The sequence below is a fragment of the Rhinolophus ferrumequinum genome, chromosome 5 (genome assembly GCF_004115265.2).
Source record: "Rhinolophus ferrumequinum isolate MPI-CBG mRhiFer1 chromosome 5, mRhiFer1_v1.p, whole genome shotgun sequence".
NCBI lineage: Eukaryota > Metazoa > Chordata > Mammalia > Chiroptera > Rhinolophidae > Rhinolophus > Rhinolophus ferrumequinum.
The window spans coordinates 1,666,377-1,734,551 of record NC_046288.1 but is presented as its reverse complement, the minus strand read 5'-3'; the positions used below and the strand labels follow the sequence as shown (position 1 = coordinate 1,734,551).

The following is a 68,175-nucleotide window of genomic DNA, read 5'->3' as shown; positions in this document are numbered from 1 at the left end:
AGTGAATTAAACAGAGACTTGAGCTACAGAGTTGCCTTAATTGAAAGAGTTTTGTACCTTCTTTGCTACCCTCTAAGATGCTTTATGTAAACAATTAGCACTGACAACTGTTTTCTTCCCTTGTGATTATTTATTTATTTATTTATTTATTTTTAGCAAAAGCTACTGTTTGGCGACCCTGAGGTGACTGATTTAATGTCACGTACATGTGTACATGTGCTTCTAAGCAAATGTTTTAAAACATGAACATTGGCTAGGGGAATTATGACACCAATGTTCTTGTAGTTTGTGTATATGTCACACTAAATTCTCTTTGTCTTTGGAGGAGAGGGGAGGGTTTCCAAAGTTGGTCGAGGACCCTGATTCTTGCATCAGAAGTATTTGTGAACGAACCAAAATATACTGAGTTCTGGGTTGGACCCCCCAGACTTATTTAATGAGACTATTAAGGGATAAAACTCAGGAATCTGCATTTTTTACAAGGTGTGACATATGCTAACCCTTGAGAACCACTGCTGGAGACCATCACTGTGTGTGTGTAATCCCATGAAATTCCACACTTTTCTGAAGAGTTTGTCTTAGGACATGAAAAACACTTCACCTAATTTGGTTATTGCAAGAGGTAAGCATTTTTTTTCCAGAGAACAAGTTAATGTTTTTTTTCCCTATATTTGTTATAATAATATTTGCTGTTTGCTAAATTTCTTTATACTAATTTTTACTTAGATTACAAAGAGTTTTATTGGTTCACTTAAATGTGATTTTTAATTGTGATCTCATCTTTAATAATGAGTTTGATAAACTGAGACCCCAACAAGCCCATGAACTTCGACACGTAGTTACCAATACAGAAATACTCATTTATATTCTTGCCACACTCAATACTAACTCATATCATCTTTTCCTTAAAAAGGGGAAAAAAAAGAAGGAAGAAAAGATCCTTTGAAGAGGCAAGAGGGAAGTGAGGTTGCTTTTCCATGTTTCCTTCCTGTGCAGGCTGTTGTCCCTTTCAGAGCCATGTGTCCCTGGCTCCCTTTCCCACTCCTCTGGAAAGGCTGCTGCAGCCAAGCTTCAGCAAGACTTTCTTGTGGGCAGAAATGCCTGCAAGGACGGCAAGGCAGAGGAAACCAGCCTCTAGTTGGATGGCGACCAGAGGGCTCTGGGAAGAGTGTGATCTCATTCTCTTGGGCTGGAGCCTGCCTTTTCTCACTAGTTCAAGCCACTTCTGCTTGGTCTGTGGCAACCCAGCTGGGTGAAGAAAAGAGAAGCCTGCCTGAGAAGCCTCATAGCTAAAGACCCAAAGACGTTAAAAATTGGGTTTATTCTTGTCTGTTGCATTGTTTTTAAAAAGTGAACACTCCATGCTGGTCTCTGAGACACAAAAACAGGCCTTTAAACTGACCTTTCTAGAGAAACTGTTAAGATCTCCCGAAAATCTTTACAAACTATGCAAAACATTCAACAATTCCTTGGTTGGGTATTTCCTTTAAAATGCCCTGTTTCTTATCAATTTCAGATATTTTTCCAAGAACCCCGGGGAGATTTGCAGCGGAATAATCTAGTTCACATGGTAAAAATGAAACCACTACCACACAGCTTATGATGCAACAAATAAAGTAAGTGTAATGAAGGAGCCACTGAAGAAAACCCGAAAGTTTGGTATCTTAAAAAGAAAAACCACAGTGATGCGGCTTCGACCTGCTGAATTGGTTACTCGGGTTTCTCCACGCAGAGACCTAAGGTTTCTGTTACTAACTAGAGCCCTGGTGAGTTGAAAGAAAAAAACCAACCAACCACCAAGTTCTACTCTAGTTCTCCTGCATTGAAGACATTAAATTTTATCATTCAGTTTATGACATTTTTTCTGTAAACTGTTATTATTTTCTCCGTTTAAACATTGGAATAATAACTATCTTTCCTAAGCATCTTTGTTTCATAAATAAGAAAACTAAAGCTCAGAGGGATTGAGTACCTTTTCCAAATCATGCAGCTACCGTGTTTCCCTGAAAATAAGACCTAGCCAGACAATTAGCTCTAATGCATCTTTTGGAGCAAAAGTTAATATAAGACCCGGTATTATATTATATTATATTACCTTACATTAGACCCGGTCTTATATTATATAAGGCCTGGTCTTATATTATATATGACCGGGTCTTATATTAAAATAAGACCAGATCTTATATTAATTTTTGCTCCAAAAGACGCATTAGAGCTGATGGTCCAGCTAGGTCTTATTTTCAGGGAAACACAGTAGTAAAAGGCAAAAAATAAAAAAATAAAAAGGCATCTGGATATTGAGTAACACTAAATCCTATGTTCTTTTTTTTTCACCCCAGATTTCGCATCAGGAAAGAGGGGATACAAATACTATGTAATTGATTCTGTTTGATTACAGTGTATTTATGGGAACTGTAAATTCCCAAGAGCAACGTTTCTTTATATTATCCTTCTCTAAAAGGAGCTGCATGTTACAGGAATGATAGATGGCATTTGTGGGTGAAAAGGCTAGCCTCTAGCCATAGTTCTGTTATTTGCTAGTAATGTGACTCTGGCTAAGTGTCCCCCTTGACCACATTTTCCTCATTTAGAAAGTGAAGGTGTTGGATTAAATCACTTCTAACATCTTTGCTTACTTTGAGAATCCATCCATGTCAATTAATAATAAAATTGAAGCATGGATTTGAATGACAAACAGCTACTCCTACACAGTAACTTCTGACCTAGAGCAGGTTGTTATATCTACATCATTATCTCTGTGTGGTGGGCACATTCTCAGAAAAGTCTCCTTTGATCTAAGCAAGGTTCAGTCTATAGCATCTCACACATCCATTTCTATTCTCCATCTTGTTTATTTCCTTCATGGCACTTGTCCTAAGTCATATTCTTGTATGTATTTACTTGTCCAGTGTCTCTCTCTTCCTGTGTTATAGGTTCTCTGAAAGCCACTGAGTTTGTTCTCTGCTGTTTCCCAGTATGTGAAATTGTGACTGGCATATAACGCACACTCAAATATCTGTAATAAAATGAACGAATGAAAGAGCAAATTGCCTTTAAAACTGTGTGGTAGTTATTCTTTACATCTCAACTGTAACGTTAATTTTAGAAGCAGTTACCAGAGACAAAGGCAACAAAATATTAATTTCCATGCTTTACAAAGAAAATCAGAATGTTGTTCACTAAATTGTTGACAGCAGTTATCTCTGATCTGAGTGTTCAGACTGGGGATAAATTTCATTATCTCTATTTTCTAGAATGTCTTTATTGAACATGAATTGTTTTGCAATCAGATTTAAGTTTCTAAAAAGTACACACTCTCATGTGCTCTCTAATGTGGTGTTCTTCTGGAGACAGTTTAAACTATAACCAGTGCATTCAGGATGGGGTACTTACAGGAACCTTGTTGTACACCTGGAGCCTCACCATCTTTAATTAATGGGAGGTAAGAAGATACATCTCTTTATTCCAGCCCCCCTTGGAAGTCTGTGCCCCAAACTATGCTCATGGATCTTGGATCTGATAAGTACAGCTGGTGGAGCTGACTAGGCTGCAGTTCACTTAGGTAAAACTATCCATAGAAGAAGGTTTTGAGCAAGCAAGGAGGGGTGTGTGGGAGGCGGGAGGGCAGCCTGGTATGGACTCTGAGAGCAGGGCTACAGGTGGAAATGGGGAAGGCTGGCCAGTGGCTTCACAGCTGGTAAATAGCAGCAGATGGACAGTGATGTGGGTTGTATCCCTGGACCCCGTTGATCCCCATAAGTGTCTCTTGCATAAGGGAGTGACTTAACACCTGCTAAGTCCAAGAATATAATAATCCAATGCTACATCATTTTGAAAACAACAAATATGGGTTAGAATTTTGGCTGTATATTATCTGAGTGATCTAGGACAAGTTACTGATCTCTAAATTTCAGAGTCCTTAAATGTAACACAGGTCCAATTTCCGTAACTTTTAGGGTTACTGTGTTAGTGATAATAACAAGTAAATGCAAGTATTATTATGTTTCTCAAAAGTATTTGAGCATAGTAAAAACACATGCAATAATTGATTTCCCGTTTCTCCTCAGGTCAAAGGTTGTTAACAGCTTTTGCTATTATAAAAAGTAAAATGAAGAGGAAGTAGCTTTAATTATTCCCCTTCCATAAATAAAAAACCCAAGGTTCTCTGTGAATTTAAGTGATTTGCCCCAGGTACCTAGACAGAAAGTGTCAAAGCAGAGGTTTGAATCCAAAAAGTGCTCTTAACTTGCCCAGTATTTCCCACGAACATTCCCCTTGAACTTTCTGAAATTCAGATCTCAGGGTCCCCAGCCTCCATCTGTGGAATGAGAATTCCCCCGGTGATTCCTATGAGGCAAAATGGAAACTGATCCTACACCCAGCCAGCATCAGCATGGGACTTCAGATTCTCCGTGACTGTGTCCCCTCCCACTGCCAGGGGCCAGGCTCACTGTGCCCCAGCTTGGCTCTCAGCAGGGGCCACTGAGGACCTTCTCCCCCTGCCATGGCTCTGCTGTCAGAACAGGGCTGAAGCTATAGGAGGGCCTCGACTAACAGAGAGTTGGAGGCCCACAGTCACCCTCATTGTTGGAGATTTTCCTACTTGGGTAGAAATAAAAGACACATAGATGTATTCTTGGATATTATCAAAAGGGGAGCAGAGTACAAACACAAAATTAATAACCTAAAATATGTTAAAAGTACCTACCTGAAAACATAAAATGTACCTGTAGGCGATGGTGTGCTGATAAATGTTTAACAAGCAGCTCTCCGAGAACTCTACCCTGACTTGTAGCATTTGCTGATTCCTGTGGTGTAAATATTCCCACCATGGCCTATGTTAAGCTACCAGTGGGAGGCCCCCAAATGCAGAGTTGGAACGTGATGCACAGGAGTATATCATATTGTAGTATTTCCACCACGCAAATATAAAAGACAAGAGTATTCTCAAGAGCCTAGAAAGCAATAAAATGTAATAAAATCATCAGAAAGTGGTAAGGAGATAGTATTTATTACCTTTATCTTTAATATGTATTTTATGTGTAATTTCATATCATTTCATTTTTAATAATGACTATGTTTGACAACCAGCTCTCATAGATCCTGAAAGTTGAACACTGGCTCTGTGAGCAGGTAAAAATGGGCTCCACCTAGCGTATGCCACAGCCTGTAGGTGTCTGGGGAGAGGACTCCTGTTGAGGGGAGAGCGTTAGCCTAGACTGCGCATGGGTGCCAGAGCTGCGTGGGCAAGTTGGAAAAAATGCCCGCCTACCCTCAGCGTTCTTCAGAACATCTTAAGACCAGGCCTTAAACCCCAGCAGCGCCTCCATACACCCATCATCCCGCCCAGAATCAGGATAAGAGGAAGCAGGCGGTGTCTCTGGGTGTCTGCAGAACCCAAGAGAAATTAAAGCTGGTTTACCTTAAGGATAAGTGAAACTAGTGGTCCATTTCTGAGGCTTCCCGGGCTCAGCCCTCACCCACATCTCTACCCCTGGGAGATTCCTTCAGAGCCTCTCCTCTCCCAGGTAGAGATAAAAGATTAAAAATATATAGACCAGATCGAGGTATGTCCGAAATTCATTCATGTCTTTAGGAAGAGGGCCACAGGCTAGAGCCTGAAAAGGAAAGCCAACCTCCTCGAAAGGAGAGGCGAGGATGACAAAATTATCCAAAGCCTCTCACAACTGGCGTATGGTCAGTCCTGTTTTCCTCCAACTGTGCATGAAGGTGCCTTTGCTGGGGGAGATAGATGCAGGAAGTTGCTGATTTGGATTTGGGGTCAGACAGACATGGATTAGAATCCATTTTCCTCAGACACGTCACAGTAGTTACCTCCTTATCCGTAGGGTATACATTCCAAGATCCCCAGTGGATACCTGAAATTATGGACAGTACCAAACCCTATATACACGAGGTGTGATCAAAAGATACGGTGAATGTTTAAATAAATAAAAATTATTACATTAAGAGGCACTTGCCATTAATCCCTTCAAAATACCCTGCTCACGTCGAACACACTTATCCCATTGTTCTTGCCACTTTCTGAAGCAGTTATGGAAGTCTTCTTCCTTGAGTGTCTTTACTTCATCCTCCATCATGACAACGCTCTGTGTTACATATCATTTCTGGTACAGCAATTTCTGTCAAATAAAAACATTACGGTGTGTCCTCATCCACCTTGTTCATCAGATCTGGCACTGCGTGACTTCTGGCTCTTCCCCAAAGTCAAAATGATGCAAGACATCGAGGCAGCCATGACAGCACAACTAAAGACATTCATGAAACAGGACTTCCAGAACTACTTCAGAACGTGGCAAAATTGATGGGATAAATGTGTTCGAAGCAAAGGGGAAGGGGAAGGTTTGGGGGAGATTAATGGCAATGTGTCTTTTACTGTAATAATTTTTAAAATTTAAACATTCCCCGTATTTTGTGATCACACCTCCTATGATGTTTTTGTCTTATACATACATACCTATGATAAAGTTTAATTTATAAATTAGACACAGTAAGCGATTCACAATAACTAACAATAAAATAGAAAAATTATAACAATGTATTGTAATAAAAGTTATGTGAAAGTAATCTGTCTCAACATATCTTATTGTACAGTTCTCACCCTAGTTCTTGTGGGGATGTGAGACGATCCAACAGCTACAGGATGAGATGGAGTGAGATGAATGATGGAGGCATTGTGACGTAGTATTAGGCTACTATAAGGCTTACTTGAACACAAGTACTGTGATCCTGTGACACGTAGTTAATCTGGTAACAGAGAGGATACTAAGTGATTAAAGCCTGGGGAGCAAATACAGCATGGAGAAGCTGGACAAAGAACAAATTCAGGTCCCAGAAAGGACAGAGTGGGATGGGCAGAGATTTTTACTTTCATACTCAGAATGGTGAGCAATTTAAAACTTATGAATTTTTTATTTCTGGAACTTTCCATTTAATATTTTTGGACCACACTTGACTATGGGTAACTGAAACCTTGAGGAAATGAAACCTTAAAAAGCAAAATCAGGGATAAGGGGGTACTACTGTACTTACTCTCTTTAAAGTCAAGCAAATCCCACTTGCAAATGTAGAGACTAGTGCTCACCTCAGGAATGTTGAGAGATGATCCAGCTAAAGGATTTAGCAGAGTACCTCGGACATAGTAAGTGCTCAAAGTACAATGGCTTTTATTGTTATTTTTAATATGGTCAGAGTGTATAATGATTCTTCGTTATTACGAAGTCCATCAACCAAAGCATCCTGATACTAAGGAAAAAAGTTCTGATGACTCCATGTCTTTAATAAAGAAAGGAAAGAAGTCTCCCCCATCCAGAGGAAAGAGAGTGAATCTGTCGGCAATAGTTTTTAGTTCTGTAAGGTAACTGTAAGGGCAGAAAACAAAACGTGTTTAATTCACTTGGCTTAAAATACATCACATGAAAATAAGCACACTGCACCTTTATGAGGCTGTTGAAAAAAAAATCTGACCCGTTTCCTTACATGTTGCATGTGAAGAATACCATTTCAAAGGAGGTTAGTAAACTATTGTTTTTGGAAGGTGGGCTGTTCTAGCATTTTTTTTCTCTATGCGTTTACATTTGCAGTTACAGAGTGGCGATCAGATTGTACTTAAGTTTTTAAAAACCTTACCTCCTCTCATCCAAACAATATGTTTCCAACAGTTCCCTCACATCCCAGGCAGGGCCCTTTATATAGAGCATTTGCAGGTGATGCTTAGTGTTGGGGGCAGGGGGACTGAGATTCATCAAGAGTGGCAGGGGGGGCCTCAGTTCGCATGTGAATCCACTGATCCACCTGGGACTGCTCCAGGACACTGGGACCCGGCAGTTTGGGGGAGTGTCGCTGCTGAACCTTTCTCCCCCTCATATTTTCAAATGTGAAAAATGAAAGCTCTTGCATAGGCCTGAGCACAGAGCTTTGCATAGTTCCTGAGCCCTGTGGTCATTTTGGAAGCCCAAGATTAAGAAATGCTGTACCAGGAGTTTCCCTTTGGGAGGTAGAAGAGAGAAGAACAGAGTAGTACTAGTTTCTGTTTTCAAAGTGTGATTCAAGGACCTCAGATTTGGGGAAGTCACAGCACAAAGCAATGAATAAAACCATAGCATACCGAATAGTGCGATTGAGGCACTTTGAGAGAACTATGTTGTAGCTTTCTGCACTTGGAAACAGAAGGTCGCTGATTCTCAGACAGGCCCAGTTTACATTACACACAGCCTTCAGCGATTTGGGCCACAGCTGAGAGTATTTGGGAACTTCCCTTCGCCTCCCACAGCTACTGGGGGATTTCTCTCCCCTCCCCTACATGAGGACTCCATCTCTGCTCTGGCCCCATTTCCCTCCTTCAGTTGCTGTTTCCACTTTGCATAGTGATGGCAAAAGTTGGTGAGTACAGTGATGTCCTGAAAGGCAGGGAGAAGGCAAAAGGGAGGAGGAGGCCAGAGGAAACTGTCCCCTGCATCCTTGTCTGCAGTCCTCCCCCAGAGTCCTCGGGATGATCCCAGGGGAGAGAGCGGCAGGAGCTGAGGGCATAGCCTTGCACACTGATGTGCCCTGAATGCATTATAGATACTCACGCCTTTCTTCCGTCAGGCAGCCAGGTGGGGCCAAAGGCTCCAGGACCTGTTGCCTCTGCGATGTCATATCTGGGATGCCTTCGGGTGCTGCTGAGGCAGCGCAGAGTTTATGATGCACCATATGGTTTCCACAGGTCTGACAGACATCCACCTCTAGATGCGGAGTGGGGTGAACAGGTCCATCATGCGGCAGCTGCAGGGGGCCCCGGCCCTTCTGGAGGAAGGGCTTTGTGTCTCAGGTACCAGAGGAGCACAGTCAAAGCCCAAGGAACAAGGAACAGTCAGGAGTGTGGGCGGGGCATGAGGTGGGGCTGGTGGTTGGGACAGGGGGAGGGGAAGGGAGCCCTGTATCTCCTCCTCCACTGAGTAGTTCATCTTTGGGCTGATTTACCGTCTTTTTAGTAGTGTCCAAACTAACTGCTCAAAGCAAATTAAAGCTTTGTCATTTTGAAAGACTTAATATGAAAACATTCAATTATTATCAAAGTCCACTCACATATCACTAAAAGGATACATAAGTCAATGAAAGAAAACGAAGGACTACTTACTGGCTTTTTAAGACAATTTCAACTGTTTAAAAAATGTTTTAATTATAATAATGGCTTTAAATTTATTACCCCCCTGTCTGTACAGCTTCTCATCTGAAGGTTATTATCAAAAGTTTGAAGAGATCATTATTCAAACATCTTTATTGCTTAATATGTATGGTAGCTGTTACAACAAAACCATATGGAAAAAGTTATGCTCATGAAATTAGGCTCAAGTTCCTCTTAACTTTAAAAATATCTTATTTGAAGCCTTATTCAAATTCAATATTTCATTATCTTCCTCGACTACTTTGCATTTTATTGTTATAATTTAAGAAAATGAAGCATATTTTTTCACCAAGCCCCATGTAGGTATCTCCCAATTTATTCCAGTTTATCCCAGTATTCTCTAAAAATATTGTATTGTACATGAAAAAGACTGTATTCCTGTACATGTATTTTACCTGAAAAGACTTATATGAAAAAGACTGGAAAGTGTGTCCTATGTTACGCTTGCTAGTATAGAGCCCATCTGCGGTTCCATTGGCCAATGCACTGGGTAATCTACCTGTTGTTAATCATTTTGTTTCCATGAGTAAATGAGGTCTGATTTCCTAACTACAGATTACAAACCCATCCATTATTGCTCCACCCTGCGAGTGGGGAAAGCCTCTTCAAGTAAACTGCCGCCTGTTGCAACTAATTTTTAAAGTGCATTTTGTTGGCTGCAAACAGCTTCAAGAGAGCTGTTTTGTACTTTATAATGACGTATTGGATAACTCCACTATGCTTGTGCACACTCTAGCTCAGGTGGCTTCTCTTCGATCAGTTTACACCTCACTTTGTTATCACTGCTAAAAGACCAGGACGTCTGTAGGCCCAAATAACATAGTCCTGACAAAGAAAAGTACAAGCAGTCTGCAAACTTTTAGTTGTTCCCTCTCCTCAGTTTCTTCCAGTCACCAGATCTAATCTTTGTTAGAGTTTTAGGTGATTGAGTAACGCCTCCTCTTCATTTGCCCTGCCAGATGAAATCCGCTATTGCATAAGTCCTTAAAGAGCCAGAGAGAACCCTTCTGGAGCAATCAGCCCCCTAACATGCAGTTATGTTTGGGAGACCTCTATGTAGGAAGTTAGGGTAATAGTTCCCAAAAGATTAGGTGTGGTTTTAATGAGCTCATTCAAGAGGGTGGGGGTGGGAGTGGTTCCACGTTTCCATTTTTATAAAGATCAATCTTTGTTGCTCAAAGACAACAGATCATGGAGAGACGTTTCTCAGTTATGTTAGAGGTAACAACCTAGCCAACCAGGTTTCCAGGGGAAAAGCTAACACTGGGATAATCTGCTCTTGAATCAGGACCAAATTCCATGGAGTCAGTGTCCAGGCCAGGGGGGCCTTCTCATCCCAGCCAGGTGCATGCTTCTCCTACCCAGTCAGATCCCCAGGTTGGTCCAAGGAGAACTACCTCCCTCCAAAACCAGAAAGGCCCAGTACCCAAGAAGTGTTCCTCCTCCAGGCACCTGGGACCCATCCACCACCTGGGACTACCTGGAGAGTTTCCAGGGGATGGTACACATCCCATGTCATTCATTTCATTTCACAACACTCTAATATTTAAAATAGTGCTGGGGGATAATTTAGTGCCTAGTTAGTCATTCAGTCCTTACCCTTTTATTTGCTAGTTAGGCTTACATTTACCTACTGGCTCAGGTGACTGTCAATCATTTTGCTAATATCAGCATCAGTGCCGACCTGAAGCAGAAGGAAATGATGGGAGTTAAGGTCCTATAAGGAGGGCCTTGGGCTGGCAAACTCAGCTAGCCCAAGTCTGCCAGCAATTCTCCTATTACTTCCTCAGGTGGGAATAATAGTTCATTTTCCACAGGAGAAACGTGGAGAGCTTTAGGGCTAGTCCAATGCAGTTTTGAACAAGCCTGGCTTCTGGAAAGGGCAGGGCATGGGCTCAGAGTCCTGGGGTGGGGGGGGGGGTGTATGAATCTGGACGCTGCCTGGCACACCCAGAGTCTGGGTGGGTAAGAAGGAGGGAATGTCTGCCTAACATTCTCTCTCCTCCTCCTCCGGGCAGTCTTGCAAAATGTCTGGCTCATAGTAGGTGCTTGCTACTAAGGCAATATTGGGGGACGTAGAGGTTTCAGGGTGAGGATGGGCTGCATCTCAGTAGGTATTGGGAATGCCTCCCCCAGTAGATTTCCTGGAGAGGGGTGCTGTTTCCCTAGAATTCTCTTCTGGCTTCACCTGGACTAAATGCTTTCCACTCAAGAAGGAAGAACGTTATAAATGAGCTTCAATCTATTTTCCAAGCAGGACAGAGAATCCCTGCGGCTGGGGTTAGGAGGAGATCAGTTGATACACTTCGTAAAGAGGCGGTGTCACAAAATAACAAGGTCCAATAAAGAACAAAACCAGGTTTTGCTGGCGGAGTACACCAGCCCCCCTCCAGGTGCTGGCCCCTCAGGTTCCTGCCCAGCCTGCGGCAGCCTCTCCAGAATCTTTATACCCGAGTGCGTGCGTGAGGACCACGGATAGTGGCACTCTGTATGTGTAGACCTAGACCGGAATCTGGAACCGGTTCGAGAAGGCCAGACGCTCACTGCGCCTCCTGCAGCACTGCAGAGACAGCACGCCGCGTCTCTGTCCCCTAGTGGCGTGGGGGCGCGGGAAAGGGCCGGGCCTGGGACACCTGAGTAGCACCGAGGGCGCGAGCGCATTAGGAAATACGATCTTCCTCCGGGGACAGGGAAGGGGTGCGGAGACACGGGGGTTCTTTCCAACTGCGCCGTTGGGGCGCCCTCTACCACCAGGTTTTCCGGTCCCTAGGTCCAAGGGAAAATTCAAAGGTGTTCCAGGCCCTCGACTACTTTTCCGGCTCCGATAGTGCGGCGATCCCGATGCCAGCATTCTGCCTGTCCCCTCCGGGTGCGGCGCTCGCTCCTCCCTCATCTCGCCTTCAGCTCCGCCCGGGTGCCCCGAGGGCAGACGGGGGGGGGGGGGAGAGGACGGAATTTCCCAGCGCGGGGGCTCCGGCTTCCCCGCAATTCTTTCTGTTTACGGAGAGAAAAGGGAAATGGAAAAGGCGGGGAGGCGGCGGCTAGCGTCCGCGGCGCCACCCCTCGACCGGCTCAGACGCCGTGAGTCAGGGGCCGACGAGGGTGGCCCGGGCTCGCTCGTCCGCTCTGGTCGGGACGAGTCGCCACGCTCTGGGGCTTGTCGCCCTGGCTCCAGCCTCTGCCACCGCTGGACCTTGCGGCCCGGGCGCGCCGGGCTCGGGAGGGCCAGCCACCCGCTACACGCCGAGCTGCTGGGGGACCGCAGCTGTAGTACTGCACGGCCCGCGGGGGCGAGCGGAGGCCGCAGGTAACCCAGAGTTCGGGGGCTCAGGGGTGTCTTTCTGGTCTCAGCCCTCCTGGGTGCTGAAAGGGAGGGTGCCCCCGGCAGGGGGGAGATTCCGGGGCTCGGGAGGATGGGGGCGTGCGGGCCGCCCGCTAGGCTGCGCTTGCGTCCTTCGCGCGGGTCCCGGCAGCTGCCAGCACAGCTGGAAAGCACCTTGCGCAAGGGTCTCACGCGGTGTGGCCTCGCGACTCCGCCCCCTTCCTCCTCCTTCCTGGATCCCCAGCGCACCAGCAGTGCTGGGCCGGGCAGTGTGCGGGGAAGCAGGGACCCGTGTCACCGGGCATGCCGCCGGGGCGGCTGCACTCTCCCTGCCAACACCGGGTGAGTGCACCTCAGAGGCTGGGGGGTCCCGCTGCCGCTTTCGCAAATGGTGGGCGCTTTTATAGTTTACGAACCCTATAAAAACTCCCTTAGCCGTGAGGAACTGGAGGAAGAGAGTGGTGGTGGGGGTAAGAGGGGTAGTGGTGGTGATGGCAGAGCGAGAGCCTTTGGAATAGCTGAAACTTAATTTCATGCTGATAACCCAGACGCTGTTCTGTGACTAAAGGGTGATTATAGCAGAACACAAATGCTGGGCTTTTGGTCTGAGAATATTAGAGGAGGAAAAAGTTATTTCACAGATGTTTCCCTGTGGTAATGCGATACCAGGACTCCGAAATTCTTTTACCGGTAGTTCTAGGTGGAGGACAGGCTTAGAAGGCAGTGCCGCGTGCACTGAGCTTGTCCCAGAAACTTACAGGGAAGGCCACGAGCTGTCTTTCAGAGAAACATTGCAATGCCTGTATTTCACTTTTGGAAAGACATACTTTGATCCAGAATAAAGTACTCCTGATAAGAACAGGGAAAGAAACACTAATACAGCTGATTTACCTATCTGTGGCCTGAGTCTTATGTATTTGCCAAGTAGAATATTAATCTGATTTCAGCAGATACCACCCCCCCCCCCCCAACTTTGATGGATTGAGTTTGTGTGCAGTACTTCTGGCAGATGACCCTTAAGGACTTTGTCCCATAAGGAAAGTTGGATGGTCGTGGCATCTGGAGGTTTTGAAGCAGAGTGGCTGTGCTTCTATACAGCTAGACTACATCATTCTGGGGCTTTTTGAAAACAAAAAATATGATAAGAGATGTGCCCTGAGGGGCAATGTACTGTTTTGGGAGAAAAATCTTTTGGGTGGGAAGTAACACAGGCATGATCATGTTTTGTTAGACAGACACTGATGCCTGTGATGTTGGCCATGTTCATTCAGACTTGCCAGGAAACTCAAACTTTGTTTGTGTAGATGGAAGTAGCAAAGCGTATGACATTGATGTTTCGGAATAGGATTTCCTCTTGGTTTTATTGCTGATTTCTGAAATAATTTGAAGCAAATGGTTTTGACTGTATTTGCCCATCTCTCCATTTCTAAAACTGGCATAGTCATTTTGTTAAGAAGTAGGAATTTTATGAGGATTTTTATTGTAAACTGCCTGTGGAAGGGTCTTTATTGCTAGAGTAGAATATAATCCACACTGTTTGCAATCTACACTTTTTCTACTGGGTACTGATAGTGAATAACTCAGAAATCATTAGCATGTTGTTTACTTAGGCTTGAAAGTGCTGAGGCTCTTTGCAGGGGCATTTAGTGGGCAGACTGGTTGGTCATCAAGGTTGCTTCAGGAGCACTGCTTTGCCTGAGAGGAGCCCTGCGTTGCTAAGGAATTATGCAGGGCTCTGAAGACTGTCTCAGTCCTCCACCTCCCCTGCCTTCCTTCCCTGCCTCCCTTCCTCCTCCAACCCCCTCATGCCCTGCCCCACAGCACAGTTTAGGGGTATGTGTATTTAACCTCTTACTTAGGTTTTACATTTTAATACTTGAGACTTTCTGCAGGATTTAAAAACCATAACCTGTCTTTCCTCTCTGGGTCAGCTGACTGACTAGTAAACTATATAGACTTTTTCCTCTCCTTCTTGAGTCATATTACTACTGGGAAGTTTGTTTGCTCTCAAGTCAGCCATTTGATAATTAAGTCCAGCAACCTTGGAACTTTCCAGCCAGTGGAGTCCTAAATCAGGCTATTCTTGTTTTAACTTCTGTTTTTCAGTAAATTCTACAAGTAGAAACTGCAACTAAATGGCTCGATGAAACCCAAGTCAGTGTTCCTCCCTTACCATGAGAAATTCCTTTCATAACTCAACACTTCAAGAGACTGAATCTCAATCTCTCTCAAAAGTGTACAAGATCTCTGAGAGGGAGCTGTCTTTGCTCTCTAGTTGTAACTGTAGTGATAACAGCCATCAAAGCATTTCATAGGTTTCTGCCTTTTTTCTTTGTCTCTTGTTGTAGATACAATCTTTAAAACCCTACTGTGTCAAGAAGCCGGGGGAATAGGTAGCCACATTTCATTTGCAGATAAGAAAGGAGGCCTAATGCAGTATCTGCAAAGTCAGGCGTCTGACTCAGTCTTTGTCTCTTTTATGCACACAATAGCAACTACAAATGATACAGCTTATTTACTGTGCACAAGACACTGCACTGAGCACCTTATGTACATGAACTCCTTTAATCCTTACAACCACCCTATGAGGTAGGTGCTGTTATGATTCCATTTAACAGACGGGAGAAGTTGAGGTGCAGAGAAGCTAAGGTACTTGTCCAAGATCATGCAGCTAGTAAAAAACAGTCCAAGATTTGATCCCAAGAAGTGTTGAGTCTAGATGGGATGTCAGACTGCAGGATGCTAGATTGCTTGCTTGAGACACAATTCATACATCAGAAAATGAATGTCAAATACGTTAAGGACACTAAATCACGTTGTTCTTTTCGCAAATGAAATTCACTCAGAGGCCAGTGGCTGGACGGTGAGTTGCTGGATGTCCTGAGGTGGAACATTTCCTGGAGCCTCCTACTGGGGCTCCAGGTTGATCAAAGCCTTGGCTTTTAGCACTGACTGTTGAATGTGTTAAAGATTTGTGCTTTTAAGGACCTGAAACATCTTTCAGGATGTGCTTTCAGGAGCACAATAGTTTAAATAGACATACTTGCCTCCAAATTCTCTTAGGTCTCTTAAATTTTAATTATCTTTAATTCTTTGGAATATAGTTCTAAAATCCTGAGCATCATTTTTCATCCTTGGTTTTACCTTCTTTTTCTCATTTACAAGTCCCGAGGTTTAGCCCCTGATTTATATATAAGAACTGAAATACAGTTGTGCCTAATGTAGTTAGTTGGCCTTCCTTATGATAGTAAGTTGATCTTGCTTATGATAGATTTGGCTTTCCTGGCCTCTTTGTAAGGCCACAACTTTTAGAAAGTCATTGATCTTATGTTAAATTAACCTTCTTGGAACCTTGAGATGTATGTTTTGTACTATAAAAAATTCTGGTCTCAAGAGAGGACAGCTGATTCACAGGTTAAATGAATCTTCCCTTTTCTCATACTCATTGCTGGCGGAAGGAGGATTTGAGGCTGTCCCCTGTCTAAATGTTTAACTCATCTGCATCAGAATTATTCCTGAACCTTGCCCTATCATCATCAGTTTGCTTAAATTCAAATCCGTTTTATATGCTTCTGTCTTCAGGACTGGAATTTTATTTGCCAAGTTAGCTCCTAAATTTGGCAAAGTATTTCTTTTGCTTCCAAGTCACCCAAGGCAGAGAAGCCACAGAGACCCACATGGGGAGGGTTGCCCCCTTGAGGGAGCAGCATGGTTGGAAGTTGTAAGGGGCCTGGAGCCTCAGCAACTCAAGATTCCTGAGCTGCTCTTATTCGTGTTTATGTTTAGTGAAAGTTTGTTTACAGTGTCTATGGCTGCTGCCACCAACTCAGCCAGTAAGTGAGTAAGGAGTAAGCCGTCTGGATCTCAGGTTTCCCCTCTGCAAAGTGAGCGGGATGGACTAAATGTTATCTAAGGTCTCTTCACTGTCTGTCAACTTGAATTCACACACCCCGTAGACACAGAGACCTCATTTTTTAAACAAAGGCATTTAGAAACCCAATCGTTTTATGTCAGTTTCCCATTGATTTCAAATACAAATACAAATATAGTAAACATAGTATTTGTGTTTTCTTTTGCAGACTCTCTAGACAGTACCACAGTAATGGAGTACATGAGCACTGGAAGTGACAATAAAGAAGAAATCGATTTATTAATTAAACATCTGAACGTGTCCGATGTAATAGACATTATGGAAAATCTTTACGCCAGTGAAGAGCCCGCGGTTTATGAACCCAATCTAATGACCATGTGTCAAGACAGTAATCAAAACGAGGAGCGTTCAGAGTCCCTGCTGCTCAGTGGCCAAGAAGTACCTTGGTTGTCATCCGTCAGATATGGAACCGTGGAGGATTTGCTTGCTTTTGCAAACCATATATCCAATGCCACAAAACATTTTTATGGACACCGACGACAAGAATCTGGAATTTTGTTAAATATGGTATGTGTTTTCCTGATCAGTTGAGTGCTGTGTGTTCAGCTTTACTCCTGCAGCTTCATTTAATGCAGAGTGGCCTTTGAACTTGGTTTAGACTGGCTGCCAGGTATGATTTTTTAAAATGTAGTGTCTGTAAGAATCACCTTCATGTTTACCATGTAAATAGAGTCTTCTTTAAAAGTTCCATTTAAAGAATTTTAGTAGTAATTCTCCAAATGGGGAAGGAAGAAGAATGTATTTTAATTTAATAATTCATAGAAAGCTCGCTCATCAATTAGGCAGAAGAGAAAGGCTTAATGAGAATCCTTCATCTGAGAGGGAAATAAAGACTTTGTCTTTAATTAATATTTTTGAAAGCTGATTTCTTTGCTCCTCTCTTGTCGCATTTGGAAATGTCACAATATCACTACTGGCTAAATTCAATTTTTGCAGAAATGTAGTCTGTAAGCAGTAAATAGCTATCTACAGATTCACTCTCTTTAATTGGCAAAGTATGAATGACAAATGACATATGTGCTTAGTCATCCCAAGTATGCAAATAATCCAAAATATCGTGACAACATTTTGTTGCCACGGTAGGAGATCAGGTGATGTGTTTAGGTGTGCTTGAGAGTCTCTCCATCTCTTAGTATGTCATAGGTGAGTGCAGGTGAGGTGCGGGCTAAAGGTGATCTAATTTTTTAAAAAGAACAATTTACGAAGGAGTAGGTGGTAACTTGCAAAACATGTTTCTCCATGAAAGTGACTCCCTTGCCTTTGGTGCATCTAAATAGCACAATGGCTAATGTGGAGAGAAGGTCAGTGCTAAACAGTAAAAAGTCTGGACAAAGTACTTAATTATTTTGTTTTTTTTGCATACCACATTCACTCAATTCAAAACAACACAGTAATTTAGGTCAGCTATGTAGTGAGTTGTTTTGTTAGAAGCCAGTTGTGTTCAGCTGGAGCTCAATTTGGAGCAAGGATACATTTTGCATAGTTGTATGACTTGCTTTGGTCTGGATCTACCAAACTGCATTTAATCCTTGACGAAGTACTTTACCTTGAGAATGTTACTTCTGTTTATACATGAGACGTAATCATTTTCCCTAGAAACAATACCTGATGTTCTTAGCTAAAATATAGCTGAAGGACGCTGGTTCAAAATAATATATATGTCTGTAGTGACAAACATAATTGTTAATGTATTTCTCTTTTCTTAAACGTATTTATTTGTTAAAATGGAAATTTTAAAGGAAAACATGCAGAATAAACAAATTACTCTTGTTTATAAATATGTAGAGACTTACGTATCTGTACCCTGGTCCATCAGACTGGGCCATAGAACTTCATTGAGAATATAGAGAAGGGAATTCAGGGAAATTTAAGGAGTACAAAGAAATAGGTTCCTAAAGGTTTTGGTAAAACAAAAAACAAACAAAAAAAAACTAAGACATTAAAAGGAAGTGAAAATTTTACATCAGCCAAGAGTAAGAGTGAAATGTTGTCAGTTCCTGCCCTGGAACCTGTGTTCTATAAATGAACAAAGGCAAATTTAGGAGAAAATTTAAGAATAGCACATCTCGTAAGGCAGGGATCTTGAAAACTTCAAAAAGCTTTTTATTTTAAAAATGATCAAGAATATCAAATATAAAGAAGACTTAAAAACAACAGAATAACAAGAAAACCTTAAAATCCCCAGGACAAATCAGCCCAGTGGCTGATGACGCTGGGGTCATAGCTGACTTCCCGTCACTGACCTTAAGGATCAGATACGTCTCTGTGACTGCTGGTAACCTCTTGCAGCTCTGTGTTTCATATATAATGGCATAGGAATTACATATTTTCATCCCTGATCATAGCTAGTCTGAGACAAGATGATACAGGAGGCGAGGTTTGCTTTGAGCTCCCTTTCATCCTCACGTCGTGGTCTCCTTGGCGCCATCCTGGGGTCCAGACCTTTCTCTTCCCGTGATCCTCCTCCTCAAACCTTACCAAAACCTTTCTCTTCTGGGCTTCATTTGCTCCTCTCTGTCTCTCTGCTTTACAAAATGACAGCTGATTTTCTACCAAACGCATTGATTCCATGCTGAAATCTATCTCTGAAATGTATCTACATGTGGACCAGATGCTTCATTCGAGTAGTTCATTTGCTCGACGTAGCTTGAATATCCACAGTGTATCAGGTGCTTGTGCAGGTGTTAGAGATACAGTATTGAAGAGTTTGTGCCCTCTGGTATCTTACTGCCTGGTGAATGCAGGAGACGAGTAAACAAGCAATTATAGTACAGTGTGGAACGTGCCAAGACAACTAAGCTGTGATAGCTGTGGGACCAGTCAGGCAGGGTACTTCCCATAGCCATGCTGGTGGGTAGGGGGGACAGGAGATTGTCAGAGAGGCTTCCAAAGGGAGTTGATGGCCAAGTTATTGAGTGAGAGTCAGCCAGATGAAGCGGGTGGGGAGCACAGAGTGTTCCAAGTGAGGAGAATAGCATGTGCGAATGCCTGAAGGCCTAGGGACATGGTGTGTCCCAGGCAACCAACTACCTAAACACCTGTGGAGTTAATTAGTTAATTAGGGGGGAAGGCCAGGAATTACAAAGATATCCTGAAGCATAGGCATGTTAAATGGTGTTCTCTCTGTGTGTGTGCAAGTGTGTGCTCTTTTCCTAAAAGTAGTATTACGTCAAGATTCCACCAACTTCCAGCAGGACCCGGGGAAGAAACTTTAGGAGAATAACGTAGGGATTGCTTTGTGTAAAAGTGCTACCAGTTATTTATAATCTAGACCAATTTGTAACCTGGTCTGGGGATGAACCCCTAAACCGGGTTCTGAACACTTAAATCTTTGGTGATTATATGGGGAGCTGAAGGGCCCAGAGGGCTCACAGATGTGGGTGTGAAATGCCGCGTGCTATTTCTCAGGTTCCTCATGGAGTCAGCTTCTCAGGGTAGAAAACACCTTAAAGATACTGAGTCAAGCCCTCGAATTACCGCATACATCATCTCCACTAATTGGTAGAGCATTTTGGTCTATGCTTGAAAATGTCCTGTAATGAAGAGTTCATCACGTAGTGGGACATTCAATTTCATATTTGGCCAATTCTGATTATAAGAGAGTCCTTTATATAAAACTAAAGTCCATCTCTGACTCTTCTTAGTCCTATTTCTACTCTTTGACCATCAAAAGGTATATACGATGAGTCGTGGTAAGGACTGAAGGGCCCATGAATTAAAGTGCTTTGGTATTTATCTCAGCTCTGAAATGGATTAGCCGTGTGACCTTGGGCTAGTTGTCACACCCCTCTATGCCTCAGTTTACTCATCTGTAAAATGGGTAACATGATTGCACTTACTCCGCAGGTTGTTGTTTGGAACAAATGCACATGACCTGTTTACGCATAGTGAGTGTTGAAAGAATGCAAGCCGTTGCAGTAATTGTTGTATATATTTGTTACTCTCCTTCTTCACAACGTTCCTGCCAATATTTAAAAAATTGCATGCTCTCCACATCTTCTCTCCTCTTTCACCAATACTTCTAATTGTGCCTGCTGCTTCTCTTATATTGTATTGTTAACATCCATCATCATCTGGGTAGCGCTCTCTGAACTCTGGCCTGTGTCATGCCCGTCTTACAGCCCAGCACTTCAACATACGGTCCATTTGTTGTGTGGCCAGCAGGGTAATACAAGGCCAGCTTTGTCTCTGTTCTGGATAAAATACTCTATTAACGTAGCCCAAGGTCACATCCATTTCATAGCAGCCACATCACGCAGGTCCCTTATGGAATTTAGTTTTACTGAAACACCTTAGGAGTTTTCTGAAGTGTTTGCTGTTCCTGGGCCCCGTGTTGTTCAGTATCTGCGACAGTGATCTGGATGAGGAAATCGAAACATGCTTATAATGTCTGTACTTGAAAATGGCTTTGATAAGTGGAAGAATTGGCAGAGATAAGCAACACAGAGACGCATGGGATTATTTGGTAGGGCTCTTAAGAAAGAAGAAGAAGGGGGAAAAAGCATCTCAAACCCAAATAAGGGAAGGTCTAGGGCAACGGGAAGAATCAGGGACTGTGCAGAACTGCAGATTGGTCAGCTCTTGAGTGTTACACCGGACACTTAGGGCCTGTCATCACAGGTAGCCATGGAGAACTTCTGGGGCATTCAGAGGGGGTCCCCTGAATGCAGGAAATTGAAAAAGGGGGTAATGGCATTTGCAGGGTTTGATCAAAAGAGGAGAAGGCTAAGGTGTGCTCAGTGACATGTAAATGTAGGCTTTTAATAACTGGGTTTTGAGCATGGCTCAGCTTTAATTATAGCCTTCTGGAAGATAAAAGGCTCTTATGCGAAGAATAAGGGTGGTGGCTTTGGGGTCAGACAGTCCTGAGTTTGAATCCTGACTCTATCACTCACTATGGAGTTACTTAGCTTCTTGAAGCCAGTTTCCACATCTGTAAAATGGAGATATAAATAGTACTTACCACGTAGGATTGTTGTGAGACTTTGATGAGATAATGTGTTAAAGTACTGAGGACAGTGCCTGGCCCATAATTAGCACTCTGTACATGGCTGCTATTTTTATTCTTCATCCTTTTGGATAAAATAAGAGGACATTGGCTCAAACGGCATTATAACAAGTTTTGGTTAAACAAAAGTAAAACTTTCATTGACCGTGAGTTAAATACTGAAGTGGATAACTGAGAGACTACAGTGCAGTTGGATCTATAAATATTTAATAACAAGAAAGAGGCAATAGGTAAGTACAGTTGTGTGCAGTGGGCATGGTTCTGTCTACATGTGCAAAGGGAATAAATTCATCGCGTTCTTAGCATGCTGTAAAAAGAGACCTCCAGTAACTTGAGGTGACACAGTTCTTGAAAGGAGGTCATATTTCAAACTAGGCAAGCCTGTGGTCTGTACTTGCTCCTTTTCTCTCTAGGGCTCTGTCGGCATAGGATCCCGCACAGGAGGAGCGCTCAGTAAATATTTAGTTTTTAAATTTAGTGACTTCACGGTTCCGAGTATTAGAATTGTTCTCTATTTCATTCCCTGACTAATAGTGAGCACACCTCTGTTTGTGGGGTGTGTAGCTAAGATTAGCCAGAATGAATACTGAATGAATAACCCTTACCGGTACGAGAACCATTCCTGTAGCTGAGGCCTGTGAAGAACCCCCTCCATCTGCAGATGAACCTTTCCCCACGTGGCCCACAGTCCCCGTCTGCTTCGTCTGTACTTGAAATAACTTGATGTCACGTTGATCGTTTCATAATTCCCAAATTCATAATCTGAAGTCACATTATTGCTAATTACATTTGAGGAAAAACTTGTGTGTTTGACTCTTTATCCCTTGAAAGAACACTTGACACGTTCTTTAGGTACGTGCTCCAGGTCATCCTCCTGTGGGCTACCTTACTTATTAATCTGTTTTAATTTGAATGGTTTCTCTTTTAAATGTTTTACTCTTTAAAAATTGAGATAGAATTTATATGCGGTAAGACACACAGATCTTAAATATGCAGTTTGATGAGTTTCGACAACTGTTATCAGGGTACATCTCTTAACTTTTGAGTTGACTGGTTTTGAAATCTCCCATTCTGCGTGCTTGCTCAGGAACTCTTGGAGATCAGGGGTGATCTGGCTCTTGTTCATAGCTGCTCCCTCAGCACCAAACACAGTCCTTTGCACACACTACGCACTCAGTAAATATTAAGTGAGTAAGTAGATGAGAAATAATTCTGCCCTTACTTTAGTTAGGTAGCATTGTCAACTCATAGCGCTGGCATAACACGTTGTTTTTCAGAATCCTCCGTGATCATTAATTTATTTCCACACTCTCTCTGTATGCATCATGTGTGAGTAACAGCTATGTGGACTAACAGGTTAGCACATTTTAACTGGAAACAAGTCAACATTTAGGCACAGTTTATACTTATGCAATTTTTATTTTCAGCCTCTTGCTCACTGTCGTCATGGTCCCTGAGATAAATCATTTTTAAAGTTCTATTTGGCAATTAATGACTCCTGAGTAGATGGAAATCTGATCAGGTCTGACTAGGGATGAATGTGTTTCTGTTACATGCTTTCTCTGTCTTGCTGAAACTCTAAATATAGTCTCTGTACACTGTTATGATTACACACAGTGACACTAATTTCAAACAATGTAGGAATGCAATCTAAAGTAACCAGTTTTATAGGGCGGGTCGTAGGAAAGGATTTTGCTGGAATTCTCACCCTCCTTCATTTTTATATTGTTGTAGGTAATCACTCCCCAAAACGGACGCTATCAAATAGACTCTGATGTTCTCCTCATCCCATGGAAGCTGACATACAGGAATATCGGCTCCGATTTCATTCCTCGGGGGGCCTTTGGAAAAGTGTACTTAGCACAAGATATAAAGACTAAGAAAAGAATGGCGTGTAAACTGGTATGTACTTTATAACCAGATAATGTGCACTGAATGTTTGGCATTGTGGCATTTGTTTGTTTATTTGCATTACTCAAAGCATGTGAGTCTTTGATTGGATCTTGTGTAAGCATTCCTTGTCCAAAAGCTTCTGTGTTTTATGGATTTGCCTGCTACATGTTCAGCTCCAAATCTTCCTAAGTGCATAGTTCATTTTAACCTAGTTTGCCCTGATAAAAGAGAAGGTGCTGATTGGGACTGGGTCATCTCTCTTTGGATGGGCTGGGATGGAAGGGCACGCTCTTGCAGGAGCACATCCAGGTACTGCTCCTTTAATTCCACCCAGTGGGGAGGGGGCCAGGCAGGGAAGCAGAAGCCGGGAAAGTTGCAAGGCTTCTCAGGACTGCTGATTAAAGGGCTGAATTTAAATAGAACAATTACTGAAAAGACCCCATCTCTTGTTATTAAACAATCATTGTTGAGGTGCCTCCACTTTGGAAAACTGTTTAGCAACGTCTACCTAAGCTGAACATGCACACGCCCAGTGACCCAGCAATTCCACTCGGGTATGTACACACCCAATAGGCATGTGCACTTGGTCACTGAAAGCTATGTGCTAGGCTGTGCATAGCAGCATTATTTGTAATAGTCCCAAAGAGGAAAGTTTCCAGATGCCGAAATGTGGGATATTGATTGACACAATGGAATACAGAACAGCCAAGAAAATGAATGATTTACAATGATAATGGTGTAGGTGAATCTCATAATCATTATGTTGAGCCAAAACAGCCAGACAGAAAATAAAATCTACAGTATGAGATTCCACTGATAAAGAGGCCCCAAACAGCCTAACCCACTCCATGCTGTTGGAAGTCAGGTTCGTGGGTACCCTTGAGGAGCAGTGTCTGGAAGGGGTCTGCAGGGGGTGTCTGGGTGCTGGTGGAGTTCTGTTTCTTGATCTAGATGGTGGTTACGTGGGTGTGTTCAGCAGATAACTCACTGAGTTTGATACTTAACCAGTTTTACACTTTTATGTCTGTCTTTAAAAGATGTTTTAAGTGCAGTACAATAAAATAAACTCACTTTTGATTTAAGAAAATAAAAAATAATTGCTGGCTATCGTCTCAATCTCTGTTATCGTAATTAAAAGATCGATAACATATTGGCCTCATTTGTTCTTTCATAAAGATTTGCTAGAGTGTCTGGTGTTAAAAAAAAAAGGAAGTGTCATGATAAGCTATTTGAAGCTTGCATTTAGAGGCGACGTGTTCAAGTACTTTTAAAAAATTCTTGTGACATTTTCTGAAGATCTTAGAATCAAAGTGTCCTGTGTTTCAGTTTCATCAAAAAAGGCATGGGAGAATAGTTTTGTGGGCTTGTTTTTCTTGTTGCACTTGTAAATAATTTTTAAGCTTTATTTTTTTCTTGGAAAAACATACAAGATGATTAACAACCCCAAACAGATTCAAAAGAGTGTAGGCTGAAGAATGAGATGCCTTTCCTTGAGGGAACTACTGTTAACAGATTCTTATGAATCCTTCCATAAAAACTCTTGACATATGTATGTATAGTTTAAAATTTTTTGCAAGTAGGAGCATAATATATGTACTTCTGCATCTTGGTTTTTTTCATCTAACTGTATTTTGGAGACATTCCACATTATCTGCACTGAGAGATTTGCTTCTTTCTTTATTAATGACTTGATTTTTCTATAGAATGGATGGCCCAGTGCTTATTTTAAATGGATTGTCAGAGCATGAGCTGTGGGTCCAAAGACGTTATATTATTTCATGACAAGATATGTTGAATATATGACCTAAAATCTAGGTGCCATAGAAATTACATGTATAACCGATAAGAAATTATCTCTTGATTTAACGAATAATTCTCTGATTAGATTTCTACTTTCTAGCTGAAAATAATAATTTCTGCATTATTTCGTTTCTTTATTTCCTTATTTTGAGTTGTTTATCTAAAGCTGACATGTAAAGGCAAATCTGAAGTCAACATTATTTTAACTCAGCAGTGCAGTTTCATACAGATCAGAGTATCCTTGAGGGCATTTATTTGTCTTCTGGTTTGTGGGTTGACCTAAATTATAGTTGCCCCTTGATATCCCAGGGGAATTGGTACCACGAACCCCCAAAGATACCAAATTCTTCAGATGCTCCAGTCCCTTAGTCGGCCCTCCATATCTAGGGATGCGGAACCTGCAGATACGGAGGGCGGACTTTATATGTTTATATGTTTTTCATTATCCTGGGGTTATTTAGAATCCTATTGGCATTTTTGTGTTCTAGATCCCAGTAGATCAATTTAAGCCATCCGATGTGGAAATCCAGGCTTGCTTCCGGCATGAGAACATCGCTGAATTATATGGCGCGGTCCTATGGGATGAAACTGTCCATCTCTTTATGGAAGCAGGCGAGGGAGGGTCTGTTCTGGAGAAACTGGAGAGCTGTGGACCAATGAGAGAATTTGAAATCATTTGGGTGACAAAGCATGTTCTCAAGGGACTTGATTTTCTACACTCAAAGAAAGTGATTCATCATGATATTAAACGTGAGTTATCTTTGAATATGTGCCTTTTTGACTTAAAGAAAACTAGTTAGACAGGGGGCAATGAGCTCTTCCCTTCAATCTGAAAATCGTCAGTGGCAGGGAGCGCACTTTGCACCTTCCTCCATAACGCTCCTGAAACACCTTTAAAATCCAGTGGGGTCACTAGAGTTTTCAAAGTCATAAGGAAGGGTGATTATCCAATTGTGGAGTAGATTAGCACCACACATCTGTTAAGTACTGCATTTGCCCTTGTTAATAAGGCTTTTAAAATGCTAATTCACTGAAAAATACACACATACAACCACATATTTTGGAGAAACAAGTAGCTTTTACGTTTTGAACATCAATTTGGCAATAGTCCATTCAGCAAGCCTTCACTGACTGCTTTTGGGAGGAAGGGATGATGAGGAAATATGCAAGAGAGACCCACTATGAACCCGTAATACCTAATGATAAATTGGACTAGCAAAACTTTTACTGAGGAAAAAAAAAGGGCATTTTACTTTGTTTTAGAAAGTGGCTTGATCATAATATGCTTATATCTTAGAATTTGAAACTCAAGCTCGTGAGCATTATTATATTTTTCTAGCTTTATTGAGATATAATGGACATATAGCATTGTGTAACTTTAAGGTATACAGTGTAATGATTTGATATGTGTGTATATTGCAAATGATTAACACAATAAGGTTAGTTAACATTCATCACCTCACATAGTTATGTATATATATATATATATTTTTGGTGGGGAAAACTTTTAACATCTATTCTTTCAGTAACTTTTCAATATACAATGTGGTATTGTTAACTGTAGTCACTATACTATATGTTACATCCCCAGCACGCATTCGTTTCATAACTGAAGTTTTTACCCTTTGACCACATCACCCATTTCCCCACCCTCTGGCTCTGGCAACCACTGATCTGTTCTCTGTTTCTATGAGTTCAGTATTTTTTGACTCCTGGTATAAGTGAGATCATACAATATTTGTCTTTCTCTGTTGACTTGTTTCACTTAGCATAATGCCCTCAAGGTCCATCCAGGTTGTCACAAATGGAACACTTTCCTTTTTTATGGTTGAATAATATTCCATTGTGCACACATATGTACATACACATATATCACATTTTCTTCATCTATTTATCTATCTATCAATGGATGCTTAGGTTGTCTCCATGTCTCGGCTGTTGTATCTTGAGCACTGTTATCTATGGCTACAATCATTTATATCCACATTGGCTGAATTCTTAACAGACCTGAAGTGATTTTCACTTAAACTGTCACCCAGATTCATCTTCCTCTTTTGAATATATTATACCTATCTCAATAGGGACAGCATTTCCATCTATTCCGATTTGGGGCTCATTGTTTTAGATAATGTTTTCATTTTATTTATGGGTATATGGACAATTTTTATACTAAAAATTTTTTCTCTCTTTATAGCTAGCAATATTGTTTTCATGTCCACAAAAGCTGTTTTGGTGGATTTTGGCCTTAGTGTTCAAATGACTGAAGATATCTATTTTCCTAAGGACCTCCGTGGAACAGAGGTAATCATATTCCCACAAGAATGGTCAATATCTTAAGAGCAACATTTGTAAAAATGTTGTAGCGTTATTGCAGAAAGGACACAGAAGGGGAGAAAAACCATTGCATTAAATTATTATCACTGGAACATATTTAATGAGCTCTGGGCCAAGTACTCATTTAGCACTTTAAATGAATTATATTATTTAATCCTCACAACAATCCTGTTATTGGTAAATACTGTTATTGTAGGCAAATACTATTATGATTCCTATTTTATAATAAGGAAATAAGGTTGAAGAGGTAAAAATAAAGTGCCCAAAGCTACTCAGCTAGTTATAATTCTGGGACTTGACCCAGTTTTTTCTGAATCTAAAGTCTAAGGTCTAACCACTGGGTAACTTTCTAATGTAACTGATATATATGTGTATATATATTTTCTTAGTATAACTAATATTATTGTTTTGGTTCAATTACAGACATAATTTGTATGATCATTAATGCTATTTATTGAGAACTGACAACAGTTTAGGCTTATCTTTAATCCTAGGGATCTTATAATAAACCTCAAGTTTGTTATAGCATAAATGAATGTTACTTGAAGATAGAAACTTGTTATAATATTTAACTCATTTGTGAAGCAAAAAAGCCAAACCAAAACAAAACTTTCCTGAATCTCAATGAGATTCCGAGAAATGCATTCATGGGCTTTCAAATAATATATATTTAATTTAACATTCCCATTATTAGGCTGAATAGTTGATTCATGTGGTGAGTATCTGTTGAGCATCTGCTATATGGCCGGCTGTTGTGGGTATGAGGGATGGAAGCCGGATAAGACCTACAAGGATCCTGCCCTCAGTGGTACTGCAGCAGTCCCCACTCTCTGGTGAAAGGACCTAGGTCAAATGTACCTGAATTATTAAAAGGCCAACAGTTTAGTTCCCAGTTGGTTATGATGGGCAATGTGGTTGGCTACAACTGGGAAGGTAAATGGGTGTAGACGCTGCCTCTCTGACCTATGTTCACCATGGTGGATGCTAAACTTCAGCCTCCCTGCCCCAGCACTGGAGGTGCCCCTAGCAAATAGAGAAAAGGCACTTGGCTGCACCTTTGGCACAAGCGTACCAGGTCAGTGTTGGTGTTCAACCAAACAGTCTCACTGGTCGATGTGTTGTACAGAACTCAATCACAGCCAAAAACAAGTATCTTCATTTCAAACCAAGATTCTGTGAGCCTTTTCTTAACTCTCTCAAAGCAAAGACTCTCCTGGGCAGCAGAATAAATTCTTGTTTTTTCTGATATTATTGCAGTTATTCTGGAAAATACTTGAGAGAGAATTCTTGATAGTCATCCTTCAGCAGAATAATATTCAGAAGAGAAAACTGTAAACTTTTTTTTTTTTAAAGAATGCTTTAGTCCCCAGATCTTAAGAACATTTCACCAAAGCCCAAAATCTAGTAAGACTTAATGCTTATGTCATGTTTTCTTTGGAAACCGTTCAGCGTCTTTTGGCCTTAGTCAGAAGTTCAGATACGTGGCACTCTACCCTTTTTCCTGGAGCCAGTTTGAGAAACAGACTATTTATGGTATCAAAGATGGAAAATACCTTTTTCTTCCTGGCAGTGTGATCAAATTGAGCATTTTGCAATGGCTGGAGAAAGACATGCCTTTTCTGGGATTCTCTAGCAGAAAAAAAAAAAAGTATGCTTGAGTAAGAGATAATAGCATAGTGTTTACTCCTGAAAAGTATTTAGATGGAGTTATTTTTACCAAATGTAAATTGCTTTTTATGAAGTGCTAAACTGGCTTTGGTGTTTATAGTTATAAACTCTTCTAGTCAACCTGCATTTACTGTCTGTATGGTACTCAGGAGCTGAAGTTTGATAATGAGCAAGGGTGAGAGGTGAAACCTTTCAGCAAGCCTGTTTTTTCACTCCTGGTACTAAAAGAGCCAATAAGATAGAATGAGTCAAAGTCAACCATGCAGACTTGCTTTCATTAGAACTTGCTCACTTGGCTACTTCGTAGCCATAGGTGATTTTTTGATCTCTGCCATATAGCTCACCCCTGCAGACAATGTTACCTGTATTTGGTCTCTCTCAGCATTCATGTTCAAAGCATTAGACTGTAACCATATAACACATATACAGGGTTAATATGGCATATATTTAATCTATTGTTTTTGAATTACATGGTGCAAAGAAAGAATAAATAATGAATTTAAATAGCTAATCAGAATCACTTTTATATAGCGTGGGCGTTTTCAAAAAGTTTTTATTTTCTTCTGAGGCTGTGTTTGGTCTTACTTTATGTCAGTGAACATGTAGTCATCACATACACACACACACACACACACACACACGAGTCTCTTTCCCTTTCTAATAAACGTGTTGCGAGGAGAGGGCCTTGACCCTGACATGACGCCGAGGTTCCCATGCTCCAGTACCCATGCCTGAGGTCATGCAGCATGCAGAGAGCCTCACCTCGGACCCACCAGGCCTGTTTCAGGCCTGCAGTCAGCTAGCCAGCCCGCCGAGTCCTTGAACACCACGCCCTGCTGCCCTGGCTCTTAGGGAGCTTGAGGAAGCAGGATCTCTGAGCCAGGCAGCTCTGGGCGATCTGTCTGAGGTCAGCAGTCAGGTCACAGGGAGACAGGATTCTGCTGTCCCCAAATGTGCAGTCGCATGGAGCCTGCAGAGCCGGGTGCAGGGCTGCTGTTGGTTCCACCCAGAGTAAACACTTTGCCTAATCTTGTAGTGGTGGGCCTCCTCTCCTGACAAGTAATCCCACCCACTGCTTTTATGGTGTCACTTTGTGATGATATTTAGTATGAAAGTCCTTCAGGATCTGTGTTCTTCAGGGGAAGTTTGAGAACAAGGAGCTCACTCTAGCCTGTTTGCTGAGAGAGAGAGAGAGAGAGAGAGAGAGAGAGAGAGAGAGAGAGAGAGGAGGGAGGGAGGGAGGGAGGGAGGGAGGGAGGGAGGGAGGGAGGGAGGGAGAGAGAGAGAGAGAGAGAGAGAGAGAGAGAGAGAGAGAGAGAGAGAACGCCAGCCCAGAAACAGAAGTATGTTGTAGGAAGAAGCTGAGCAGGGTTTGGATGGGGAAACTGGGCAATTTCCCCAGTTTTTGTAAGCCAGCTCTTGCTTATTTACTCTGAAATGTATTCTGGGAACACTTACCCTCTTCTCCACATTCAAATAATAGACAGTATAAAAATTTTTTAAAGTGAAACATTGCTAATTAGGACATTAACTACTATATGTCAGAACCAGCCATAAATACCAGTGTTTACTCTCTTTTTCTCTTTCTTTTTTAAGTTTAGAAACAAACACTTTTTAGAGAAGCTGTTTCTAAAACTGGCCCTACTTTTCCAGCATTGCCTCATGAAACCAAATAGAACTTACACAATGCTAATATGGTCGTGAATATTTAATCAGTGAGCTACATGGGAGGTAGAAATAAGAAACAGTTCGTAGAAATGACTAATTAGGATCACTTTTACAATACTGTACTTTTTGAGCTTCTTCTAAGTTTTGGATATTAATACCCTGTAGACTTCTGCCACCTTTTGTCACTGCAGATAATTAGAAGTTTAGCAATTTAGTGACAAACAGTTGAAGAACATTTGTACTGTCCATTTAAATATGAAAGGAACTGGTGTTTTAGTAGAAACATTAAACATAAACATCTATCAGAGCTTTGCAGACCTTTGATGAGTGGGGGTCCCAGGTGGGGTCTTGGCTGCAGGCCCTTTCCTGCCAGGCCTACTATGTGGTCAGTCTGTGGAAAAAGCCTCCTTTGTCAGGCTGCAGGGACGCCTTGGGCCAGAGCTGGCTGGCTCCTGAGGCCATTACTCCCCTCAGCTTAAGGGAACACAGCAGTGACACGCTCTTCTGAAGGGATGAAGTGTGCAGTAAATATGGCACTGGTGGATGAGTCAGCTTCCACCCCTGAATTAGGGAAATGGAAATGCAGACAAAAAATGTTTCCTGCTTCTTCTTCAGATTTACATGAGCCCAGAGGTGATCCTGTGCAGGGGCCATTCAACCAAAGCAGACATCTACAGCCTGGGGGCCACGCTCATCCACATGCAGACGGGTACCCCGCCCTGGGTGAAGCGCTACCCTCGTTCAGCCTATCCCTCCTACCTGTACATAGTAAGTGGGGGTCCGCCACGGCTGAGGGGGGCGGGTAGTTCCAGCTGCTCAGGAGAGCTATTCTCCTTCCTGTAACACTCATACCTGAGTGGGATGACGGTGAACTAGTGACCCATGAGAGGCAGCCAAAAGTTCTTCCTACATCGAAGGAGCCCCATTCTCCCAAAGAAGGCATTGCTATTTTAGTGGGAACTTACTGAAATATGTGTTGGGCATATACTATATGCTATTCTGTTAGATGTGCAATAACAAAATGCCAATTAGTAGCGTCAAAGTAGCATACATTTGTGAGCCAAGGCAGTTGTATATTTCTTTGAACACTTTAGAGAAAAAGATATTAGATTACAGGTCCCCACGCCAGCCTGGCACATAGTGAGACATGCCACTCTCATCTTACCAGTGAGAGATTTAGGAGCAGATGCTTCCCTGTTATGGCACAGGAACCCATGGGCCACTGTTCAGATATAAAGCTGTCACCCTTTATTGACACCTAGTATGTATCCTTGACTGCACTGAACCAAAAGATGGGTTTGACTCCGTGTTCTTAGGAAATTAAAGGGAAGCTTGTTTCAGGGTATGAATGTATGAAGTGGATTTGCTGCAGGACACGGTGGGAAATAAATGACTTCCCAGGTCTCGTTACTAGAATACTTTTGTTGTTGAGGGTCTATGTTTATCTCATTGATGCTAAGAGCGTTGGTTTGTTGACAGATCCATAAGCAAGCGCCTCCATTAGAAGATATTGCAGACGACTGCAGTCCCGGCATGAGAGAGCTGATAGAGGCGGCCTTGGAGAGGAACCCTAATCACCGCCCCACGGCAGCAGACCTACTAAAACATGAGGCCCTGAACCCTCCCAGAGAGGACCAGCCCCGCTGTCAGAGTCTGGACTCCGCCCTCTTTGAGCGGAAGAGGCTGCTAAGTAGAAAAGAGTTGGAGCTTCCTGAGAACATTACAGGTACTGACACCCTACTGTGTGCACCTCCCCTCGCTTCCCTTCTTTTTTTTTTTTTTAAAAAAAAATGAAGTGACTTCTTCAGTGCCATAAGTTGTTTGAGAAATTTCAGCAAGAATGTTAGCAAAAGCATTACAAAAATAAATAAATAAATTAGCATATTTACCAGCAAATCATAACAGGTTTTCAGTGCAGATGTAGGTAACACAGTCATTGAGAATTGTCTCTGACTTGCTTTTTTGCAAGAGAATATTATTTGCCTTTCAAAACAAATCAAGTTTTGAAACAGTTTTGCTGTTGGTCAAGAGCGGGGGTCTGTTTAATTCAGTTATACTAAGCCACACCAGTCCTTGGTCAAAAACAGCATGGCACTGCTTGCTCTACCCAAATAAAATATTGAGTTTGAAGTCAATTTGCATTTCTGTCTTCCTCTGCTTAAAATCTCTTGGCCAGCTATAACTCTTTCCCATTTCGGAAAATTAGTATGCACTCCAGGAGCATTGAAAATGCTTAAAGAGGGGTTTCTATTTTTATTATTAAAATCTGAGGCAGTCTTAATCCATTTAGGTCCAAACCCAGATTTCAAGCCTGGAATGCTTGTTTGTATTTCTCTGCTTCTTATCTGACGTTTCCGTATTGAAAGAGAACCATCTGGGATATTGGAGAATATGCCAGGATTTCTAGCTATTTCCTGCCATCATTGACTCTTTTTTGAACTCTTTTGGGTATGGCGTATTACATAAACTAGCCCATAGTATTTAATAAAACCAGAGCTTGAATGCTGTTTCATTAGGCCCAATGTACTTTGTTTTTTTCCCCAGAAGAAACAGGTATTTATTTTTAACACATTCTGTAGTCATTTATTTTATTTTTTTCAATGTTTCTCTTTTCAGATTCTTCATGCACAGGAAGCACTGAGGAATCTGAGATGCTAAAGAGACAACGTTCTCTCTACATAGACCTTGGAGCCCTGGCTGGCTATTTCAACCTTGTCCGGGGTCCACCAACACTAGAATATGGCTGATTGATGACATTGTTTGCTCTCCATGAAGACTCAGCATTTACTTCCTGGAAGCTGTTTCTGCTGACTCTACACAGGGCCTCTGTCTAGTGAATTGTGCCATGTTTTAGCTGGCAGTGTGGGCTCCCGTGACTCATGAATGTGACTTCACACATGGCTCCTGTACGTTTAATTTGTGGAGCTGTCCTGGTACCCACAAGGTCTAAAGGTTCTCATTTCTCAGGTGGTGTGACTCGAAGGAAGTTAAGTCTTCCTTGATGGATCATTTCTGGTGACTGATTTCATTCACTGTGCACTTTGCTCAAAATGTTAAAAAAATACCAATCACAAGGATAATATATTAGCCTAAAATTACTATTCTTGGTTCTACTTTACGTATGGGAACTGCATTTAACTCAGAATAGTTGTTTTGTGTATATTGGTGTATATTTTATGATAACTCTTTGAGCCTTTGTAGGGAGATTCTAATATAAATTAAAGTCATTATAGTTTGGGTGAATGGAACAACTTGAATATTATAGCAATAAGCTGAACTAGTGTCTTAAAAATGGCTAACTGCTTAGTTAGGAGCCATCTGACAGTAGGCCACTAGTGACAGGTTCTGTTATGTTCCTATGGAAACATTTTGTACTGTACATGCTATGCTTAAAACATTTAAAACATGATGTTTTGAATGTGGATAAAACTGTGTAAACCACATATTTTCTGTACATCCCAAAGGATGAGAATGTGACCTTAATGAAAAATAGAAACTTTTGTCAATTCTTAATGATGCCACTTTTGTAATTCCTGTGACTCTATTTTCTTTTAAGCATTTGTATAATAAAATAGCATACTATGTATGTTTTATATCAAATGCCTTCATGAATCTTTCTTACACATATATATATATATATTTTTAACATTGTAAAGTATGTGAATATTCCTACTTAAAGTATGTTTTTACATCATGCAAATGAAACCAACACTTTTATCCAGTGTGACTGGTCAAATCAACAGAATAAATTCAGTATTTTGCCTTAATTATTGTGAAGAGTATGATTCTCAGCCCCGATTAGGGGCGGGCTCTCGGGTTGGAATATAGGTTAGAGGGTAACATGTATCATGAGGAGGCAAAAAAACCTGAGAGCTTTGCAATATGTGTATTCCTGTTCTATTGCTGCTGTATCAAACCATTGTCATCTGGGTTGGGTTGTGTCCCTTCTGTACAGTGAGATAGAAAAATCATTGTGAGCTACTTGTTTGGGCTAAGGGTGGTTCTGTTTGGTATCCTGTTTTTCTACATTTGCACTACCTTGGAATCTATGCTTGCATGCTCTGGGCCTATTGTGTTGGCAAATTAATAACTAAGTTACCTTTGTATAAGGTGAATTTCAATCACATCCACCAAATTCTAATGAAAACTGTTGAATGGGAGTCTGATCTGTCATTCACTGAGTGAATAGTATTCCACAGTTTCACATGTGTTATGTAAAACACTACAGCCCTGTAATCTTCACAACACACACTTGAAAGATGCATTGCTACCTCGGGTTTGTTTCAGAGGAAGGAACTGAAGCATGGTAACTTTATGTTCAAGATCACACAGCAAGTAAAGAAGCAGAGCTGGTATTTGAAACCAGGCCTTTCTGACTCCATTGCTCATGCTCTTTCTCGTACTATGCCGCCGTAAGCAAGAGACCATCATAAATGATAGATCATCTCACTGCATAGTGCTCCCGCTGGGATTCAGGGCACTAGATAAGGGCAGAGGTGGATTTATCATGAAGCTAATGAAGCTTCTTCCTCAGGGCTCCTCACTTGCATGAGGCCCGGTGCCCACTTTTGTATTATTTTTCTCTGGTCAGGCCTAATAAAACTCGGATCTGAGTCAAGGTATAAAACTTGATGATTTTCACAAAAAGTGTAAATAGTCAATATGAACTGAGTTCTAGTTAACAAATTCCACTTAGAGAAAAACATTTCTGTCACGTGGGGCGGCCTGCGGGGTCTCTGCTCCCGCTCCCCACATAAGAACGCAGGATGTGGCTAGGCCAAAAAGGAACACCCACGGAGCCATAGGTAAGGAAGTCATACCGCTATAGTCTCACTGGAGGCTGGATTCACACGACGTGCGACCTGCTGTCCACTTTTCTGCCAACCGACCGACTCTCCTCGACTCGACTCCCCAGCGCAGCCTTGGCAGTTATATTAGTGGCCAATGGCTCAAGGGTTACAGCTGATGGCCAACTAGCCACAGCTGACGGCCATCTACTACCCGAGCCAGCACCCTTCCCCTGAGGCCGAGAGCCTGGAAACTGCTCTCGGGGGCTCTGTCCCCACAATTTCTTTGAAATACATTGGAGCTCTTGTGGAGAGAAATAGGGATGTTTGTTTTCCAAGTGGTTATTCACAGTGGTAGTGGCTGAGAAAGTGGCCGTGAGTTGTGAGGGTAAGTTTAGGGCTGGACCTGTGCCCTGAGCCCTTGCTGACCTGAGAGGCCAAGAGATGCAGCTTGCAAGGGGTCACGTGATAGAGACCCAGCTTAAGACAAGCAATGAGGCCCTGAGTGGGTTCTGACTGTGGATAAAACACACCTGCTTCTCACCTCCTTCAGAGAAGATGAGCAGTAGGGCTGCCATGCTTTAGTGTATCTAGGACAGAATAATCACTTCCTGAACCTTATTTTGCTTCAGGCAACAAGGTTTCTCATCATGTGGTGGTGTTGGGATGCATTATGGAAGACAAGTGGGACCTTTCCAAACTGAGCCTCAGAGAACATTCGGTCTCAGCCCTTGTTAAATACGTGTGGAAACCTGCTTGCTTATTGAAGGTCTCAAGACCAATCTAGAGTGTCTTCTTATTATCCCAACGCCCCTTGTGTTTGCCTGGAGATCTGCAAAATAGTCTGAAACATGATGAAGACCATCTACCAGCAATTTGCTGGAGCCAGTGGGGATTTGCACAGCGTTGGAGAGATGGTTCCCATCTGGGCATCAGCCATTGCATCTCTGCCCCTCGCATTGTTTCCACCAGCTGTCTGCCATGTCACTGAGCACTGCAGAGGGACCGATTTCTGTCGGCCCCTTGTGTTCCCCTCTGGTGCATGCCCATTGTCACTAACTAAAGCCAATTGATCCTTTGTTGGTAGCAAATTTTTCTGTGGTGTAACTCAATAGGAAAGCCAGTGTTTTCTAGAGGGCCCGGGGAATTCTTTTTCATGATTTGCAACGTGATTGGGAGTAAAGTTTGCTTGATGCTATGGGTCCAGGGCCAAGCCCTGTGGGCAATGAGGAGGGAAAGCACCCAGTGGGAGAGCAGGGTATTTAGTGGAAGGTTGAAGCCTTTTGGGGACCTACTCTGGGCAAAGAACTGTGCTGGTCCCTGCAGGGGAAACAAGTAGGAGAGGGTCCTAGCCCCTCTTCTTTACCCATCCCCTGCTAAAAGGAAGCACATTCCATTTCGGAATTATTAGAAGGTTCTTTGTTTTAATATATGTCTCTGTTTCCAAAAAGACGTATTGGCCAAGCATTTATTTGCCGTTTTACCTGTTGCCTGTGAGCTGGACTTTTTTTTTTTTTAAAACATATCAAGCATTTAATTAGGTTTTTCGTAATAAATTTACAACACACAGTTTTTGAGGATAAACCCCATTTGTGAGAGCAAACACGGAGCACAGGTAGCCCTGGACCTGAGGAACAGCTTTGATTTTTGGCAAAATTTGAGAGTCCACGGCTTTCTGATCAACTTTGTGCTGCTCTGTAATCTCTTATTTCTCTTTCTCTGTGTCAAAGATCTCACCCTCCTGGTGTCTGAGCTTGCACGGCTTCTTTTGGAAGTAAGCATCAGTGAGACGTTTGGGGATTTTTCCACCACTGATACCAATTTTGGTGGAGGTGGCAATGACAGATTTCTGGTGTGTTCTATGCAGAGGAACTCGATTAAGTGACAGAGGTCCAGTGACAAGTCCCAAGCCACTTCTAGAAGTGCTCAGCTGCTTCCAGAAAAGCACCCTCTTGCCTCTGTGGCACCCAAGGGGATGATCAGAATAGTCCCTGGAGTGATGTCGGCCCCAGGTTTTCACACCTGCTGACTGAAGGGTTTCTTGCCGTGGCTCAGCAGCTTTTGAGGCACATCTTCTGTAGGATCGTGTCTAGGCATTTTACAAAGTTTAACCATTTAAGGGCCACCATTCTTGCTGCCAGCTGGTTTTGTGGCAGTAACAAGATTCTTCTCCTTTTTCTTTCAGTCCTGGATTTAGCTGCTGAATACTTCCTTTAGGGAACACAGGTGATCAGGAGCATCTGCCAATTCCTCGGACCAGGACAGAGTTTTAGCTGCAGTGGGGCTTCCCCTTTTTAGGCGTTTTGGCCTTGAGGTTACCCTTCTTGAACCTGAGCGCCAGCATCAGCCTGCTTGGCTTCAGGTTTCTTCTCCTCAGTGTCCGGATTATCAGCTTTACCACCCACCATCTTGCAAGATGGGAAAGAGCTGAGCTAGACTTTTAAATGTCGATTTAATCTCAAATGCACGAGAAAATGATGATGACAATAACATGGTTTGGGCCCCCACATCAGGTGTCAAAAGTTCACTTTGGGCCAAAGAGAGGAGAGATGCAAAGCAGCTGTATAGAAAGCAGTTTAGTAATAATCTGTATGCACCCTCCCCGGGATTTCTGCTCAGCTCTCTGAGGGGAGGGAGTGCGTGTGAAGAGGGCATCAAGCAATCATGTTCCTTACTGTGGGGCCCAAAGTCCCTCAGTCCTGGGAGCAGCAGCTATCTCCTCAACATTTGGAGCTCGACTCATGCCTCTGTAAGAGTGACGAGTTCTTCCCATGTTATCTGTATTTAATCTAGACATGGGAAATCGCTTTTGTCTCGCTTCAAAATCAGAATGAGCTATATCACTTAGAGCTATCACACATGAAAACAAAGCATGTGCTTCCTTCATTTCCCTGCTGGGTTAAGTTCTGATTCTTCACCAAATCAGAGACACCTATTTAATCAGAAATTACAGAGATAGAGGTGGGGAAAACTGGCTTTCTGGCTGCTGATTTAATGAGGTCCTGCTAATTCTGGTACTGTACAAGGGAAACCAACTGGAAATGCAAACACTGGAATCAGCTAGAGAGCACGACAGTCTCATGTTTCAACTCTAAGTCTACAGAAGTGCCCTGAGTTGGGCTAGTAATAGTGTCTCATACAAATACCACTAAAGATGAGAAAAGATATGGAATTGCTCTACAAACGTTGGCTAATCTTATTTTCTTTAATTAATTCATACTAAATTTTCTCTCTATGAAGCTCTATCCCACATGAACGTCGAATTTCAGAAAGTGGAGATTGTCTTGTGTTTCCTTGGTCCACTATAATAATCCCTTTATAAATTCTGATAGACTTGACTGTCCTGAGCCTAATTTATATTCTTCCAAGGCATCAAGAAGATGAAAAAGAAGAAGAATATTTTCAGGAAAAAAGGGTTAAGGGGCACTAGTGAAGGCTTGGAGTTAGGTGTGGAGTTGACTTCCGGTTTAGTCCAGACTATGGAGACTGAGCCACTAGGCACTGATGATAATGGATACAGGATGGCAACGCCTGATGCCAACAAGGTCTTTTGTCAACTTGAGCTTGTATGAAAAGAAAATGGCATAATGTCACATATACACACCTCCCCTCTTTCTGCCTAAGTATTTCTTCTGCTTGGAAATTTGGGTCTTGCCAAAGATCTGCTCCCAGATAGGACAGAGGGCTAAGTGGTGACTCAGGCCTAGGAGACTCCCTGAACCTCTCACAACTTCCCTATGTGGACTTATTTGTGAATCCTTGCCAGGGCCACCGAGTAAGAAAGCCCTAATTGTTTCTATCTTAATTAAGTTCCATAGGACAGAAAGAGAAAGAACAAGGTAATTAATTCAGATTTTTCTCACTGAAACCCAAAGTTCCTTTTTCGGTCTGACCATCAGGCAAGAGCAAACAGAAAGATTTGGCAAGTGCTTCCTCATTCTCCTCTTCAGCCTCTCACTCTCATTCCTGACTGCTCCCCACCCTCCACCAGTTCTGCTCTCTGGAAGTAACTGCTGCTAGCAAAGATATCCTATGCATAGGAAAGCGTATGTGATTATATAACACCCTTCTTCGTAAAACAACAACAAAGTGCACACGTGGCAGCATAATTTATACATAGTTTTACATCTTGTTTTTTTTGACAGACTATTTCCCAGTGATTATGGAAGGACATGTTCTAATAACAGCAATCTTATTTAAACTGAGTTTTGCATTGGTCTTAGACAAAGACTTGTTCCCTAACCATTCCTGCCATTGGGAGTGGGGGAGGGGGCCCCTCCTATTTTTCTTTTCTCCCCTGGAAATTGAGGGGTAGAACCAGATAACCTCTCAGTTTGTTTCCAGCCACTGAAATATTTAAGAATCATTTTACAGGAAAGGAAATGGAATGACGGCAAGTTTATGAATCTGCCTACGGTCCACATTTAATTGTGTGCAGAGCAGGGATGGGGACCAAATCCTTCGACTTCTAACATCAGGATCTTGCCCCCAGACCACACTGTTGTTTGCTGCTTACTGTTTCCTTTTCAGCTATCCAGGGCCCAGGAAATTCCAGAGCAGGAGCAAGACAGCTTCTTATATTCCTATTAGCTTCAGGGTGTGGGGAATTGATAGGAACTCTCCGGCTAGGCTGATCAAGTTTCTCTTCTATTGATACTGAGAGGCTGGATCCTGTCTCCCATTGATGTCATGAGATGTGATCTTTGTAGGTGAGAATAGGCTCTGGGGTAAAGAATGGAGGGCGAAGAGATTCTACACATGGAGGCAAAATCAAGGAGAATTAATGGTGCTTGATACAAGGAAACAAAGTCATGAGCTGCTCATTAATGCTGACAATGACAAAGAATGTTGCTAGGTGCCAGCCATGTGCTCAAGAATGGTGGAGTGCCATTGTGGGTAGGTAGTCACATTCCAATGAGCTAACTCTGTGGGAATCAAGCTCCTTTTCATGTAAACTGTATTGTAGTTTTGGCATTATTATTTCTGTTTAGGATGAACAGAATCACAGTAAATTTTGAATTCAGCAAAGTGATACAAATGTTCTAAAAGTAAATATCTTCCCAACTAACCTTTACCTTAGAGTTGGCAGGTGTGTCGGGCAGTGTTAGTCTCTTTCATCATTTGCTTTGGTGGCTGAGGCCCAGAAAGCAAAGGTCAGAGTGCATCAGATCTGTCTTCTGTTAGCCAGAGCCAGGGTGTGGGCAGGAGAGGGCTGTGCTCAAGAGTTACAAAGTCTGTTCACTGAGAAGTGGCCAAAGTGTCACTGAACCATTATCATATGAAGTGTCATATTGTCAAGCAAGAGTCAATGGAGACTAACATTTAACTAGGGAACTGAAACTCTGAGAGGTTGGATGAGTAATGTGAAGGCACACCACTAGCTCACGGCAGAGACGAGATTTGAAACTAGGTCCATCTGATTTCAAAACTCATGCCCTTCTCACTAATCTCTGCTGCTTCCCCATGTCACTGGAGGGAAGAGAAGAAAGAAATTTCCTTCCAAAGCTTGTTGCTGTTAAAATCCAAATCCTATGACTCCTACATTATTTCTACCTCTACAAATGAATTTAATTGAATTATTAAAATGTTCCTTACTGGGGCATATCCTCTTCTTCAATACAAACAGAACTTTATAGAACGTGGTCTTAGCTCATGAAGAGTTTACAGTCTGGTTGTACAATAAGATCAGGGCACATAAACATAGAAACCAGGTCATTCAATGCAACTAAGGACATCATTGTGTGGCACAGAGTGCTGTATAAGGACATAAAGAATATAAAGTTGAAGGAATGGAGCTGGAATAAGAGCTGAAAGGGATTCCATCATTTTGGATCTTTCTGAGACTGGACTTCCTAGAAAATGGAGTATGAGACAAAGCTTAAGTGCTAGTGTTTTGTGGGAAGTCCCTCCCAGGGCAGTGACAGTGAGGGAAGAGGGAAGAGAGGGAGGAAGGAAGTGAAACAGGAAAGGATAGAAAACAAAGAAAAGGAGATGTATTACTGAAGTGGCCACAGCTTCAGGAAAAGACAGCCATCAGATTGCTTAGTCCCATGGGATAGCTTCAGAGAGGCCGTATAGACCAGTGTCCCATTTTCTTTCTCCCTCCTATCTCCTGCCTCATTGGTCAAGGTTTTCCCATGAGTATTAGCTTCCCTGCACTTCTGGGTTGTGTCTCCAGACACCTTTGGGCAAGAGACACCTTTGCTGAGGAAGCCAGTTCCCATGAGTTACAGCTTTCCACTTCATCCAAATCGGTAAGTGAGCGGAGGGACCAGACCTGCTGGGGTCCCATCAGGCCTGGACATCAGAGTTGCCATGGCTCCCACTGGAGCAGGAGCAATGGAGACCATGTTGGAGCTTGCACTCTCCTTGGTGGAGGCTTGGAGATGGTCAGTGCTGGCAGGTGTGGTTGTGACAGTTGTGGCAATGTGCAGTGTTTGGTGGGGGCGGAGTGGTCTCTATGAGTAAGCAACCAAGGTCACAGGAGACAAGTGGGGTCAAATGAATCTGAGGAGGTGTGCAAATTGTAGCTGATACAGAGTTTCAAGAGAAAAGAGATGGGGCTTTCAAGAGCTGGGATATTCTAGAGTATCTTGTTCAAGAGATAAGGTAATCTGAGAAAAATTTATTCACAGTGGCACTCTTTCCAGAGATAGCAGTGAAGGGGAACTGTGGGGCATAATTCGATAGCTCTGGGCTAGTAGCATCACAACTGTTACCAATTCCAGGCTGGAGGGATTTAGGGGAGAGAGCTATTACTGAATTCAGACGGACTTCTTCATGAAGAGGTCACCTTGAAAGGAACAATGACCTCAGAGAAAGAGTTAGAGGGTAAGAGCTCCAATCAGAAGCCATAGAATAAGGGTCTACTGAGGTATTCCCTACTGGTCAGGCCCTCCCTGGGCTAAGAGCTGGGTGGAGAAGAGAGGAGAGCAGATCTGGGAGGGCATTAGAAGAACTCTGGGACAGGGAACACCTGGTCTAGGTCTTTTTCCTGCCGCTATTTAAAATTTCCTGAGAGATATGTAGCTTGCTCAAGGTTCTAGCCTCAGAAGTAACTTCGCAGGGTGAGTAGAATGTGGCTGGGTAAAGGAAAGGGGGTAAACAATTGTCCTGGGGCAGGAAGAGCAAGGAGAGTTTGTGAAACATTGAGGGAATTGTCCTGACCCAAAAGAAGTTGAAGGATTGTGAGGAATTCTGGTAAATGGGTGGGGTCTCATACTTTGAAGAGCCTTGAAAGCAGGCAGGTCAATTTCCCCTTGGTGTGGCAGGAAAGAGGTTGCTATTGAAGGTTTTGAGATGAAAGCAGCACTAAGTAATTCAACCTAGGCAGAACAATAAATCCACTTGAGAAAAAAGGGAAATTGGATTTAGGGAGTTCAACTGGGAAACTGTTAAATAAATACAGAAAAGGAGTGATGCAAGTCTGGATTTGAATATGGTAGAGGGTATAGTCAGGATGTGCGTCAAATGGAAAATTGGTAGGAGTTGCATGTTGGGGGATGTTGAGGTGACAGGGAGGAACAAGCTGACGATCAGTATCATTTTGTAAGACTGGGTGACTAGGAATGAATGGCGATGAGTTTGACAGAGAGGAAGGTGAGATGGGTGATCGTCTAGGGCAAGATGGGGACTGAGGTGCTGCTGAGCTTTAGCTGAGACCAGCTGAGATTGCAAAAACCCACTACTTAATCATGGCTCTGCTCTTGGCACAGGTGACCAAGTTTATTACTGATGAAAAGGCAGTGGTGGCATACCAAGATGCTCTCCATCTTGTTTATTGAGAACTCACAAACAATAATGTATTGTTTATAGAGAACAATTGTTTATAGGGTTGTATTGTTTATAGAGAACTCACAAACAACAATGAAATCAACCAAACATTTTTTTTTGTTACTGTTGTGCACTGGTCTGTGATAAATTTATTTTCTCCTTACTGAGAGCAATATTTTGTTGGTCTACATTCTAAAGAATTACTGGGGTTACTGTTGATTTTTATAACATATAAGCTTAAAGTTAGCACATTTTAATTACTTATCTTTTTTTTAAGTTTTTTTTTTTAATTGTGCTAAAGTATACCACATAAAATATAAAATTTATCGTTTTAACCATTTTTAAGTGTACAACTGTGGGGACAGAGCCAGGAGTGCAGTTTCCAGGCTCTCGGCCTCACGTGGAAAGGTGCTGGCTCAGGTAGTAAATGGCCATCACCTGTGATTGGATGGCCATCAGCTGTAGCTAGTTGGCCGTCAGCTGACACCAGTGAGCCCTTGGCCACTAATATAACTGCCGTGGCTACGCTAGCAGTAAAATGGGGTGTAGCAAAAAGACGGTAGCTGAGCTAGCAAGAGCAGATTGCAGTTAGCACGGCGGATTGTGGTTAGCAAGTGGGGTTGGTTGGTTGGCAGAGAAGTGGATGGCAGGTTGCGGATCGTGTGGCTCATGCTCCCTGTGTCTCCAATCCAGCTGCCAGTGAGAATATGGTATGACTCCCATATCTATAGCTCTGTGGGTGTTCCCTTTTGGCCTCACCATATTCTGCGTACTTATGTGGGGAGTGGGACTAGAGACCCCAGAAGAGAACCTGCGTGACACCTTGCAAGAGAGCGTCCATCACCACAATCCATCCACAGAGCTGTCTTCATCTTGCAAAATTGAAACTCTGTACACATTAAACATTAACTTTCTATTCCTCTCTCCCAGCCCCTGATGACTGTCATTCTACTTTCTGTCTCTATGAATTTGATTACTCTAAGTATCTCGTAAAAGTGGAATCATTTCTTATCCTTTAATAAACAGCTAGTTTATTAATAGGTAGCAAGTTTGCGGAACTAATTATGATAAAGATATCATATAAAGATATCCACATGAGAGCTTCGATACATGTATTTGATTCAAGAGTAAGTTTTTTTAAAATTGGATTTATTGAGATAACATTGATTAATAACATTATATAAATTTCAAGTATACACCATAATAATTTGACATCTATATACTCTGTTGTGTGTTCACCACCCAAGGTCTAGTCTCCTTCCATTACCATATATTGGACCCCCTTTACTCACTTTGTCCTCCCCTCACCCTCTCTTCCCTCTGGTAACCACCCTTCTGTTGTCTGTATCTATGAGTTTGTTTTTGTTTGTTTTGTTATTTTGCTTGTAACTTTTTGTTTTATATTCCACATATGGATAAAATTATACTTTTTTTTTGTCCTTTTCCTTCTGACTTATTTCACTTACCATAGTTTATAATAGCCAAGACATGGAAACAACCGAAGTGTCCACTGGCAGGTGATTGGATAATGTGCTATATATATACAATGGAATACTACTCAGCCATAAAATAGATGAAATATTGCTATGTGCAACAAATGGATGGCTCTTGAGAGTATTATGCTAAGAGTAAGTTTTTACTGGCACATAATTACTGAAGTTCACTCAGGCATTCCTGGTGTTTATAGCCCCTCTGTTCTTACACATTCCTATGTTCAAACAGGAGATTCAAAACAGACCATGATTGAGCCCAGTGGTTTTAGATAAGAAAGAGAACTTGAGTCACTTCAATTCTGTCATTCTATGTGACCACTTGGAGTTCCTATTTGTTTTTAAAATTTAAGACAGCAAAATAGAGTGTAAACTGTGAGGTAAAATATTTTTATTTGGCAGTACATAGAAAAATCCCGCTTAAGTTGGAATTACATTCTTTAAAATTAAAGTTAACTTTTCTATGTAACTACCAATTGTTGGTTTTAAAACTGAAAAATGGATCAAGAAAATAAAACTTTGGAGTGGGGGGAGTTGCATATGACTTGAGGAGTAACCTGGGTAGGAGGGAAAATGAGCCTCTCACAGTAAAGATGGTTCTTTCTCTACTCTTCATCAGAGAGAAGAAAAAGAATGAAACAGGAAGTTGACAATTGACAACGGCATCATGGTTTCATAAATGTCTAAAGCACCAAAAATGCAGAGAACATAAATAGTTTATTCAAAATTTTCAAATTTGCTTGTTTTGTTTTTGTTGGAGATTGCTTGCCGATGAAATTTTAAAAATGGAGCATCCAACTTCATAACCGGCTTTAAAACTTGAAGAAATTTAATCTTGAAGTCCCTGAACGTGAGCTAACTGAATCACATCTCTCTTGCTTTAGATAAACAGAAAATCCTGCCAATGAAATGGGAAACTCCTAACATCCAACAAGTGAAAATAGATTAAGAAAGAAAAAAAATGTGAGAAATTTTATGTCATCATTTGGACCTAATTATGTTTGTAGCCAAACAAAATCTTTCTGTGGTAAAAGAGCAGACATATCATTAGGAATCAAAATTTGTTGGCACCGGTAGATAGAGCCTCACATTGCAATCTAGTTTTGAAGGAAACATTTTGTAAAAATTAAACATATTATTCTTTTAGAAGAGAGTTTTATTTCACGCATATCCAAAATTCAAAGTTAATTCATTCATCTTTTGGGAAATGACATCAGACTGAAAACAGGTGTTGATCTCTTAAAAAGCTACATACATCGGCTTTCTTCTTATGGTACCCCTGGTATTTTTTTTTACAGTTATTAAGTATTTGAAGTAATCAGATGTATCTATATTGAAGATGGTTAAGTTAAAATAATCAGTTTGGGCCTCTTTTTTTGTGTCTGGGAAGACTGCTGCTGAATGCAACAAAGAAATCTTGGAACAATTAGATAGGAATAAACTGAACACAAACCTCTGCCATGGTCCAAGGAACCACAACACTGCAACTCTGACGACTGTTCCCGGTGGTGTACAGCGAAGATCTAAGAAATTGATCTAGTCCTTACTTGTGCCTTCTGCAAATCATGCTTTGTACCTTTGCAGAATCTGCAAATCATTCTGTGTACCTTTGCAGAATTTGCTCTTTCGGATGTTTTTCTTCATGTGACATTTTTGGAATTATGGACAAATTTTATGCATTCTTAGTAATCTCACCTCATCAGTGAAAAATGCTGCAGACTGTATGTAGGTAACAAAGCAAAATCCTTTCCCAGAGAAGATGGAGGGCTCAGTATGAAGCTCTGCATACCACAAAGGCTAATTTTGAAAAATGAATACCAACTTTGAAGTTGGGAGGCTCAGCTTAGATTTTATGAAGCAGGCCTTTAACTCTGCAACAACAAAATTTGAACCAGTGACACTGACATAGAAAATGGAATTCAATGTTGAAGAAGAATGCAGAAAAATAACAAAAGATACTGGCCTTACATTGCCAAAAGAAACCCAAAGGGCAGTATTTGAATGCCTCAGTCAGTTTCCCCAAGAACTAGACACTTGTCCTATTTGTGCTAAAGGAATAGATCAAATAATGTCACTGTTTACTCTCTGATGTTTGCAGGAGAAAAACTTTGGAATTTTTAGCAAATATAGAAGAAATTTACAGTGAATTTTCTGGAGAAGATATTTGGAAGATAATGCAGATTTTGGGAATATGATGGCTTTTGCAAACCACTGGGATCAATCCCTAAGAAGGAAAACCATTGACAGTATTGTAAGTTCTGAAATTTATTGTGAAATGGGAGTCATGTGAATCTCTGTTGAACTATATTCTTTTCCTAACTATTTGTATGTCTGTTCCCTCATATATAATAATTTTTTTAAATTAAAATTAATAAACATTATTCTTCAGTCAACTATGAGTGAAGAAAGAGTGTATTGCACATGAATATGCAAAGAAGATCAATTAAAGACCAATCTGTCATTGACAGATTTGCATGAGTTACAGCTACTAAGCAGAAACTATAACTTATTATTCTTTACTGCAACAGAAAAGTACATAGATAATTTTTCCTCTTTCAAAAAATACACTAATACTATTAAAATATTAATCCTTTACATTTTTGTCTTTGCACCATAATATTAAAATTCTAATTTTCTCACTGGCGTGATTACATAGGTGAATTTCAATAAAAGACCATTTTCATTGCTTGTGCTTCTTTGCTGGTCATAACTATAATTCATTTCATTTCATGATTATAACTGAAAACAATTTTGTCATAGAGAGAAAGAGAGTGTCAAAAATGGTCTGTTCTGGGGGTTATGTTAGGTGTGCCACTGTGATAGAGACACCTTTGCCAGTTGTACAAAGATGTCCTTTTTTGTTAAGGTATTCAGAGTATTGAATAACTTCTTACGTCTTGATCAAAATTTGAGACTAGAACTGGAACCCGGGTCTTACTTCACTTTAGCGAGATCCTGTTAGATTAGAGTATGTATCATAAAGCCCATGCATACTGGGTGCTTTATTAAACATTTCTTGAACAAATGAGTGAATGAGTAAGTGAATGAGGACTCTTCCATCTGGCAATCTCCCTTGTGCACAAAGGAGCATGTGGAATCTTAATCGGACTTAGAAGGGATTTATTAATAAAAATACACTAAAAAGGTACTAAAGATGTGTGATAGTTTATTAGTCTGAGGTTTCTGGAAGTTTTATAAACTTTGGTGTGGCTTTTAATATCTTGGTTGTACATAGCCTAGTTAGTGAGAAATTATGAACCGTGAAAACAGGGTGTTTCCTTAATGAATACAATTTAATTTGAGAGGAAGCTAAGTGGTCAAGATGACAAAATAACAAGAGAAGTTACAATGTATAGAAAATTACGTGGCAAAGGAAGGATACCACCTTACCTAAATAGTTGCAGCCAAAACATTTTGGCTCTTTGACACCCAAACCAGAGAAATGAGGTTCAGTAATTTATGAGACTGATATAAAGCTTGACTGAACTTTTAGTTCAAAGCTTCAATTGTGGATCCATCACATCTGACCTAAAATAATCCAACTACACAAGAAGAGTGTTATTTGCTTCCTTCCTCTTCTATAGTCACTGATGGTGATTACGAACTAAGCTGGGATAACTAAAAAAAGATCTGAAAAAAAGAGGAAGTGTGCAAAAATGGTTGACGTGAGTTTTCAGTATATTTTTGGTCAGTGTGCACATAGTCAATATATCACTATGTTTTCTTCCCACTAAGACTTCCAACTTCTTTCAGCAACACATGCCATTCCGCCCATAGGGCTTTCTTTTTGATGTGAAATGCGCTGTCGGCTGCCATATGAGTGGTCCAGTGGAAGTTTGGTCATGACTGTGGGTGGGTAAATATGGCCACGTCCAGGTGGGACCTCCTATTTAGCTGCTCTAACAGGCCCTGCCAAATTTGTAGGCCAGTTTGGAGCTTGGATTGGAGGCAAGAAATATGAACTAGAAATGGAACAAAGAAAAGATAGGGTTAATTACACAGAAGAGGCTATTCAATTAACATCCAAAAAGGGTTTTTGTTTGTATAGAGGACTTACCTAACTTTCATTGGGGAGGAGAAAAGTTAAATACCGCAGAGATCTTTTCCATCTGTATTTTCTCCCCATTCCCCTTCCCCCATTTCAGGATGTCTCCTGATGTTTAAAGACGTAATTTATAATAAAATAGTTTAAGCTGATTAAAAAAGGTCGGGCACCTGTGCACTTATCACTCAGCTATTAAAACTACATATAGAATATTTGCTTCGGATTTTGAAAATAAAATATTTTAGACATAGAAAAAAGTACAAAGGTGAACATAACACTTACGTTACATTCAGTGCAGTGCGAGAAGTTCCCTGTATACCGGTCATTGGAGTCCCTCTCCCTTTCTTCTCCCACAGAGGTAATCACACTGCTAAGTTTGATGCCTATTATCCTTTAACTTTTCAATTTGCTGAAAACTTTTCTGTCTCACAAATCTTGATTTGCCTTCTTTGGTGTTTCTTTGAGTAATTTAAACTCCTGTTTTAAAAAAGCCATGTTTCCTAAGTAAAACAAAACTTGAGTAGGATCATAGAAACCTAAATCATCAAAGAGCCATATAGTTTCATTTTAAATAGGCCCCATTTTGTGTGTATGTGAGAGCTATTTCAGAAGGCAGATAGAATTATAAATTAAAGTGAAAATAATTACAGTTTCCCACTAGACCAGTTTGTTCTATGTTTTCCAGAGAGATAGGTTTACTGCAACATTATTTAATTGTAAAATAGCAGTAATAGGGAAATAATTAAGTGACTTAGGGTACATTTACTTATGAATCTTATATTATCAATAAAAATGTATATTATAAAGAGTTAATAATTATACGAAGACGTTGATCTACATACATACTCCAGTACTGTAGCTAGAGGTGCCTGATCAGCGAACCTGATTACGGTCAAAAGGAAGTTTCTGTTGCTCTTACAATAAAATACAAGCTCAGTAACCTAGCTTACATGGTCTGCTATCGCTACAATAAACCTTCAAAACTTCTCCTGCACCCTTCCCCTCTATGCTACACACATGCCGTTCCCTTTGCTTAGCAAAGCCCTTCCCTTTTGCCCAGGTAACTCTTACTAAGTCTTCAGATCTTGTCTTGGCCCTCACCTCACTAGAAGAAACCTTCCCTGACCAGCTCCTCCAAGACCAGATGGGGGACATGGGATTTTGTGTCTCCTGTACAGTATTGTAAATGCCCCGTTACTTCAGACAAAAGACCATAAGCTCAGTGAGGGTGGGGGCCACTGTATCGTCAGGGCCTGATACAATCCTTCACAGGAAAACACTCAGTGATTATCTGATGAATGAGTTTGAATGGTAAGTGAAAGTAGAAGTCTTGATAACTATATGTGTGATATAATTACAAATGTGTATATCTAGGTATGTTCTAAAGGACTTTTTAAACAACAGAAAGGAAATGCCATACAACAAAATGTTAATATTTTAATTGCCAAATTTCTATTGCAACCATGCATTATTTTTACAATAACAAAAAGTGACTTTCTTGTTTAAAAATGCAACAACAAAAAAAGAGGAAACTATCTGACTTCAACTGCGCAGTTGAGAATAGTATTCAAGCATAGTGCCTATAGCTGCAATTTGAATTAAAAAAAAAAAAAGAAAGAAAGAAAAGCGGGGTACTCTTTGGGTGAAGGGAAGTTACATTTCTGTAAGCTACCCATATGCAGGCCACAGCCGAGGTGGGCCCAGAATGAGAAGGAAATGAAACACAGGGCTGGTAGCACCTGCACAGTGGGAGGACAGGGGACCATCTCCTGGATGAAAAAGAGCAAGAGAGGTTTTAGGCAAGAACGGGGGTGGGGAGAGAGAAGATGGCTCAGTGGTTACTGAGGAAACAGCAAGGAATGCTGAAGAAGGAACTGGGGACAACCCGAGGAGCAGGAAAGAACAGCCAGGAGCAGGTAATTCCCACTGGGACAAGGATGGCCTTGCTTGGTTTGGATCCATAAAGTGAAAGAGGGAAAGGGACAGGGGATTCTGCGGACGTCATGTGGTAGTGATGATGGTGGTGGGATGCAGAAGTATGTGTGTGTGAAGTCGTAAGTCAAAGGGCATATAGGCAACATGGTCCTTGAAAAAGACCCCAAGGGAAATTCAAAGAAGGGTCCATGCAGCTTGACAAAAGGGAGCATCAGATGCTATTTGGGAAAAATAAACAAACAAGCAAACAAAAAAACATCAAGGTGCCTGAAAGAAAGGTGCCAAAGGTGAAGGGAACTTGGGAGAGTTCAACTAAGACATATAAATCGGCCCACATGGTGAAACTCCACTGAAAGTTGACACGCATATGACTAACCCATTAATCGAGGGACATAGCCTCACCAAGGGAGGAACCAGAGAGACAAGCGAGGAGGTGGAAATGAGAAATTGTTTGTTGTGCTAGAAGAAACTGGGTGGAGGTGAATGTCATGGACGATTTCTGGCTTGTTTGGTCGTAGGCTGGGGCAATTATGTAATGACAGCTTGTAAGGACCTTCCTAAAATAAAATAGCCTCGCCAGAAGCTGATAATAACAAACAAGATAAAACAACATGAAAGAAAGCTAGAGTGAGTTGTGCTGATGGAGTGTTTCATGCTTAGCAGGAGATAGTGCATCCCCAGGAGTCAGAAGGATGAAAGGTGGGTGCTACCGGCTGGGCTTCCTTAACTTAGGTGGGCAGTTCTGGGGATCCAAGAGTTCAGTATTGAGGAACCTCTGGAACTCTCAGCCCAGCAAATCCATTCTTCTGGAAATTACCCCTGCCCTTCTCGCTCTGGCTCTGGCTGATTCACTTAGGTTTCGGGAGTCAGAATCAAGCTGGTTTCTGCCTGGACTTTTTTGAGCTGGAGACCCAGTGTCATGAAGTTACTTATGTCTGTGTCAAAAGCATTAAGGTGTGCCCGACTTTCACCAAGCACGTCTGTTAAACAAAATAAGAAGTTCTTCCTTACCCAGTCATCAACTAAAACTGGCGGAAGAATCTGAGCTGAGAATGCAACAGAAACCACCATTATACACAGACCACCAAGAAACCTGTATCTTGCAGAGGCCTCAATAACAAGCAGTTAGGATATCTCTCCCCTGTATCCATCAATACTCCAGGCAGAGAATAATATGCCTGGACCCGCTGTACCCTCCCAGCTCAGTGTGACCTCAGGGGCCCCTGGTTGTCATGCCCCAAGTTCACACCTAGGAATTGATGGAAATATACCTGTGACTAAACAGACACACACACACACACACACACAGACACACACACACTACTGAGGTACAAAACTCGGGAGTTCAGAAACCACATTTCCTAGCATATGGTGATGTCATCCAGGAGAGAGGCTCAAGCTGATGTTCCCAACTTGACAGAGATACAGAGTCTGGGTTGCACTCAGATGTCTGGTTCCAGTCTTTCCTCTGCATCCCTGTCCCTGTCACTGTCAAAAAATGTTCTTAGATCCTCGAGTCAATGAATTGCCCTTTTCCACTAAACTGGCTTGAGTTGGGGTTCCATCTCTTATCAGCAAAACAATACGCAGAGGCTAGGGAAATCATTGCCAACAAGGACCCAGCTGCGGAGGCAGAGGAGCACAAACATCACCGCAGAAGTAGGCTAGCAAGAGTCTGGGTATTTACAACACAGACTTGTAGCTGTCGACTGGGAATGTTGTGGTGAATGTTGCTGTGGTTGCCAATGGGAGCACGAAAAGACCATTAGATTAAGCTGGAAAGTTGGGACAGGGTGGATAAGGGAGGTAAGAAACAGGGGGAAGAGGGAGGAGAAAAGGCAAGGATGCAGCTGGTGCTGTTATCTGAACTGCAACTTCAGGACTATGACCATGAGCACGACGGCAAGTTTAATCACCCACTTAGGGATCTTGTCATATAGAGAAGGACTTTGGCTGATTCAGGGGACTGTCAGCCATGCATGTGACTCGAGAAACCATACAGTCAGGAATAGTGCTTTGAAGATGCAGGATGAGGACATAAACACATCTCATTAAAGAAAATGATACGAAATTTCAGTGGTACTGAAGGTTGCTATATGTGTGCAAACCAAACAGTGATCATAAAACCCTGTTTGGGACAGTCCTGGTTTACACCTATTGTTTTGGCATAATTGTTAACCTCATCTTTCACTCTCAAGAGTAACCGGTTTGAATGATAAATTTTATGGTGACCCTCGTGAACAGCTAACTTGCTACTGTGTCTCCATTGAAAGGAGGGTTGGGTTTTCAAATTCCAGCATAGAAGGGGAATGGTAATTTCTTCCCAGAGGAATACAGGGAAGCCACAGGAGCCAGTGAGAAGAAGGGAAGGAGGGATGTGGCAGTTTGGGAAAGAAGGGGGAGAAAATGAAACTGTTGTCCAGTGTTGGCAGGAAAAATGAAGAAGATGTAAGACATAAACAAAATGGTATGAAAAAAAAAAATCAGCAGCCAGAAGAAAACTGCTGAAGACAGAATGGGTGGAGCTGCTGGTGAAGTCTGTGAGCTCAGAACCTCAAGGACATGTGATCCTGGGCAGAGCGGGATGACCTTGGAGAATACTGAAGTGCCACAGATGGAGATGACTAATTTACGGAGGTAGAACCAGACTGGGCAGAATCCGGGGCTTGCGTAATTTGCTGCAGGCAGTTGGGTCAGCATGTGTCACTGCCAGGGACCAGAGCTGTGCAGAGCTGATGACAAACAAGTTTAGGACTAAGATCTGGGTAAAGAGGGAAAGATGGCACCATTGAGCACTCTGAGGAAGCTAGAGCTCTGAGCTTCTCTGAAGACTTCAGGCTTTTTCAAGTAACCTTGTAATTTCAAGAAATTCAAGGTGACTGGTCAACCCTGACTCTGAGATAGAATCCTATCTCATACGAACATTTAAAATCAACCCCTTAACTCGGGCAAACAAGAAAAATGATGTCCAAGGGAGTTAAGCATTATCCACACAATCAGGCCATGGTAGAACTGGATTCGACAGCTAGAACTGCAGTAGCGTGATTATCAGGGCAGCACTCAGGTGTATTGCAAAGAACACATTAGTCCATGAGATGCTACCAAGAAGCTTTCTTTCGGAAATTAACTACATACACTAGAACAATAAAGAGCTTGAGAAACCCTAGAGTGAAAAATTAACCCAGGATTTTCTAAACTTATTTGACTCTGGTGCCCATTTTTTTTCATGTAACACTGAATTTCTTTTTGAGACACACATCTAAGAACCTACTTTGGAAACGTGTTCCATGTGGTCCTTGACTGCTTAGATCAGACACAATTTCCCTGGGGTTGAGGGTGCTTCCTTGTCTACCAGGAGCCTTTGCAATATGGTCCGAACATACAGGCATGCCGTTTGGGTTGGTGAGAGTCTCAAGCAGAAAAATTGCATGTTTTGGGGGTGGGGTGGGATTATTGGGTCCTTTGATCTTTGTGATATGTAGTCTTCATTCACCACTCTGCCACCTTCTTGCCATCAAGAGGGCTGACCTGGAGGGACCACGTTAACAGGCTCTGGCTTCCCTGTCGCCCTCCTTCCTGGCTTCTAGTTGTATTTAGGCAAAGGGGACTAGTAGGACATGAGGGAGAAACATAATGTCAGTCAGTTTCCAGATCCCAGGTAATGCCACATGGCCCTTTTCACCCAGCTTCTTCTCTCTTCGGGCTCTGGTGATCACTCCCTCCAGGTCCCTTGGGCCTTGGGGTGGTAATGGAGCACCCACTGCTCCCAGCCTGAGGTATTGCACTGTACCTTGTGGTTTGTCTACACTCTTCTGCACCTTGGTAAGCAGCCCCTTTATTAAGCTCTCCTCAGTTGAGATTTGCCATGGTTTCCTGCTGGGGCCTACCTGACACAGTCCTATTTGTGAAGAAGACTTTGGATGCATTATTTATTCATTTATTTAGCAATGCTGTGTGTCAGGCATTGCACTAGGCTCAGGGATACAATGGTGCGTAAGACAGACCAGGCCCTCACCAGCATGAAGCTTAGTGAGGGAGACAGAAAATGAAGAAGTAAGTAAGTGACTAAACCACAGATAGCCCTAAGTTTTAGGAAGAAAATAAGTCCCATGCTATTACTGAGATAACGACAGATATATAATGCCTACCTAGGCAGGGAGGTCAGGGAAGCCTCTCTGAAGAGGTCTAAAGGATGAGAAGGTAGAAAACCAAAGGAGAATTTTCCAGGCAGAGGAAATTTCAACCACCTGATCTTTAGGCAGGATAGAGCTTGGCATGTTGGCGTGTTGTTTTGCTGTGTTTTATGGTTTTCACTGTAGAAATGCTTTCGTCACAGTGTCTGTACAGGATGTGATTTCAAGACAGGAAGAAGGGCAAGTGCGCACCTGGTAACGCATGGCTGTCAGAGAACAGGTCGTGAGTGAAGACAGAGTCCACACGCAGCCATACTTTACCGGGTACCACACCGCTCTAGGCCACAACCTCCTTCTCCTCCCCTCTTCAAATCCACCTTCTCCTGGGCCATAGTGTCCTGGTACTGGCGGTCTTCAGATACCAGATTGTTCACGTTGCTTTCAGCCTCAGGGAAATCTATCTCCTCCATGCTGTGGCCCTGGCACCAGTGTAGGAAGGCCTTGCCGAAACACGGCCACAAACTGCTCGGAGATTTGCTGTAACAGCTCCTGAGGACCCATGGTGTTGCCAATGAGCGGGGGAGGCATTTTTAGCCCCCGGGGTGGGATGTCACAGATAGCTGTCTTCACGTTGTTGGTGATCCACTCAACAAAATAGCTGCTGTTCTTGTTGCGGATGTTAAGCATTTGCTTGTCCACCTCCTTCATGGACATGCAGCCCCTGAACACAGAGGCCACGGTCAGAGAGCAGCTGTGGTGGAGGTCACAGGCTGCCATCATGCTCTTGGCATTGAACATCTGCTGGGTGATCTTGGGCACCATCAGGGCCCAGTGTTGCTGGGTGCCCTTGCTGGTGAGAAGTGACAGCAGCCACTGCGGTGATATGTCAGGAGCAGTTAGAGGTGGGTAGGGGCCAGGACACACAGGGCTGCCAGCTCCAGAGAGAAGAGCCCTTGGCTTGCTCATCTGTACCCACCTACCACCACTCATCCTGGAGACCCCTGAATCTGTCCTGAGCTCCACTCACTTCTACCCGGATGCACCACGTGCAAACCGGGGGCCAGTGAAAAGGAAACTTTTCTTTTTTCTCCCAAGCCTACTCCTCCTCCCACACCTGAAGGAACCTCATCATTTTGCACTCTGCTGCCCAAATTTCAAGAACCATTCTCAACTCTCCTCTCTTCTGTACCTTCCACTCGCTCACCAAATCCTGTGTGTTCTATGTCTGAAACGCTTCACCTCACTCCCATGGTGCAGCCTTTCTAAACTGCATCAGCCTCCCCCATATCCTCCAGCTTCCTTCTCCTGCCAGGTGAGTTCTGGCATGCCTTGCACGGTGGTCGTTCTCAGTACTCCACTACTTAAGCGTGATGGCTCTACATCCTTTTAGCATGAAATGAGCCCTGTATACAGTGTACAGTAACCTCACCTCGGCACTTTTCCAGGCCCGTTTCCTAATACTCTCCCTTCATATCCTATTCATTCCAGCAACATTTAATGTACACGGCCTAGTGCATGCTTTCTCGTCTCCCACCTTGACAAAGACTATTTTCTCACTTAGAATGTGTCCTTCCCGCCTTCTAGCCCCCTATGTGTCTGGCTAACCTCTGTGAATTCTGGTCCTTAAGGAATCAGCTCAAGTATCAAGCTTCTCTAGGAAGCGTCCCAGCCACCTTCAGTCTGTCCTCTGTGGCATATATTCTCCTGCTGTGTGACGAAGATTGGTTTACTCACCTGTCAGTCGCTTAAGGAAAGTCTCTGTCTCTCATTTCTGGCTCCCTTGTGCTTATTACTGTGCCAAGTATATCGTGTGGGTTCAGTGAATTGATAAAGAAATACATATCTCAAAATTACGGGAGAAAAGCAACAGTAAGAAGTAGAAATATGGGCAGTAGCACTGAAACAGAAAAATGAAGCAAAAACCTAAAAACAACATAAAACAAAACAAAACATAAAGGGGAGGGAAGAAAAATAGAGACCCCAAAGAATGGTGAAATAAGAAGGAAACTGAAAACAGGACTATAAAAGCTGGAGGCACAGGCTGCAGGGATAGAGAACCTGAGAAATAGTGTGGGGGAAAAAAATGAAAAGTGTAGTTTACTGAGTAGTGGGAATTTGAATGAATCAGGCGGTGAGGACTTTATTGTTTGGTGAGAATACTGAAGACAATATCTTCATTCCACATGTATAAAAAAGAAACAGGAGAAGTCTATTTCCTTTAAAAGTACCATGTAAAATCAAGGAGCTATTGTCACACTGTATTATGTAATCAGCTTTGTGCAGTTAGAGCACTTGTACATGAAACGGCCCAGAAATGTTTGCAATAGTAAATAATATATAGGGAAGTGAGCGCTATTCTAACGTGTCCTTTGTATACGAGTAGAGTTGAACCTTGAATAATGTGGGTTTGAACCGCAGGGGTCTACTTCTAGGCGGAGTTTTTTTCAATAAATGCCTGTATTGTTTCCTATTCACGGTTGGGAATCCACAGATTCAGAGGCCAATCTATGCGTTGATCTAAGCTTTTCTATATATGGGAGTCTTGAGCATTTGTGCATTTGGGTATGGGGTGGGGATTTCCTGGAACCTGTCCTCTGCAGGTACCGAAGGACAACTGGTATAGTTAAGTTTTTAGGAGTCAAAAGCTACTGGAGGATTTTTGACTGGGGGGAGTTGGGGGGAGTTGGTGCCCCCACCCTCCTGTGTTGTTCTATGTGCAACTATATTTTTTAACCTCTTTTGTTTGCTGGCTTTCTTTAATTCCCAGCTCCAGTTAAACTGTCCCCTGGAATTAGCCAAGGCTAAGTTCAACAGGTATGAGACCCTGCTGATACCAATGGCAACAGTTCCTTCTCAAATATCAATTTCTTATGAACTTTGTTTGGCATTTCTGGTCATTTTAGACATGAAATCTACACTTCTAGGGCATGTAACTCTGTGTGGAAGAATTAATCTAATAAAGACACTGCAGCCTCAGGAAAGGGAACGTTTATGTATTAAACACACATGAAGTGACAGGTGCCGGGCGAGATGCCTTACATTCTTTTTCTCTTTGGGTGTCTTTCCTTTGCCATAGTATTTTCAAATCTAGGCCATCTTGGGAAGATGTTTTAATGATTCAAGAAAACACACAATGATCTCAGATTTTTCCACGTGGTGGGAGTAAAGCGTGTGTCATAAGGATGGGGCTCGTCCTAGGCAAATTTGTGCTGTAGGAGAAGGTTTTTCCCTAATTGAAAGAACATCTCCCCCTCCTATCTGATCTCTGTCATCACTGGTTTGTCCTGCTTATGGGCACCACTTAGCAGAGCTATTCATAGTAAAGTGCCAGGGAGTGAGATATATTTCCCAGGAGTATTTATAATTTGAATGAAAATTCTAGAGAGGGCTTAACGAAAGGGAGTAAATTATGGATGGTTAACTTTCAGGCATTGTAGGAAAGGTTGTTCTGTAGGAAGAATGCAGGAATGGCTATCCTTCCCAAGTCCCTCAAAGCACACTGTGTAAGCAATGAGGTCCCCACTCATCAATAAGTGTGGTCCAGGGTGAAGGAGGTGTTGCTGTGGTCCTTTTGCATCTCAGACCTTTGCCGGGCGTAACACATGTCAGTTAAAAGCAGCTTCCAGATGCCTGTAGGACATGCAGGCACTGGTCGGCTCCTGTTGGCATCTGGTACTTGGCTGACTTGATACCACTGTCTAAAGTTCCATGGATTAACCTTTTTTACATCTTCCTCTCTGGCCTATGTCCTCAAATTTCCCCAAAGAATAAAGTATTGAACTTGGGTGTACTTTGACAATAGTTTTGCTTGATTAGCCAAAGGACAAAAAAAGGTCCCTGAAACAGTTCAACTCCAAGTGGTCCTGCTGTACCAAGAAATGCAAGCACATCCATGCACTGTTGCTCTGGAAGTCGGATTTGTTTGCTTTTAATTTTATTTTAATTAGTTTTTAAAATATTGAAAGTTTATATGTAGATGAGTTTCAGGATTTGTGCCAAATTTTGTTCAAAGTTTTACTGCTTGAAAAGCTGCCATTCTATTTCGAAAGGAGAGAGAGAGGAAGAGAGAGAGCGAGAACAGCCCCCTGGCTGCCTGCTGCAAACCAGCTGGTCAGTCAGGGTCCACTACCCCATCCCGGCACAGGGTACTTCAGGGCACTGCCAGGAAGGGTGTCGGGGGAGTCACTCTAGCGTGCAGTCCTGTTTGTAGGGCCAGAGAGAAATTTCCCCAGACCTACCCTGACCACTGTTTACTTCTCTGAGTGTGCTCCAGGAGGCTTGCCTTCACCACTTCCTTCCCACGCTTTCCCTGATGATCTAAAAACCTTGCAGTATTAACACACAAGTGTTGTAGAAATGACTTTTTCTAATCTAAAAAGCAGTGTTAATTCTAAATGGCTGCGTTTAGAATTAGCTATTTAGAACTAATAGCAGTATAGAGCTAAATACAACAACTGAGCCCCATTTTTTTAGTCTTGTGGTTACAAAACCCTGAACAACGCATTGAAAATATATTATAAGGGGAAAGGATCACTTGAATTTCAAAGCAGAAGGAGACTTTACAGAAGATTTTGGAGAATTCTGTTAATTCAGAGCTGTAGACATGGTATTCCGAGAAGGTACGTGGATAGTCTCAAAGACCCAGGGCTGCCAACAGTCCCAACCGGAACAAGAGCCTACGTTTTTCTGATTACAGGCCCCGTCCTGTTTGTACAACAGGGTTCAAAAGACACGTGCACAAAATATTATAAGTTAGAAAGGGAGGATGAGGATGGATGGATTCAAATTATAGATCATTTCAAAAGCAAGATATAATTTAATGTGGTAAGTAAGAGGAAAACTATGAAACTTTTTTTTTAAGCTGTAAATTATTCATTTTTTTTCAGTTACAGTTGACATTCAATATTATTTTATGTTATTTTCAGGTGGACAGCATACAGGTTAGATATTTATATAATTTATGCAGTGATCCCCCCCGATTAGCTTAGTACCCAACTGGCACGATATATAGTTATTACCCGATTATTGACTATATTCACTGTGCTGTACAGGCCAATGCTAAGTGCTAGGAGGAGGTAAAGTTAGACAAGCAGCAACAGGGTACAGGGGAGATAACACAATTTTTAAGGTAATTTTCCTTAATTTATTACCTTTGATGGAGACCAGTTTTGGCTCTGTCCTAATCCAGACCACATTAGGTGAAATTTTGTATAGTGTCTGGGGGTGGGCTTGTCTTCACATTTAAAAATATTAGCCTTTTTATTTCTTTACTTGTAAAAGCTATACTTTTGTTCATAATGATAAGAGAATAAGGCTTGACAGAGTTTCAAAGCCAAATTTTTAAAAAATATTTTTATGAAAATATAGCTAACATAAAATATTATATTAGTTTCAGGTATATACCATATTTGTTCAACATTTATATACCTAAAGAAGTGATCACCATGAAAAGTTCAGCAACCATCTGACACCGGACCATGCTACCACAATATTATTGACTATATCCCCCATGCTGTGCTGTACATCCCCGTGACTTATTTGTTTTATACCCGGAAATTTAAAAAATCCCCCCCCCTCTTTTAAATTTTTCAATTATAGTTGACATTCAATATGATTTTATAATAATTTCAGATGTACAGCATAGTGGTTAGACATTTGTATAATTTAAGAAGTGATCCCCCTGACTAGTCTAGTACCCACTTGGCACTATGCATAGTTACTATCATGTTATTCACTATATTCCCTATGCTTTACATCCCCGTGACTATTTTTAGCTACCAATTTGTATTTCTTAATCCCTTCACCTTTTTTCACCGTGCCGCCCAAACCCCTTCCATCTATCACCCCAACAAATCTAGTATCCATCTGCGCCATACATAGTTATTACAATATTATTGACTATATTCCTTATGCTATACCTTACATCCCCGTGATTAGTGTGTAACAACCAATTTGTACTTCTTAATCTCCTCCCCTTTTTCACTCATTCTCACACCCCCCTCCCATCTGGCAACAATCAAAATGTTCTCTATATCTATGAATTTGTTTCTGTTTTGTTTGTTTATTTTATTCTTTAGAGTCCACATATTAAGGTCTGACAATTAAGTTCACAAATTTGTTGCAACGATGTTGCTAATCTTTTTTTTTTATATCAGAGGGATTATTCACTATGAATTTGTACCAACTGGACAAACAGTTAACCAAGTTTACTATTTGGAAGTGCTGAAAAGGCTGCGTGAAAAAGTTAGACGACCTGAACTTTTCGCCAACAACTCATGGCTCTTACATCACGACAGTGCACCAGCTCACATGGCACTGTCTGTGAGGGAGTTTTTAGCCAGTACACAAATAACTGTATTGGAACACCCTCCCTACTCACCTGATCTGGCCCCCAGTGACTTCTGTCTTTACCCAAAGATAAAGAAAATATTAAAAGGAAGACATTTTGATGACATTCAGGACATCAAGGGTAATACGACTACAGCTCTGAAGGCCATTCCAGAAAAAGAGTTCCAAAATTGCTTTGAAGTGTGGACTAGGCACTGGTGTTGGTACACAGCTTCCCTAGAGGAGTACTTCAAAGGTGACTATAGTGATATTTAGTAATGAGGTATGTAGCACTTTTTCTAGGATGAATTTGTGAACTTAATTGTCTGAACAGTATAAGCAAAATCACATTGCATCTGTCTTTCTCTGTCTGACACTCCACTCGGCACAATACCCACCACGTCCATCCATGACACCAAAGATAGTAAGAACACATTCTCTTCCCTGGACAAGCAACATTCCATTGTATATATATGTGTACCATCTCCTCTTTATCCATTCTCTCATGGACAGACACCCAGGCTGCCTCCACATCTTGGCCATTGTAAACATTGCTGCAGTGAACATATGGATGCACACATCCCCTCAAAGTAGCATTTGGGTTTCTTCAAATAAATATCCAGAAGTGGGATTACTGGGTTCTTCTTTGTATCTTCTTATACCCTTTATTTTAAAATCTATTTTGTCCAGCATAAGTATTGCTACCCCAGGATTTTTTGTTGTTTTTCATTTCCATTTTCATGAATTTTTTTTCCCAATCCCGTTACTTTCCATCTGTGTGTGTCTTTCAATCTGAAATGAGTCTCTTGTGAGGCAGCATATGTAAGGGTCTTGTTTTCTTATCCATTCAGCTCTCCTATGTCTTTTGAGTGGTGCATTTAATCCATTTACATGGAAAGTAATTGTTAACATACGCATATTTGTAGCTATTGCCATTTTATTATGTATATTTTCAATCTTTTTTTTTTCATCATACTGGTTTGGTGATAATGAACTCCTTTAGTTTTTTCTTGTCTGGGAAGCTCTTTATCTGTCCTTTGATTCTAAATGATATAATAGCTTTGCTGGGTAGAGCAATCTTAGTTGTAGGTCCTTGATTTCATCATGCTGAATATTTTGTATCAATGCCTTCTGGCCCGCAAAGTTTCAGTTGAAAAATCAGCTGACAATCTTATGGGGGCTCCCTCATATGTTACAAGTTGCATTTCTCTTGCTGCTTTTAGGATTCTCTCTCTGTCTTTAATATTTGCCATTCTAATTATAAGGTGTCTTGGTGTGGGACTATTTGGATCCATCTTGCTTGGGAATCTCTGCACTTCCTGGACTTGTATGTCTATTTCCTTTGCCAGGTTAGGAAAGTTTTTGGTCATTTTTTTTTTTTCAAATAAGTTCTCAGCCCCTTGCTTTCTCTTTTCTTTTGGTATCCCTATGATGTGAATGTTATTACACTTGACATTGTCCCAAAAGTCTCTTATACTATCCTCATTCTTTTGGATTCTTTTTTCTGTTCCCATTGAATGTTTTCTGCTAACTTGTCTTCTAAATCACTGATTCAATCCTCTGCTTCATCTAGTTTGCTGGTGATTCCTTCTAGTGCATTCTTCATTTCTGTTATTGTATTTTTCACTTCTGACTGGTTCCTTTTTATGGTTTCTATGTCTTTTTTATGCTTGCTATCTCTTTGTTTAAGTTCTCACTAAGTTCCTTGAGCACCCTTATAACCATTGTTTTGAACTCTGTATCTGGTAGGTTGCTTGCCTCCATTTTGTTTAGTTCTTTTTCTGAAGTTTTCTCCTGTTCTTTCATTTAGGACATATTTCTTTGTTTCCTCATTTTGGCTGCCTCTCTATTTGTTTCTATGTATTAAGTAGATCTTCTATGTCTTCCAGTTTTGTCCAGGTGGCCTTATGTAGTAGGTGCCCTGTGGGGCCCAGTGGCACAGTATCCCTGGTCACCTGCACTGGGTGTTCTAGGAGTGTCCCTTATGTGGGCTTTGTGTGCCCTCCTGATTGCTATTTGCACATCAATTGGTGGAATTGACCCTGAGGCTGATGGCTGTGGGGTTTGGCCATGTCCACAGCTTACAGGCTGCTGTGCAGAGGGCTTAACCCCACTTAGTGGGATTCACCCCAGCAGGATCTGGTGCCTGTTGAGACTATCCTTTGTGTATGCCACTTTGGGGCTAATTGAGCAGTGCTCTGCTATGGTCTGAAGCCAACCTCCAAGTATGTTGTTTTAAGGCCTCTTATGAGGGGCCCCAGTGCAGGCTCAGGTCAGCCACTGTCTGTGACTGGCTGGAGACTAGTTGGCAAGAGCTGCAAAGTGATCCACAGTTGTTTGCTGCTTCTGCTAACCCTGGAAGCACGTGGAATAGGCCACACTGTGAAGCAAGGATGTCTGCCACCAATACCGGGCCTACCGTAGCCCCACAAAATGCCAGGAGACACCCTGAGACTGGCTGCCATCTGCCAGCACCATTAAAGTTGAGCCACTGATAAAACCTTTTGCAGTATACAAGTTGGATGAGGCAGGGTCTCAGGGAGTCACTAGAGTGGGAAGAGTTGTGGTCACCAGGTTAATGTAAATTCTGGTTTGGTGCCAGTGCTGAGACTGAAATTACTCAGCAAAAGTCTCAGAGCACACAGAAACAAGTCACTGCCCACCTGAGGTCTGTCGGACCCTGATAGTTTTCCAAGAAACAGTGCAATGTGGGCAGGGTTGGCTGCTGTTGGAGAAAGTGCCTTCAGTGTTGGAGGAGTGGGGTGGGGTAGGGTCCCAGTGAGTCAGCAGAATGGAGGTGAGGAGCTCACCAGACCAATCATATTTAGATTTGGCCTGTGGGGGCGGGCTCAACACAGGAAAGATGGTGCCCACCTGCTGGCTGCATGGGAGAAAGACCATCTCACAGGGAAATGGTAACTGTTCTCCAGCCCTCAACCCGAAGCAACACAACTCAGTCTGCCCCCCGCACATCTCTGACAACACCAGAGTTACTGTCCCTCCGTTGGAGCCCAAGGTGAGTGCCTGGGAATGAGAGAGTCTGTGTGCGAACCCTTTAAGAGGATGTCTGGGTTTCCCGCTGCCTTTAATCCCACCTGGATAGTCAGAATCCCTACTGTCTTTCACAGCCAGATGTTGTAGGGGCTCCTCTTCCCAGCACCAGTACTCTGGGCTGGGGAGGTTGGTGTGGGGCTGGGGACCCTCACTCCTCTGGGGGAACCTCTGCGGCTGAGATATCCCTCCCGGTTCTCAGTCAGCACACGGAGGTTTGAGGCTAGCCAGTTTTGAATCTCTGCCCCTCCTATGAGACATGGCTCCTTCTTTATATCCTTAGTTATAAAACTTCTGTTCAGCCAGACTTCAGATGGTTCTCCAGGTTGATTGTTTTATAATTCAGTTGTAATTTTAACTTGTTCGCTGAAGGAAGCAGGCACAGTGTTTGTCTACTCTGCCATCTTAGATCTCAAAGCCAAATTTTCAATGTTGAACCTTATGCACTTGACATCCATTTTGAGTTAATGAAAATGCTTTCCACAGACATTGTAGTTAATAAAGTGTTGATGTCTGAAATAATTCATTTATTAAAGGAAATAAAGAAGGAAGAAGGAGGAAAGGAAAGAAGCTAGGAAGAGAAAAGCAAGCAAGCAAGCAATTAAGGTGATTTATTTAATTCCCCATGTCAAGCTAAGGAAGTAGTCAAATGGGAAACAAATGGGGGACAAAGGCCCAGGGAAAGAAATGGAAGGTGAAAGTTCTGAATAGGTAGGCTTTCCTCTGGAACAGTTGCAGCCTAGAATCATCAGGGAACCTTGATGCTAGAAACAGATTTCTAATTTGTATTTCTATGTAGTGTTTTTCAGACACTGGGGTTGAAACAAATTAGTGGGTCATCTTAGGCTGCCTGGGCAGTCATACCGTGTTTCCCTGAAAATAAGACCGGGTCTTATCTTAATTTTTGCTCCATTAGGGCTTATTTTCAGGGGATGTCTTATTTTTTCATGTACAACAATCTACATTTATTCAATTATAGTCATGTCATCTTCTTCTGGAACATCATCACAATGTATTAAATGCATACATCTGGCTGAGATCTTAACTGGGGCTTATTTTCGGGGTAGATCTTATTTTCGGGGAAATACGGTAACAAAATGCCATAGACTGGGTGGCTCAAACAGCAGAAATTTATTTTCTCACATTTCAGGAAGCTGGAAGTCTGAGATAAGGGGGGCCAACACGTTTGGGCTCTGGTGAGAGCTTTCTTTCTGGCTTGCAGACAGCTGCTTTCTCACCTAGCTGTGTGGTGACATGGCTTTCCTAGGTGTGTGTGTGTGTGACAAGTAGAGTGAAGTAGTGGGGAGGAGCTTTCTTCTTCTTCTTATAAGTCCACCAGTTCTACTGGATTAGAGCCCCACCCTTATGACCTCATTTAACCTACATTACCTCCTAAACACTTACCTCTAAATATAGTCACACTGAGGGTTAGGGTTTCAACATCTGAATTTTGGTTGGGGGGGACACAATTCAATCCATAGCATGAATCATGAAGTCCATTTAGTTGTTAGCAATGAACATTTACAAAAAATTAAATAGAAGAATATAGAACAAAGTGCACACAGGGCTGCTAAGTTTGTTTGTGCATGTCGTGCACTGCACACTCTAGAAATGTCATTTGCATTGTAGTCTATGTGGATGGCACACACCCCTGGTGTTTTTCATGCACCACCCACAGGACAGTAGGTGGTGGATTTGATTAGTAATCATAAATAGTATTATGTGAAACTTTCATCCATATGCATGTGCGTGAGTGTATGTATGTGTGTTGATGTATGCTGTAAAATATAGTTCTTATAAGGAGTCACAGTCAAAAAAGTTTGAAACCTATTATGGTGGTCATATGTTATTTTTTGGTTGCCCAACATTGGAACTCCCTTTCTGGTATTGGGGAACACACAAATGTGTGAATAGTGATGGGGGTGGAGTCCTGTCTTCCTCTACAGAACCTAAAGTGGGAAAAGTATTCTGTTTGCCCTCTTCCTGTAGTACCGAGTATGAGCTCATTAGCAAGACTGGACCGATTGGGTGTTCTCACCTAAAATTTTGCATCTTGAGGGGTAAAGCAGAGCGTCAGGGCAGTTAGAGATTAGTCTGGTGGCAGGATATTGTTGAGTGGCAGAAGGATGACCAAAAGTAGAATGTGACCAGTGCTTGGTAGAGAAGGGCAGTGGCAGCATTCTAACTAGCATGAACTTGTGTGTGCTCAGCTGTCTGGCCTCTTTGTCTGCTACCCAAGTTCTGATGCTATGAGCCATTCAGCATGTTTCCAACAAATTTCTTATTTGCCTAAATTGGCTGGAGTCAGCTTTTATTGTTTCCTACACAAAATTCTAACCAAAATACACAGATTTTCCTGAGGGACTGAACTTTGGTTGATAATTCACCCATCCTTTTAGCCTCAATTTTCAAGCAACCAAAATATATGGATGCAAATGAGGAAATAAATAAATGAGAAGAGAAAAATACATATTTCTTTAAGTTACTTGTTTCTAAAGCACTGCTTCACACATGTTGTTTTGAGACAGGAAAAATAAAAGAAGTAAGCATTTCCTTTTATTCCAGCAGATGACCCTACAAACCGGGGCCTATGTGGTCAAAACCACTGTTCTGTGATTTTTCTGATGCCCTATTAAGTTAGCAGTCGTTATCATTAAACAGTCTTCATCTGAGGCGTTTACTATTTATTTAGTATACATAGCAATCAAGGCAATAATATATATCCAAGGCACAATATATATCCAGATACCTAAATGGCCCTTCTAAAGACCAGAAGAAACTAAGCACACTTATCTTCATTGATTTTTTTCTTTCTTTTTCTTTCTTTTTTTTTTTGCTAAAGTAAAATTTACAATGCTTTCTCATTAGGTTTTCTGATGTTGCTTTATTAAGACAGTGTGTAGAGAAAAATAATAATTGATAAGCCATTTCAGCAAAAGGATGGTTATTTTCAGACACTTAAAGTGGGCATTCCAATTTGGCATAATTTTATTCACTTACCCTTTTAAGATGGCTTGTTTTTGTAGCTTGCATTTTACCTGAGTAGAAAAACAACCCATTTCTTGTACTTAGGAAGTGGTTTCAACAGTTGGAAAGACCTCAGTCACAGAGTGTGATAAGCAGACATGACAGAACCGGAGGCTTTGACAGTACATGCTCAGGCCACCCACTGATAGGAGGGACCATCCAGAAATGACATATGTCAGTGGCTAAGGTTAAGCCATAGGAGAATTTGCATCAATCTGCTCAAATGAATCATGCAAAGTCAAAGAAATCACACAATCTAGTCTTATGAATGTGTTGGTTACAACTGTTTTTCACCTGTTAAAGCAGGTCTCAAAACTCCCAGAAGTTTAGCTAATTTCTTGTTTGTCACAGTGGCTTTTTTCCCTTGTTCTCTTTTATTTTTCTGCATCATTTGAGCCTTCTTTTGTGTCTCATGCTTTGTGACCAGCATCATGCTCTTTGGGCACACACCTGGGGGGACTCTCTTTTTCTTTTGCTTCTACCTTTAGTAGCCCTGGTGCTCTGCAGGCAGTCCTCCCACCATTTTTTGTTTTATGTTGGTCTAGTCTTGAGGCTCTTCTCTCCATGTGGCTAAACTCCAGTTGTGAGAGAGTTCCCTTTGAATATCTGAATTCTGAGTCAAAGTGGAACCCAGTGGATCTTCATGTGCCTTCCAGCACACACTCTACTTGTTCCTTTCCTACTACTCTCTCTGCTCCTTCTCTGTCTAAAGGAGATAAAGGGGTTGCTGCTCCAATACTCAAACTTTAAATTGTGAAGTTCCATAGCGCTCTGCCCAGAGTTGTTTCACTCT

At 41.9% G+C, this 68,175-nt stretch overlaps 2 protein-coding genes and 1 pseudogene across 3 annotated transcripts; 1 reads left to right on the top strand and 2 right to left on the bottom strand.

Annotated features, from left to right (window-relative positions):
- Positions 1-12,240: 12,240 nt before the first annotated feature.
- Positions 12,241-34,580, top strand: MAP3K8 (mitogen-activated protein kinase kinase kinase 8). 2 transcript variants are annotated; one of them, XM_033106790.1, is made up of 8 exons: positions 12,241-12,497; positions 16,592-16,950; positions 23,186-23,353; positions 25,633-25,894; positions 27,339-27,445; positions 31,430-31,582; positions 32,294-32,540; positions 33,431-34,580. In XM_033106790.1, exons 2-8 carry the CDS (start codon positions 16,615-16,617, stop codon positions 33,559-33,561), a joined length of 1,404 nt encoding a protein of 467 aa, XP_032962681.1. In that variant the 5' UTR covers positions 12,241-12,497; positions 16,592-16,614; the 3' UTR covers positions 33,562-34,580. The 2 variants fall into 2 exon arrangements, with proteins under 2 accessions (XP_032962681.1, XP_032962680.1); XM_033106789.1 differs by lacking the exon at positions 12,241-12,497 and adding an exon at positions 12,770-12,854.
- Positions 34,581-37,138: 2,558 nt separating this feature from the next.
- Positions 37,139-38,009, bottom strand: LOC117022583 (60S ribosomal protein L6-like; annotated as a pseudogene).
- A 17,285-nt stretch (positions 38,010-55,294) lies between these two features.
- LOC117022582 (tubulin beta chain-like) lies at positions 55,295-55,943 on the bottom strand. Its single transcript, XM_033106704.1, is given in 2 exon segments — positions 55,295-55,481; positions 55,483-55,943. Coding segments are annotated over 2 exon segments (648 nt in total).
- Between the last annotated feature and the right edge of the window lie 12,232 nt (positions 55,944-68,175).

Excerpts from the sequence above, each read along its gene's own strand:
- MAP3K8 (XM_033106790.1), top strand. The coding sequence starts at position 16,615 with ATGGAGTACATGAGCACTGGAAGTGACAATAAAGAAGAAATCGATTTA. Across the intron at positions 16,951-23,185 it reads CTGGAATTTTGTTAAATATG|GTAATCACTCCCCAAAACGG; the intron begins GTATGTGTTTTC and ends ATATTGTTGTAG. Across the intron at positions 27,446-31,429 it reads AGGACCTCCGTGGAACAGAG|ATTTACATGAGCCCAGAGGT; the intron begins GTAATCATATTC and ends CTTCTTCTTCAG.